Here is a 72,089-nt window from a genome sequence, read left to right as displayed (position 1 = left end):
AGTATATTTGAGTGATTTTCAAACTATATCATTGTGTGTGCTATTTGATCTAGGTTTTGTTTATCAGCTACGGAATGTAGCCACTTTCCGCAGCTAACTCGCAATTTCGCAGCCATTTTCATTGTTCTGTAAGTTACAGGTGTCAGTAGGAGGAATGAGACACATGGGCAGCTCAGAAATGATCCACAAACAGATGAGGTCCTATTTTCTTAGCCAAATTTGTAAGGAAAGGTACCGGTCAAAGGGTGGTCAACAGAGAGTTCTACGTCAACTAGGACTCTGTTTGTACACGTAAAAGAAGCCCGAAGCCATTCCTAAACTCGTGGATCCATTTTTGCGACCTGCATGCCATCTCCATAACACAATCCAGCATCCATCTCACATAGATTTACTGCTCATGGTAACCAGGAGGCTGAATCCTCAGATTTTGACCTATTCACGTGTCTATTGCTGAAGAAATTTCTCTAAGATACAGTTATCCATTTTCTCTATAAATATAAGTGTTTGCAATGCAGATAGCTAGTTCTTGATACTGTTGATATAGCGTTATTTTGCTGTTGTGTAACCAAGAGACACATTCCTCTGTTTCATAATACAAAACATTATTTTTCATATGGTTGTTTAAGCGTGGTTTGAAGTAACAGCGTGTTAGTCCAAAGTTGTGCAAAGGGTCCCTACGTAGCTGTTACCGGGAAAAGTGTCTATTTAGAACGACTCTATCCCACTAAGGTGTGACAGTTACCTTAGAAACAAACAGAGAAAACTACTTTTGTATTTCCTTTATGAATTAAAGATAGAGGGGGATAGAAAGAACTGACCTGTGTCTTGCGCTAATCCTTTGATCTAATCCCTCTCTTCTTTGACAGCTTCCAGCTACCTGCTTCCTTACTTGCCCAGCTTCACCAAGTTCCTGTAAGATCACAGAAGAAGAAAACTACACAAAGACATGGATCTATATTCATAAACAGCTTAGGATCATATTTAAGCTAAACATACAAATGTAACAAGCATCAATGATACACAAGCATGTAGGAAAAACTCAAATAGTTTTATTGATATAACAAGAAGATCGAGGATTTACAACCGATGATTCCTGACCCAGCATCAACCTCCCAGCAAAGAAGCCCCTCTTCACCTCCAACAAAGCATAAATCACCCAATACTCTGATATCTATCTCAAAACCAACAGCAATTCCTTGCAATGTACAAAATTCCAGCCTCTGGATCTCTGGGATGAGGGATCCATATATAGATGTATGCAAGGAGGATTAGTCAGCTTATGATTTGATTAGTGTCTTCTCTCTGTCAGTCCTTGCTTCCACTTGGAGACTGAGGGCCTCTTACTCAACCTTGGTCGAATTCAGTGAGGCAAGTGTCATAGGAGAAGATTCTGGAAGCTTCCATTGTCTTTCCACCTCGCGGAATGGCACTGCCATTTGTCATTTCCCGCTCAACGCACCCTGATAGTGCATTTAGGTGCATTGCAATGCACCCAACTAGTGTATTTAGGTGTTATGCAACGCAGCTAGCTAGTGGAGCAGCTGAAATGATCCTGATTTGATTGATTCTGAGCAGTTTCTGGTGGAGAACTTCTGGGAGAAGCTGTAATTTGTTGACCTTGTTCCTTTAGGGGTTGGAACAACACTTTTAGGGACTTAGGAGCCCTTGGTTTATGGACATTTCATGCTTGGAGCTACAAGGCACAAAAATGTCTATAACAGTTGCCCCCTAAAGTATGATACCGTTAATCGGGTGAAATGCTTTATTATGAGGATCCAAAGTTCTTTCAATGCTGGGAGGAGACCTGTAATAAGATACAATACAATACATTATCTTCATTTTGTTTTTCATGATCTAGCTGAGGCAGGCATTCCCATGCTCAGCTTTATAAATTCATTTTCATGTACATAGGACAGACAATCGTCTGAGTGTAGACTGATGATTCTGATAGAGCCATCATCCTTTTGGAAGGATGATTATCTGTGCTGCAATGCGTGTACATTTAATGTCTTTATTTTCCTGAATATATATCGCAACCCGGATGGATGAAACTAGATCCGAGGTCTTCAATCTCGTCTGATCTTCACTCGAAGTACAAGTCGATCCATGTGAGAAATGTCCTGAAGTCGAACATGGAAAGACATCGCTTGATTACCAGTCAATAATGTAAACTGTTAACAAGCGCAAGAGGAATCACAGATAATGATAATGACCCTCAAGGTACTACAGTACAATTCACGTGGTGTGAATAAAGGACTTGGCGTCGAACAACACGCAAAATCTTTCGGTCGAAGACCATTGATGTAAACCTGTCGCCGGAAGTGAGAAACTTGCCATTGAGGCATGCAAGCTTCAAAGTACTGAACGGGGTGTTCCTAGACCAACTTCTTGGATAATGAGCTGATGTCGACAAGAAGTGATCCGTCAAAGGAGGGCCTTAATGAATCCCACATCAATGACACGGAACGGAGCAAATGATTTTGATAGAGGTGAAAACAATCTGATGATATACGGTTTAGGATGGCGGTCATGAAATAATGGAGTAAATGTATGGTAGTGGGTGGGACACAGGTGACTTCTTTGGATGACTTCTCTTGAACATGTCGGTGACACTTATGTGATGGATTGGTAGCATTAACCCCAAATGTGGATGGTATGGCGAGACCATGGCAATGTGACTGGTGAATGAAACAACCCAACCTGACTCGGACACGGAGTGGAAGTGTCATGTTCAAGAGCGACTTGCTACCAATAAATATTCTTTGAGTTTTCTTCCCAATTTTTCCCCAATCATTGCTGACCAGTACCTCTTTATTTTTTTCAAGCTTGAGGAGGATAACATATGCTTGTTCTATAATTTTCCCTTCGGGCAATCCCATCGCTATGTTTTAACGAGCCTAGCGATAGTGAAACTCGTTCTCGTCTAAAGACAAGTTTGTCGCTATTAATCTTTTTAACGAGTTTAACGACAAAGATAAATCGGTCCTTTTCACTTTTAGAGAGTCTAAAAAGGTACGTAAAGGTAACTCCAAAATTCCTTTTTCGTCATCTAATCCCTTAAGTCCAAAAAAGTATAAAACAATACAGAAGGGATGAATTTTCGATAGTTTTAACGAGCCGAACAAAACAAGCGCTCGATCTTTTTGTGTAATAATCCCTCAGGTCCAAAAAGATTAAAATCTAGAGGAGGGATAACACTTCTTGTCCCTTTAACGAGCTGGAGAGGCCAATGGCTCTGCAATCATTTCATATTTTACGAGTCAGTTGAAAAGAGCTTAAAGAAGACTAGTCTTTTGAGGAACGAGTGATAAAACGGGTAGCAGTTGATTCCAGGTAAGGTTTGGAATTTTCCAATCACGGCAGTATCACAAGGATGGCTAGTGAAATCACTCTTCGCAGCTGTTCCTCAAAATGGGTAAATAATCAAATGGAGGTGAATGATCGGCCAATGGAAAAGTGGAGGTGACGGTGCAAACACGACCAAGGCTTTAATGGCTGAAGTGCTACATTCACGGTGGTTATTTACCGGGGAATAGTTCATTTTTTAACGAGCTTAAACGCGGGTGGAAACATTTGCTCGATGCAGGTTTATTTTTTAACGAGCTTGAACCTTGCGGTAACACTGCTTGATAAGTTTGCATGCCCCCAGCATAATAACTCAAATCGAGGTGCATGCCCCCCAAGCTTCATTGCATTCAACTCGGTGGTTGGAATGAAGGTTTACCTTTGAGACTTGGAAAGGGGATTTGTTTCATTTTTTAATGAGGTTGACACAGTAAAAGAACTATCCTCATAATCCACTGTGTTTACAGTATTTGATAGAAAATCAAAAACTGAAGGATGATTAAGGTTATTGGAATGATCTTTGTTGTAATCCGGAAGATGGGAGCAATGGTGGTAATCTTCCGATGGTACCTCTCGTATCATCATTGTTTGAATGATTCCTTCGTCTATAGAATGTACATGCGACCAAGGATTCGAAGAGGTACCATATTCCTTAGACCTATCTATCCAAACACTCGATGAGCGTTGATTTGGGTTTGCCCCCCAAGCCAAGAAAATTGATTGCTACAATATTTCTAAAATGGCGATGATCCATGCTGACAAAATGTTTAGGAATCTTCCGAACCCATTAGATATAGAAGATTTCATATTGCAGGTTTCCATTGTGGCCACTTCCGTCAGATTATTCAAAGGCGGTAGGGAAAAAGTACCCATTAAGGCAGGGTCTTTTAGGAGACCTACTCCAATATTTTGAAGCGAATGATTGCTTCCATGGATCATTGGAATGCTTCCCGTAACTTGTGCACTGTTGGGGAGAAGTGTTTGTTGGTCGACGATTGTAATTCCTCCTTGGAAGGGAAATGCAATCTTCCTGAAGTAGGTCGACACAACTGCGGCCATGGCATATATCCAGGGCCTTCCCAGTAGGATGTTGTAATCAAGGTTTCCGTTGATTACTTCAACATCAATTTCTACTGTTTTTCCCTCTAGTTCAACTTTCAAGTTACTTAAAATCCTGTATGGAGTGTATGATCGTCCATCAAATGCTTTTAACATTGTTGAAGATCGCGACAAGGGTGGTGAGCCTAAATTTTTCCAGCAACTCATCGACATAATACATGTGGATGCCCCCTCATCAATAATTGTTCGATGAACAGTTTTGTTGAGGGCTTTCACTTGAATAAGGAAAGCTAGTTGAGCTGGTAATTGAGGGTCATATCCTTTATGATCAAAGGCCACAAGATTGGAATCCATTGGGCCAATCCCACCTATTGCTGATAATAAAGCTTGCTTTTGGGAGGGGCAATTTTGCGGTACCTCAAGTGTCGACATAGCGGACGGCGATTGGGCCAGGTCCTCTACTATATTATAATTCTGTGCTACTTTTGCACGAGGATTAAATGTCGATTTGTGTACTACTCCCTTTGGCGACTTTATCATTGGCTCAGGAATGATGGGTGGCACAACTTCGGTCAAAGTTGTTGTCGAACTACTAGGTTGTTCATTAGCCTTGTTATTCGACAACTGTGGATTCCCGTAATCTTTATTCCTTGTCAAAGCATCATTTTGTTGCTCTGAGATAGACAACATAAGCACTTGGGATCGGGAAGCATTTTGATTAGCAACCAGTTTGGTTCCTGGGTTTGGAAACGGATCAATCAATACTGCTGAGGTTTTTGAACTCTTAAAGAGTTTCTTAACTTCAGCTTTATGTGGACAATCTCTCGTCCAATGATCCTCATCGCATATATGACACCCCGCAGGGGGTTTCCTTTGCCCAGAAGGGTTTGTAGAAGGTTTTTCAGGAGATGACTCATCCTGCTTCTTTTTTCTCCCTTTCTTTTTCTTCTTGCCCCCTGGTTGCTTCAGTTTTTTTCCCTTGTCGGTCGACACGGCATTTACTTCCGAGGCAAGAAGTTCCTCATTTGCGTTTGGATTGGAAATCTTACGGGCCTTTTTAGATGTAACCTTTGTCGATTTCGTGTCTGTTGCGCCAATCATGCCATCGCCGGCATGAGAGTCATTGTTTGATTTAGGAGGAGGAGGAACGGAAAATTCTGGTCTAGGAGCATCATGTATTTTATCGTAGAGCGTGCCAGACTGAGTGTAGATCAAGTCTAGATATTGTGCATGAGCAATAACTTGCTCTTCAGTGACGACTCCCCCTTTTGCCACATCTTCCGTGATGGAAGGTAGTAATGACTTGATAAACCATTAAGCTAAAAGCTGATCGGGAACATACGTTTTTACCATTCTACGACGATGTCGCCACTCATGTATATGATCAGATATGTGAGTGGCCGTCGTCTGTTTGAAATTAGTAAGGAGTTCCGTTCCCGTTTCGTACCTTATCGGTAATTGAAAATGGGTTAAAAAGGTTGTGGCTAGGTTACTAAAGTTGTCAAACGAAGCTATGGGTAATTCGATATACCATTTTGCTGCTGGACCAGTTAACATCCTCTGGAAAAGGCGAAGCCTAATCAAATCATCGTTTAGGGTGTTTGATGAACACCACAGATGAAATGTCATCACATGATTCGACGGGTCTTCACCCGAATTTCCATTAAATTTAGGAATATCTGACGGACGTTTATGCGGAATCACTGGCCACCAAGGGGCATAAGAAATTGGATCATTCGTCAGCCGGTTTAGATCTGGTAATTCTAGAGTTGCTACAAAGGGCAACTGTTGATTCAGGTTAGGTAAAGCATACCCAGGATAAGATGGAATCGCCTGAGCAGTGGGTCTTTGCATACCAGCATAATGTATTTGATGGTGGCAACTTTGACAAGGTTGATGGGAATAACCATTATAATATGGTTGTTGATAACCGCTTTGGAAATCCGATTGCCCATTACTTACAAAGACTTGTTGCTCAAGTCCTTGATATGATTGCTGAAATGGGGATTGTTGAGTTTGAACCAGCTCTGGTTGTTGGACCATTTGCTGTTGACCAATACTAGATGATTGACCAAGATGAAGAGTCACAGTACTTGTTTGAGCCTGAGTCGCTCCAGATAAGGAGGCACTAACCTGAGGTTGTGATTGAGTCGTTGAGACAAGAGGCTGTTGTATTACAACCTGAGAAACTTGGGGTTGACATACAACAGGTAGAGCTTGTACTTGCGACGCAGTCACCATAGCAGGTAAAGTGAGAATATTTGACACAGGATGGACTGGTTGCATTGAATATACAACCCTTGGTTGCTGAGGTAGTATTGGTACCCAACCGCTGGATGTAATTCCAGTTTGACCTGAAGTTTGTTGTAAACTCGCATATGGTTGTTCTCTAGGAGGGAACAATGAAAAGGCATACTACCCTCCATATGGTGGAAATCCAGTACTTAAAGGGTAGATTGGCCTTTGAAGACACATTGGATCAATTTGTTGAGTTTCAACATAAGAAATACCAGATGATAATCCGGATGAAGAAATAGGAACTGACCATGTCGTCGAAACAGTCCCTGATTGGACTCCGGCTTGTTGTTGATAACTTGCCGGGACAGTTGGTATACCATCGAACATCGTTGGAGTAGCAACAGGAGGCTCTGCCACTACTGCATTGAATGACACAGTCCTAGATGTTCATGGTTGTTCAGACATATCTAGTCTATCCAAAAGATTTCCTAGCGATTCTACAAGAACTTGTGATGAAGGGAGACTAACTTTGAAGATCAACGAGGGAAAGATGATGATTATTCCGTTTAAAATAAATTTTAGACACTTTGACACAACTTGTTTTTTCAATTTTTAAGAGTCCAGAAAAAACAAAAGATGACTCTAGTCTCCTTCGATTTTTAATGAGCCTGAAGTGACAAGTGCTCAGATGGACCTTTTCCGTTAAGGAGTCTGAAAAGGAACGAAAGGGACTGCTCTGGAGATCTAGGTAGAGGGAGTACCAAACCAATCGCAAAACTACAGAATACTTTTTACGGTACGACAGTCAATCTTCCCGAATGCTGTGTTCAGTGCATTGCGATCGATAGGGCGACAAACACGGCTTCCTATGGATAAAGGATTTAAGCCTATAGGGGTCTCCCAAAATATACTCAACGGTACGTGGGAGCACAAGTCCATACTGGCACTTATCATCTCAAAGTGGAGGAATCACCCAACCATCAGTGAGGACAACAGTTACTAGGCTTTACGACGCCGGAATACGTCTCTAGCCTAGACCTCTAAATGTTGTGCGTTAAGTTCCAAAGCGTTGTTAGATTCATTGAATTTATTTTAAGTTGATCTTTCTTATGAAGTTTTCCTTTTGGGTTCACCACGAGATGTAGATGTAATTCCTAAAATGCAATCTAAAGATGATAAACAAACTTTTTATCTCTTTTCTGCAATGAAAATCCTAGCTACTAGGGGAAAAGAAAGACACAATCTTTTCACAAAGAGCAAAGAGCACACTGTAAATGCACTTTCCTAAATCAAGCCAAACAGACTGTCAATATGAAAATGCACATGTGCATGTATTTTTTTTCGACTTTCTTAGTATTGATGCTAAAAAGAAAGTTGATGTACAAATCTGAATTTGCTTTCAAGCGACAAACACAAACAAGCTTCTTTTCGAAATCAAAAGATAAAGACGATTACGACGCTTTACGATTTTGAAATAAATACTCGTTTTTGACACTAGAAAGTCACAAATTCAGACCAAAGGCAATAGTACAAGTATAATCGACCATCAACAGCAATCAAACTTTCTCCTATGATCGAAATCGACACTTGCGACAGATCTAAATCAAAGGACGACAGTACGACTATTCTACTTTTGCAATGGAAAACTGTAAACGACTCAACAAACACACAAAAACATCTACAGTTCTTTTGTACAAAGGAGGCAGAATTACAGCAAGGAAAAGGGGTTTTTAAACAGACACATATACTGATCACAGGCTACAAAAATCAGAGACAAAACTGGAAAGAATGAATCACAAGAACCTCAGCTGCACAGGGCTAGTCTGATAAGCGCACCTGTAACACAGAGAAACTGGATTGCAGCGCAGGTTTCCCTTTCGGGAAGTGAGTTGAAATGCAGGATCTCTTCACAGTACCTGCGCTGGGGCAGAAACGAGAATTCTATCCGGGTTCCGGGTCACGGTTTTTGGCCGAGTAAAAGCAATCAGTAATGCACAATCAGGGGGTAGATCTAAGGAGGGTCGAAGAGCTATCACAAAGGGCAATCAGATCATTTGTGAATCAGTTGTTCAAATCATAAATAGATCCAGTGAATGGATTGAAGTAGCATATGTCTACTTTGCATTTGTTATGGCAAATGCAGTTCGAATGCTACTTATAAGTTTATGAAACAAACAACAAAAAGATACACAAACAAACTAACTAGACAATCTCCCCAGCTGAGTCGCCATTTTGTTACCGGGAAAAGTGTCTATTTAGAATGACTCTATCCCACTGAGGTGTGACAGTTACCTTAGAAACAAACAGAGAAAACTACTTTTGTATTTCCTTTATGAATTAAAGATAGAGGGGGATAGAAAGAACCGACCTGTGTCTTGCGCTAATCCTTTGATCCAATCCCTCTCTTCTTTGACAGCTTCCAGCTACCTGCTTCCTTACTTGCCCAGCTTCACCAAGTTCCTGTAAGATCACAGAAGAAGAAAACTACACAAAGACATGGATCTATATTCATAAACAGCTTAGGATCAGATTTAAGCTAAGCATACAAATGTAACAAGCATCAATGATATACAAGCATTTAGGAAAAACTCAAATAGTTTTATTGATATAACAAGAAGATCCAGGAGGAGTTACAACCGATGATTCCTGACCCAGCATCAACCTCCCAGCAAAGAAGCCCCTCTTCACCTCCAACAAAGCATAAATCACCCAATACTCTGATATCTATCTCAAAACCAACAGCAATTCCTTGCAATGTACAAAATTCCAGCCTCTGGATCTCTGGGATGAGGGATCCATATATAGATGTATGCAAGGAGGATGAGTCAGCTTATGATTTGATTAGTGTCTTCTCTCTGTCATTCCTTGCTTCCACTTGGAGACTGAGGGCCCCTTACTCAACCTTGGTCGAATTCAGTGAGGCAAGTGTCATAGGAGAAGATTCTGGAAGCTTCCATTGTCTTTCCACCTCGCGGAATGGCACTGCCATTTGTCATTTCCCGCTCAACGCACCCTGATAGTGCATTTAGGTGCATTGCAACGCACCCAGCTAGTGTATTTAGGTGCTATGCAACACAGCTAGCCAGTGGAGCAGTTGAAATGATCCTGATTCGACTGATTCTGAGCAGTTTCTGGTGGAGAACTTCTGGGAGAAGCTGTAATTTGTTGACCTTGTTCCTTTAGGGGTTGGAACAACACTTTTAGGGACTTATGAGCCCTTGGTTTATGGACATTTCATACTTGGAGCTGCAAGGCACAAAAATGTCTATAACAGTAGCTGAGGTCCCTTCTTTTGTTTTTGCATAGTTTTTCATGTATATTTTCTCTTATTTGAATTGTACATTTCTATTTTTTTGCTTATGATCATAATCGTTCTGACTTTGTACATGTCTTTGCAACTTGTCACATTGCTTACTAACAGTGCACTTCAGAATAGCCTTTAAGTCTGGTTATGCTCGAGCTTCTTAGTGTATTTTTTGAATAAAGTGGTGATTTGAGGCTTGCTTCCTCTGTTGAACTTTATTTTTCAATTTCAGTTGTTTATGCTTTTATTTAGTAAGATTTGTTTACTGCTTAAGATAGTTTAGATATCATTTCTTCATGCTATATGATGATATCTCCGGAGCCTTTAGCTTAACCCGTTTTAGAAGTTAATTAGCGAGATATTGTGATTATAGGTGAAGTAACTGATTTTTCTTTCATTAGTATGCAAGTAGATAGTTTAGATGTCAGTTCTTTCATGCTATATGATGATATTTCCGGAGTCTTTAGCTTAACCCCGTTTTAGAAGTTAATTGATGAAATCTTGTGATTATAGATGAAGTAATTGATTTTGCTTTCATTAGTGTGCAATTTAGATGTCATTCTTTTCATGCCATATGATGATATTTCCAGAGTATCTAGCTTAACCCCGTTTAAAATTTAATTGGCGAAATATTGTGATTATGGGTGAAATCATTGACTAGCTTCTAGTCTCTTTACTTTTTGGTTTTGAGTTGCAGCAGTTTACTAGATTTCAATTCTGCAATTAGGAAGGACAGTAGAGATAGTAACCTCATTTTCAGTACTTCATTTTTAGTTTGGTTTATGTAGCTACATGTGTACATTCTTATTCAAGTTCTGATTTTGTAGACAACATGTTTTAAGATCTCTTAAGTTCAAAGTTCGGAAATTATCATAAGAAGCATAATCCTTGTCTTCAACTCTACATCCACACTTGATCTTTAAAAGTACTCTCAAAACTTTTGCTAGCATTTTCATTGCATTAGAACACTTTAGGAGACCAACAAGAATAAAACCCCAAAACAAGATAAAACTGAAAACAGTGAGGTAAGAAAAGGGTTGTCTAGCATATGCAGTGCACTACACTTCATCAATTTACGACTCCCGGATTGATAATTTATGTAGCAATTTAGGACACAGTAAATTGAATAAACATTTTGGCGCCGTTGCCGAGGAAGTGTAACTAGGTAGCCTATTTCTTACATTCAAAAAAAAAAGAAGGAAAAATTAATAATTTCTTGAAGTATGCTCTCCTCTTGCACCTAGTGTGATCTGGAGGATCAGAAAAAAAGAATTATTAGTTCAATAATTTCTTGAGTATGCTCTCTTCTTGCACCTAGTGTGATCTGGAAGATCAGAAAAAGGATTATTAGCCCAATTAAAAATCGTCAAAAAAATAAAAGAAATGACATGCATAGAGAAAGAGATTCTAGGGGAAGGTTTATAGCTAGGGGAAAAAGTTCGATTTTTACAACTCCAACTACTTCAAGGAATAGACAAGATACACCTCCATCCCAAACTCATAATCCCAACCTTAGGATTCCTAGAATTCAAGGGGCAGCAACTGAATTAGAAGATTCTCCCACTCCATCTACTAAATCTGACCTAGAAGAAGAACCCTTCTTCACCTCCATAGGAGAGCCTATTGCAATGGAAGAAGTAGAATTACCTAGAGAAGAAGAGGAGGTGGAAACTCTCTCTCATCAACCATTAGTAGAAGAGCTAGAATATTTTTGGGAAACTATCATGGCAGAAGAAGAAGAAGATGGAGAATTTTCACTATTTGGAGGAAGGGGTAGAGGTAGAGGTAGAGGAAATAATGGAGGTGGTAGAGGTAATAATGAAGGAGGTAGAGATAAAAATGGGAGAAATAGGGAAGGAGATAACTCATTTGGATTCCCTATAGTAGATGAGGAAACCCATACAACAATGAAAAACATTTCACCATCCGTCCTCCCAAACTTTAATGGATTTCAAAGTAAGGATCCTGAAACATTTCTATTTGAGTTTGAAGTCTTATGTCGAACCTATGACTATTTAGAAGACTCTCAAAAACTCAAATTGTTCCCTCCAACATTGAAACAGGCTGCTCTAAAATGGTTTATGGGATTAGTCACTCAATCTATTAGGACTTGGAGTGATATGAGGCAAGCAATTTTGGATAGATATCTGGATTATTGTATGTCTACTAATCATAAGGATGAGGTATTCCAAATGATGCAAAAAGAAGATGAGAACTTGGAAGATTTGCTTAAGAGGCTCTGATACAACTTAAAGAGAGCAAAAATGAAGAATTTAGATGAGGACACCTTGAAAGCCCTTTTATTGAAAGCCATTAGAGATGAATGGATAGATATTTTTAAACATGATGGGGAAGGGAGACATCTCTCAACTTCCACTAAGTGACATAGCAGAACTATGTGTCCATCTCTCAAGGGGAAAATCTAAAACTGGAAAAGGGCCTAGAGATCCTTCTCTTATTAGAGCAAACAAATCTACAACTGAGACAATAAGTAGGGTAGAAATTGGCAATATGCTTGATGAGTTCAAAACTGACATTCTAGGGAGCCTTAGCAAACAGCTAGACACCCTAAAAATTCAAAACAAGAAAAAAATAGAAGCTGATGCCTTAGCCATCTTTTGCCCAAAATGTAGAAAGAAACATGCTCTAAGAGAATGTCCCTTAGATGCAAAAGTTGTAGAAACATGTATGATTTGCTCGGAAAGTCATGAGACCAAGGATTGTCCTTCAATCCCAGGCCTTAAAGCTATCTTTCAAGAGGATCCAAATTCTGTAGAATCTCTTTTCTTTGTTTCAAGAAGACCTTGGCAAGGGAAACAAAATCAAGGATTTAACAATCCAATGAATTTTCAGCCCCCACCAAATTGGAATTCTTGGCAACAACCTTGGCCTCAACCTCAAAATCAGTATCAATCTCAATCATGGGCACAAGGGGTACAAAATTCTTATGGGAGATTTGCTCAATATTATCAATATCCTCCATCTTATCAGGGCTATCCTCCCCCACAAAACCAACAACAAATTCACAACTTCCAAATCAAAGCCCTCAACTTTCATTGCCATTTCCACAACAACAACCTCCTCAACAAAATCAAAATCCTCAACTCTTGCTTCCATTTCAACAAAAGTCAAATCAACTACTAGCCCAACCATTACCAAATCCCAACAACAAAAACCCTCAAAATTCTTACATGGTAGAAGGACAACTATTTCCTACCTACATGATTGTTCCTCTAGATCTTAATGATGTTCAACTTAGATCTGGTTGGATTTTAGAAAACGAAAAACCTTCTATAGATGTTCAAGAGCAAGATGCTTCTCAGGAGGATTCTCTAAAAGTCAATAAAAGTTTTGAAGAAGCATCCTTTCAAAACCCAACCATTCAAAAAGAAAAACAAAAAGATTCAACCCCCACAACTCCTATAGTTGAGCAACCTACATCTACATCCACACCTCCTTTTCCTGAGACATTACAAATTGACAAGGGGGTGGAAAAACAGATCTTGTTGCTTGACTATGATTTCCTAGATGAATTAAAGATGTCTGTATCAAGATTCTGTTGCTACAAGCCATTAGAGAGATTCATATTCTAGCAAAAACAATAAAGGAGTTGAATATCAAAAGACCAAGTAGGAAACCAGGAGACACAAAAATAATCCACCTGCTAGAAAAAATCGCAGATATCATGATGGGGAAGATTACCATGTTGAAATATGTGGATCCAGGTAGTCCAATTGTCAAGACACACACAAATGGAATAGAAATTCCAAATACATTGATTGACTTAGGGGCTGCTATAAACATTATGAGTAGACAGACTATGGAACAACTTAAACTTCATAATCTTCTTTTCACACCTAATTTACTGCAACTTGCAGATAGATCAGTAACTAAACCAGATGGTGTAATAGAAGATATTTTGGTCTCCTTGGATTCTTTGGAATATCCAGTGGATTTTATGATTTTGACTCCCAAGAATAATTTAGGAGGAAACCCACTCACCTTAGGAAGACCTTGGCTAGCCACAGCTAATGCTTTTATTAGTTGTATATATGGTGACATGTACATTTCTGATGGTAGTTCAACAAAGAAATTTACTTTGTATCCTCCAGCAAAAGCAATTACAGAAGTAGGAGATAATGAATGGATCGATGATGAAGATGCTATACAACCTGTCTTTACTCTCTCTGAAGTTAGTGAGGATAGTCAAATCCTGAACACATTAGAAAATTTTGAAACATCTTCAGAATATGATCACACACAATTTCAGTTAGATTCTGATATTGAATACTTGTCATCAAGGCAAATGTCTCTCTACTCTATCGAAGAGCTTGGTAGTTTTGCAGATGAAATTTTTCCAAGTAAAACATTGAATATCAACAAAAACTTGGAAGAGTCACAACAAGAAGAGCTAACCAAAATCTTACAAAAACATTCTGCTGCATTTGCATGGGAGTATACTGATATGAAAGGTATTGACCCTAAGACTTGCATCCATCATATCTATATTGAGGAAAATAGTAGACCAATCAGAAAACCTCAGAGAAGGATGAATCCAAATCCTAGGGAGATTGTGAAAGAAAAGCTCCAAAAATTACTCAATGTGAACTTCATTTACCCAATCTCAAATAGCCGATGGGTTTCTCCCTTGGTGATAGTGCCCAGAAAAATGGTAAATGGAGGGTGTGCATTGATTACAGGGAATTGAATAAAGCATTGATGTGAAGACTGATGAAGACCTTCCAGAGAAAGAAATTGAAGAACATGAAGTTGATCCTCTCATTGAAGAAGAAGAACCTAAAGAAGAAGAAAAAAATCAAGAAATACCCAAGGAAAAAAAACCATCTCAAACTCCTTCAAAGATGAAACTTCTCTGAAAATATCATCCCAAAGAGTAGATTATTGGCAATATAGATGAAGGGATGCAAACCCAAAGAAGGATGACAAATGCACCAAACAAAAATGATATTTCTCTTCTATACATGATAGAACCAGAAGCATTTACTCAAGCAAGTAAGGATCCTCATTGGGTAAAATCCATGGAAGAAGAAATGTCTCAAATTGAGAAGAATGAGACATTGGAGCTAGTACCTCATCCAAAGGACAAAAACATAATAGGAACCAAGTGGGTGTTTAAAAACAAAATGAAATAAGGTGGACAAATCATCAGAAACAAGGAAGGCTTGTTTGTAAAGGCTAGTCACAAATTGAAGGAATTGAATTTGAAGAAACATTTGCACCAGTAGCTCGTGTGGAAGCTATCAGGATATTCTTGGCATTTTCTTGATCAAAAAGGATTCAAAATCTATCAAATGGATGTAAAATCAGCATTTCTGAATGGGGAACTCAAGGAAGAAGTCTACATGGAGCAACCAGAAGGGTTTAATCTAACGGAAGGAAAAGACTTTGTTTGTAAGTTGAAAAAGGCATTATATGGATTGAGACAAGCTCTTAGAGCTTGGTACACAATATTGGATCACTATATACAACAACAAGGCTTCAAGAAGGTGGTGGCAGGAAGTAATCTCTACATAAAGACGGATGATGATAAGTTACTAGTCACACTTGTTTATGTTGATGATCTGATTTTTGCTAGTAATAATGATGAGATGAGCATGAGTTTTCTCAAAATATGTCAAAGGAGTTTGAGATGTCAATGATAGGAGATTTATCTCACTTCCTTGGACTACAAGTATCTCAAACCACGGCAGGCATGCTTATATCTCAAGCCAAATATCTTAAAGACATGCTTAAAAGATATGGAATGGAAAACTATGCACCCATGAGGACACCTATGACCACAAGTTGCAAATTGAGAAAAAATGATGACTCCCCTCCGGTAGACGCAACTCATTATAGGTCAATAATTGGAGCCCTTCTGTACTTAACTACTGTGAGACTCAACATTATGCAAGCAGTAGGAATGGTGGGAAGATTTCAATTAGCTCCTAAACAATCCCATTTGTTGGCTGCAAAAAGAATTCTCAGATACCTGAAAGGAACTACTTATTTCAGTCTTTGGTACCCTAAGATCTCAACTCTTACTTTGACTACATACACTGATGCCGATTGGGCCGAAAGTTTCAATGATCAGAAAAATACTAGTGGAAATGCATTCTTCCTGGGAGACTATTTAGTATCTTGGCTCAATAAAAGAAAGACATCCATATCACTATCTACAGCTGAAGCTGAGTATATAGCTGCCGCAGATTGTTGTACTCAAATACTATGGATGAAGGAAGCTCTAAAAGATGTCAACGTAGGTACAAGTCAACCACTTACCATCTATTGTGATAACACAAGTGCGATTAGCCTCAGTAAAAATCCAGTGATGCACTCAAAGACCAAAAATATACCAATCAAGTATCATTTCCTTCAGGAACGAGTAGCTGAACAAAATATCATCTTGGAATATATCAATACTAAGGAGCAGATAGCTGATATTTTCACAAAAACTCTTCCTCAAGAAGCATTTGAACAACTTCATCAAAATATCGGTGTTATCTCTTTAGCATCCCTTAAGTTGATTCATAAATATGTTGCAGGACAGGGGGAGCAGTTCGACAAGGGGAGTGTTATGAAACCAACTCAAGAAAAGATAGAAAAGATAGATCAACGCCTTAGAATTCAGCCTCTTCGAGGGGGCAACCTCCTTTACATTACATAAATGAACAATTCTTGGATGATTCAAATGACAAAACCTCCTTTCTATATATAGGAGTCTATGGAGTCACAATATAATCCAGCCGACCTAACAATAATAATATAAAGCCACAAAAATAACAATAGAGGGATTCTATGGGCACATTAATAACAATATGGGGGCAATGGGGGCACAACAATATAAATAAGGGGTATAAATACAATAGTAATGGGGTAATCACTAGTATTATAGGGACCCAACATGCCCCTCTCCTTCAAAAAAGTGTTGTCCTCAACGCTTGAGTAGTTCTAGATACTTCTGCATAAAATTCTCATCCTCCCATGTGGAATCTTCAGCGGATAAGTTCTTCCACTTGATAAGGTACTCTGAAATTGATCGATTTCATAGCTGTCGAGTTCTTGTTTCTATAACTGCTTTCGGTTCCAATATAATTTTTCCTTCCTCGTCAAGTTTTGGCAATATTGTTTGAACTGGGAGCTTGTCGCCTATAACCTTCTTTAAGCATGAAACATGGAAAACTGGGTGCAATCGAGAAGCTGCAGGAAGCTCCAATTTGTATGCCATAGTACCAATCTTTTGCAACACCTTGTACGGACCATAATACTTTGGTGATAATTTATTATCCTTCTTAGCTTGCTTGAGGGACATTTGCTTATATGGTTGTAGCCGTAGGAATACCCAATCACCTACATCAAAACTTCTTTCACTGCGATGTTGATCTGCCTGTTGTTTCATTCTATTCTGTGCCAACACGAGGTTATCCTTTAAGAGTTGGAGGACTTGTTGTTGATGTTCGATGTGATGTTCCACTGCCTGAACCTTAGAATTTTCTCTTAAATATGATGTGATGGATGGTGGTTGATACCCATAAAGTGCCATAAATGGGGTCATTTTTTTTGTTGTATGAAAGGAAGTGTTATACCACCATTCAGCCAGAGGCAACCATTTGACCCATTGTGTCTGTTTATCAGATACAAAGCAACGAAGATATCCTTCCAAACATTTGTTTACTATCTCAGTTTGCCCATCAGATTGAGGATGATAAGATGAGCTATGAGCTAACTGAGTACCAAGACAAGAAAATAATTGTGTCCAAAAATTTCCAGTGAAAATGGGATCTCTGTCACTTACAATAATCTTTGGGTTTCCATGTAGCTTTTGAATTGTTTCCATAAATGCAGTAGAAACTGTACTGGCTTTAAATGGATGTGATAATGCACAAAAGTGTGCATACTTGGTAAGTCTGTCAACTACCACCATGATGACACTCTTTCCCTCAGACTTGGGTAAACCTGTGATAAAATCCATTGAAACCTCCTCCCAACGTTGGCTTGGAATGGATAAAGGTTGTAATAGACCTGGTGTCTTAATTGTTTCAACTTTATTTTGTTGGCAAACCAAACATTCTGCCACAAACTTTTGAATATCTGATTTAAGGCCATCCCAAAAAAATTCCTTCTTAACCCTGTGGTAAGTTTTTAAAAATCCTGAGTGCCCTCCTAAGGGAGAAGTGTGCAATTCCATAAGAATCTTTTGTTTTAGCTGGGAATTCTTACAGAGGTATAAGCGATCTTTGTACCATAACGAATCATTTTTCCAGCTAAATGTATCAGATGTACTGGAATCTTGTTGTAGCTTTCGAATAAGTGCCCACACTTCTTCGTCATTCTTCCATTCCTCCCTTGCTTCATTTATCCAATCTGGTTGGAAATAGAAATAGTGCACAACAATGCTTCCACATCCTCATCCTTTCTTGAGAGTGCATCTGCCACCACATTTTGCTTCCCTTTTTTGTAGATGATTTCAAAGTCATAACCCAACATCTTTGTGACCCACTTTTGTTGCTCTTCAGAGGATAATCTTTGTTCTAAAAAGTATTTAAGGCTATCATGATCCGTTTTTACCTTGAAGTGTCTTCCCATTAGGTAGGGTCGCCATTTCTTAAGTGCATGGAGTATTGCCAACATTTCCTTCTCATAAATAGCTTTGCTTAAAAACTTTCCCTTGATTGGACGACTTTCAAAAGCAATGGGTCTTTCATCTTGCATTAGAACAGCACCAATTCCATTTCCTGAAGCATCACATTCCACAATAAAGGTTTTTGTGAAGTCTGGTGTAGCTAAGACCGGTGCTTGGCACATTGCCTCTTTAAGATGTTCAAAGGCCTTTGTTGCTTCCGGAGTCCATGAAAATGCATCTTTCTTCAATAATGTTGTTAGAGGTGCTGCTATTCTCCCATAATTCTTAACAAACTTGCGATAATACCCTGTCAACCCAAGAAATCCTCGCAAATGCTTTATGGATGTGGGGATTTTCCATTCCTTAATGGCTTTAATTTTGCTAGGGTCTACCTTAACTCCTTCATGAGATACAATATGACCCAAATATTCCACCTCCTGGACTCCAAAGAAACATTTGGATCTTTTTGCATATAATTGTTTCTCCTCCAATAGTTGTAGCACCCTGTCAACATGTTCAACATGATCCTTCCAAGACTTGCTGTAGATTAGTATATCATCAAAAAATACTAACACAAATTTTCTAAGGAATGGTTTGAAAATTGAATTCATCAAACCTTGAAATGTTGAAGGTGCATTGGTAAGGCCAAAAGGCATGACCAAAAATTCATAATGACCCTCATGAGTTCTAAATGCCGTTTTCGGAATGTCTTCAATCTTCATTCTGATTTGATGATATCCTGAACGAAGATCCAACTTGGTGAAGTAAATTGATCCATGCAATTCATCCAGTAATTCATCAATGACAGGAATGGGGAACTTATCTTTAATAGTGAGCTTGTTGAGCTCCCTATAATCCGGACACATGCGCCATGATCCATCCTTCTTGTGCACCAATACTACTGGAGTAGAGAAAGAACTTTGACTCGGTTGAATTATACCAGCCTCTAGCATTTCTGCAACCATACGTTCAATTTCACTTTTTTGGACATAGGGATATCTGTACGGCCTGATGTTTGGAGGAACACTTCCTGGAATCAGATGAATAGCATGATCATGATCACGCATAGGTGGGAGACCTTTGGGAGTCTCAAATACCTTGGAATGATTGTCCAGGACTTTTTGGAGATCTGGAGAAATAGATGATTCCAATGTGGAAACATCTAGCGAACATAATTGTGCAATTACACCCTTTGCTCCTTTTTTAGAAGCTTTGTCATACCATTAGAGCTGATTATCTTTCCTGGTTTCCCTGCAATACCCTTTAATTCAACTTCCTTTCCTTCCACAGAAAATTTGATGAAAAGTTCTTGAAAATTAAAAGCTATTGTACCCAAGGATTGTAGCCATTGGACTCCTAGTACAACATCAGCACCTCCCATTGGAATGGAAAGCATTGGGCTAGTCAATACATATTCTCCCATGGATAGCTTGATATTATGGCACTTTCCAGAGAAATTTATTGTTCCTCCATTTGCAATCATCACTTGACACTCTGGTGCTGGATATAGGAAGCAATTCAATTCTTTTGCTACCCTACAATGAATAAAATTGTGGGTGCTTCCTGAATCAATCAACACTATTACCTTTTTCTTCTTGATTTGTCCTTCTATCTTGATGGTTTGAGGAGTGGTAATTCCCGCCAATGCATTACAAGATATGGTCGGATTTATTTGTTCTTCATCTAGGCTTTGTTCCTGGAGTATATCCTCTTCTTTTGACCTTTCTTGCTCCTTTTCTTCTTCCTCTTCACAATCTATGTAGAATAATTTCTTCTCAGCACACTTATGACCTTTAGTGTATTTGCTATCACAACTGTAACAAAGCCCTTTTGCTCTTTTTTCTTCCAATTGTTGTGGTGTCAACCTTATAGGTTGTGGAAGACTAGGGGCAACAACACTTCCGTCTTTATAGTTGTGAGTGGTATGCTTCCTGGTTGCCATAATTTTGCTTTCCATTTTTCTTGCTAACCTGAATGCCTTCTCTAATGAATCAGGTTCCCAAAGGCGAACATCATGTTGGATATTATCCTTTAAAGACCCTATGAACACATCAATCCTATGCTCCTCTGGAATATCTTTTACCCTTATGTTCAATTTTTGGAACTCCTCAATGTGCTCCATTATTGAACCCTTTTGTTTGAGACTTATCAATTGGCTAAAAAAAGTGTTGCTTTTTGTATCCTCATAATGTGCTATCAATTCTTCCGTAAAAATTGCCCAAGTGATAAATTGTTTACGAGAGCAAAGCCATTGATACCATACAAACTGATTTGGTTCCAAATATAAAGTTGCCATACGTACCTTTTGTGTGTTTTGCACATTATTGAGATCGAAGAATTGCTCCATCTGTAATATCCATGTGGCGGGATCCTTGCCATCAAACTTCCTCATATCGATTTTTGGAATATGGTGGGTCTTCGATCCAACATTAGACTCTATGGAATCATGATTAACATTTCTTTTGTTCACATCATGAGTTTCCTTTACAACCTTTTCACCATTAGTAAGTATTTCTTGTAGAAAATTTGTCAAATCTGTCTTCAAATCTGCCATGTCTGTCTTCAAATTTGTCCTCAAATCTGTCTTCAAATCATCCATCTTAGCTTCCATGCCCTTTATCCTAGATTCCACACCATTTATCTTAGCATCTGTTAGCTTTTGTGAGCGTGACATTTGTTGCACTTGTTCTTGTAATTTTGATATATCATGTAGCATTTCTTCCTCTTCTTCATGAGTCATGCTAGAGCTTTCAGGTTCCTTACTAGGTGTTTGCATTTTCTTTCCTCGGGGCATCAGTTACCGATAATAATTCTTTACTATGCCCTTTGAATTCCTTCAAACCAAGCTTATGCAAAAATAAAAAATAAAAACTAGACACCTTTTTTTTACTTTGTAGAAGCCTGATATTGAATCTGATGTATCTCTATAATTTCAAATCATCCAGTTCTAAAATTGTGACCTGTAGTAGCCTTCTATGTCCTCTTTCCAATTCCACTAGTCTGATCCAAATTGGATTCTCCAAGAAAGAGTTATGCACAATCTCCCGCAGTGACCTGATTATAGACTAGTTCAGTAGAGCGAACTTGTATGAAGTGTCACGTGTCACAGTTTCAACCTTTGACTCTGAAAAATATATAAACAAAAACTAAAATCCATCCTCTTTCTGTACCTTCTTACGAAATTTCAATCTGATGCTCAGAAAGAAAGTTATGACGATTTTCCCCAGGTCACCTGTTTTGCGTGTAATTCAGGAGTCTGCAAAAAGACCAACTTCCTGAGATCATATCTCCGAAAACATTGCGTGAAAATCTCTGAAATTCGGACGCAAGGTTCAGTGTGATTTCTTCTCAAATGGGTTTTTTTTGTGACTTCTGAAACGTCACAGAAAAAGAGTTATAGTGAAAATGCCACGATGACCGGTTTGGAGCAGCGAAACCCTAGAATCCAAAGCTCTGATACCAAATGTTATGAAACCAGCTCAAGAAAAGATAGAAAAGATAGATCAACGCCTTAGAATTCAGCCTCTTCGAGGGGGAAACCTCCTTTACATTACATAAATGAACAATTATTGGATGATTCAAATGACAAAACCTCCTTTCTATATATAGGAGTCTATGGAGTCACAATATAATCCAGCCGACCTAACAATAATAATATAAAGCCACAAAAATAACAATAGAGGGATTCTATGGGCACATTAATAACAATATGGGGGCAATGGGGGCACAACAATATAAATAAGGGGTATAACTACAATAGAATGGGGTAATTACTAGTATTATAGGGACCCAACAGGGAGTCCTTGTACACTCCTTTGCCACTGATGTCAATGGGGGAGAGAAGAACAATATTGCCATCAATGACAAAGTGGGAGATTGTTGATCTAGATTGTCATTAATGTCAATATGAAGCCAAGGAGCTATCAAAGCAAAGAAGAGAATCAAGTGTAAGAGCGGAAGATTGAGGAGGAGCCATATTGGGAGTATTGTGTGTAATGTATGCCCAAGAAGAACTGAGAGGAAGAATTCATCAAAAGAAGAAAGGAGGAATCATAATGGGTCTTTGAATCTGGTTGAAGAATCAGAGTGAAGCTCAGAGAGAATCAGCGATGTATGAATTCACAAAAGGTAGGCTCGGAGAGAGTTGAGCAGCAGAAAAGTGAAAGACCGAAACCCTGAAGAAAACCTGAAACCATAGGAAAAACATTGAAGAAATGAATCAAAGTCAAAGTGAGGAGACAGATGAAGATTGAATGCACAGGAATCGTTGGATCTCAGAGATCAATGGACGAGGTCAAAGGAAATGATCGGCTAAGATTAAATCGCACAGACTGGTGTCAAGAAATGAACGACAGAGATTTATTTAAGCAGTAGCAGAAGAGGAATCTGGAGAAGGCATCGCAACCGTCGATGGTAGAAGATCTACGACCATCAGGTACAAACAAGATCGACCGTAGTCAATAAAGGAAGGCGGATTTAAAGCTATAAGTGGGATTTTGGGTGGATGCAAAATGGTAAGTGGTATTTAGAGGAGAGTGCCCGATTCCATTCAATTGTTGACATGTAGCAACTAGAGGAGAGAGAAAAACCGCTTATTTCAGGCGGGTAACTCTCATGCAAGTAGTCCACCCAAAATCGTTGTAGACCATCGGATTTTAGGGGTTGAAATCTACGGTGGGGAATGAACCTGGTAAAGTTAAACCTCAGGAACTATGTCTAAGCGGGTTACATCATCACCATTGTAATAAGCCCAAAACACTATATTGCATTCACCGTATCAGAGGTTATGCATCGCAAGTTATAAATTAATGGCACACTATAAACTATGATTGCAATATATATATATATATATATATATATATATATATATATATATATATATATATATATATATATATATGGACCCGATGGAATTATTAAAAACAAATTATAATCATATCGCATCTAGTAGGGGAAATCGGGAATCGGCCATCAGCAATGTTATAAGCACGATGTATAAAAGACCTCTAGAAACTTGCGATTGCGATTGAGATAGTGACGTGGCTGGTGCGACCACCCATTATATATTTCTAACTATTTTAATGAGGCATCGACTAGGTTGCGATTGCAATTGCGGGATTATTAATGTATATTGTATGAATATTAAAAAAGGGGGCCTCTCTAATATTTTCTTTAATATGCAACATTAGTGTAATTTTGCCTCTCTTCCACTTTAACGTGTCCTGTGAGTATTGATGAATTTTAAGAGATAGAGGAAGCCGAAGAGTGAGCGCAGACGAAGCTAAAAGGATCAAGCGAGTGTTGAGGAAGTTGAAGCTCAAGTGAGCAAGGAGGAAGCCAAAGGTCAGGCGTATCAGGCATATGAAACAAAGAACAAGGAAAGTTTAATGATGCTCACGAACTATAAGAAAAAAAGGTAGCCGAAGTTCTGGCAAAAGTAGTAATTCATAGGCCCAATAGGGTTGGAAGCAGAGAATTACAACCAAACAAATCTAGACAGTTTATAGCAGAGGGTTGGAGCACTTGAGGTTGGTGCCTCAGAACTGAAAGGATTGGTGTCTGGGAGTTGGTGCTCCTAAATTCAAGGTTGGTGCCTTGACAAGATAGAGTTGGTGCTCTGGAGATTGGATCCTCACAAAGAGTCCAAGTTGGTGCTTTACAACTAATTGAAACCATATATATATATATATATATATATATATATATATATATATATATATATATATATAGATATATATATATATAGATATATAGATATATATATATAGATAGATAGATAGATAGATAGATAGATAGATATAGCTATATATATATATAGATAGATAGATATATATAGCTATATATATCTATCTATCTATATATATATATATATATATAGAGCTATATATATATATATATAGAGCTATATATATATATATATAGCTATATATATCTATCTATCTATATATATATATATATATATATATATATCTATATATATATATATATATATATATATATAATGTACTTGATTTATTGCAAAGATCACATTAATAAAAGCATCTATTCCTGTTATCTATTTATGTGTTCCAAATATAAATGTTTTTAATCGATAAAAATAATAATTGAAAAGAAATACTAATTCAATCCCCCCTCTCAGTATTTCCAACAACCTCATTATCATATTCATTAACATATCATACCTAGTAAGCAATTGTCTAAAATGAAAAATGTGTTTTGGAGCATCCTTATATTGTGGCTTTAGGAAAGGTTTGCAGTTCTCAATGTCTAAATCCATCCCTTTAAACCAAATTTCTCCATGAGTTGGAATACCTGTAGTTATGGCAATGGCATTTGCTGAAATGATGAAGTCTACCCCGACAATGCTTGCCTTATCCCTACTGAAGTTGGTGGCAAAGAGGCTTGTCAATTTGACATTGGAACCTACTTCTTGGATCTTCTCACAGAAACCAAGGCAACCAACATCTTGGAAATATTTCTTAATGAAGGGTGAGGTGATGATTTCTTGTACCTGTGATGGCTCATACTTGGACACTTTCCCACCCTTATTATAATTTTTCTTCTCAGTGTCATTGTTTCCCATTTCCATGGTTAAAACCCTAACTAAGTGGGAAAGAAATTTATAGAGTATGATTGCAAAATAGGCAACAAGGGACTGTGATGTTGAAGGAATGGAATGGAGGGGTTAGGGAGTGTGTAAATTTATAAAAAAAAATTTAGGGGATAGGGATATATGTTAGGGAGTGTAGGGAAGTGAGAATTCTTAAAAACAGTGGGGGAATGTGTGAAAATGACAAAAACACAGTCCTAGCCTAGGAAACTGTCAATGGGGCAGCGTATGTTAGGGTTTATATGGAAATGTAGGAGATGAAGGGGAATAGGTGAGGGAAGTGTTTTAGGGAAGTATGAAAGGTGTATATGAGTGTAGGGGAGCAAGAAACTTACATTTTTACCACTAATTTGACCAAAATTTCACATGGAAATGAAAAACACATTAAAACCCTAGGAGAGGGAATTTCCCTCAATTTTTTTGAGAAGATAGATGCAAGAGAAGAGTGCCAACTGATACTTACTTGTCCAAGAGGTATTGAAAACCCCGAATTACTGAGATGAAAACTTTTGGATGGTTTCTTTGCATCCAATTCAAAAATGAAACAATGGATACTAGAAGTGTAGCGTAGGAGGAAAAGTGTAGCATAGGAGGGTAATTTAGGATTTTAAGGAAGAATTTGGTTGCTTTGAAGGTTGGAATGCAATTCGATGGTGGAGAGAGATCTTATGAAAGTGAAATGAATAATTTGCATCCTTTGAATGGTCATTTATAAGCTGGAGGTAGATTTTTTCTTAAGTCATGAAGGTCACATCATTGATCTTTTTTAGAAATGATGAGATGTGACTACAACAACATCTTATTTGAAATGGAATGTTACCTTTACCTTTATTCCTTTTATTCCTATGCTGCTAACTCCCTTTAATGATGACTCAAGTGATGAACATGACTCATTTTGCTTTAAATGAATGGCATTATGATGACAAATGAAGTGGAAACCTAGACCATGACCTAAATGATGACATATTAACCATTTCATGACCTAAGACACCTGAATGAAGACATGACCATGATGAGTGATGAAGACTATGGGTAGGTGGACGGAGTAGCAGTGACCTAGACTTAATAACCAGAGACCAAATTTTTATTTGAACACCTATTGAAACTATAGAAATTTTACCTAGGACCCTAATCAAAAATTTTGATAGAGTACATTTGATCACTCCTCACTGATAGGACTGACAGACACTAACACACGATAGTGCATACAACTTCGTGTGTGTGTGCAATGGATGTTTACATAGCGAATACAACTTGTACACATGAAGGCTGGCCTTGTGCATGGTCAAAACATGACATTGTGACCAACATGAAAAAATATGTTTGATGAACGGTCAAGCGAGGTGGGTGCAAAGACTCAACATGGGCTCACAAGATGAACCCAAGTGCTTGCAGACATCAAGGAAAAACCAAACGGAGTATCTGAAATTGAATGTAGGCTAAAATTTTGGAGGGTGTTTCTGCTGCTACAACAAGGTCATAGATACATTGTTCATTCATTTATGAGTAAAAACATTATGAGAGCCATGCATAACTTTTGTCATAAAACATATATATAACTAGCGTAATAGAAACATAAATACCAATGAAATGAAAACCATATGATCCACATATAAACCAGTATAATACTCATAGAAATGCAAGAAGAAATACCCTCATACTGATGATGCAAAATCAAAACCCGGGATGGGACTTCCATGTTCTAGCCGACCTTAGAATGAATGAGCCAAATCTCTCTTCAACCATTCACCCTCATGCCATACTCCAAGAATGAATGTGGGATCTCATAGAAAACATCAATCCCAAACCATACACCTCAAACCCATCAAATATTGATTCCACCTCCTGGTCAGACATCAAAAAATCATCATCAGATTGGTCTCTATCCAAGCCTTCTAGGGCTTTTAGAGTGTTTGTTCAAACCAAGGCTTCCAGAACTAGTAACTCAACCCAGAGTTGTTGTCGGGCTTCCAGAGCATTTGTGCAACCAAGGCTTCCAGGACTAGTAGCTTAACTAAAGTTGTTATAGGGCTTCCAAGACTAGTAACTCAACCTAAGTTGTTACAGGGCTTTCAGAGCGTTTTCTGAACTAGGGCTTCTAGGAACTAATAACTCAACCCAAGCTAAGGAACATGAGAAATAACCAAAAAAAACAAGGAAATAATTGCAAAACACCATGTCTATCTAGGAAATGGCAAGGCTAAGCAATCCACTATCCATCCAGGCAATCAGTGGTGCCATTGACTAGGAAATGGCAAGGCTAGGAAATCCACTATCAATCCACATGCATATGCCATGCATACCAAAACTAGTGAGGAAAATATACATACAACTTGGTACCTGCAATAAAAATTGTTGTAGATGTTGATCCCAATGCCCTCTTGCACTTGAATACTCTTCCTTTGCCTTCTTGCTCCATAATCAAAGTATGTCACACCCACCAAGAGTGCTCCAAGAAAACTCTAAGTATCCAAAAGTATGAGAGATAGAGAATAATGGGAGAGATCCAAAACTGAACTAACAAAAGGGTACCAACTGATCCTCACAAGCCTTTTTATGAATGAGGCCTCTATTTTCTTCATTTTCCATTGTTTTTCTTCAATTTCATCCTCACATGCAACCTGTGACCTTTCACCTCCCTTTTCTCCTAATTTCCATTATTTTCATAAATAAATGTGCCAAAAATGCCATTTTTCCTTTCCAAATCTTTATCCATTTCCTTTCCCAATTTCCTTAGCCATTAATCAAATACAAGTGATCCCCATCATTAGTATTTTGCGCAACATTCAACTTGGAATAAGTGTCCCATCAACTGTGGTTATTAATTTTCCTTTATTAACTTTTATTACATGTAATTTTCACCAGGGTTGATACATAAACCTCCCCTTTGGGGGAACACCATCCTCGGTGTTCAACAACACTTATAACCCTAAAACTTCTATAAACCAAATATATTGTAAATGGAGCTTTATAACATAGCTCGATGTGGTATTTACAATGATCAACTTGCTCAGAAGCAAACCAACATGGAAACATAACAACATAACATCAAAATGACATGACACCCATACTTCTTATTGGAGCTTTATAACATATCTCATGGAGGTATTTACATCCATATACATATGTACATATAGAAACATCACCAAAATCTATACCAAAACATATACCAAGACATATAAAAAACACCACACAAAAATTGCTTTGCCTCAACAGACAAACAAGGAAGGATACATAGCCCACTTATGATACGACACCTCCCATGTAGCTTCATTGGACCCAAAGTGCTTCCTCTACACTTTAACTTCCTCGATTGCTCAGTTCCTGAGCTTGAGCATTTTTTTCTCCATTATACACTAAGGCTCCTACTGGAATTCTCATTCTAGTTCCACCTATAATGCAAACCAGACAATCACATGATCAACATCTTTAACATATTTCTTAAGCAATGACACATGGAAAACATCATGGGATTTTACTATCGGAGGCAGTGAAAGTCGATAGGCTATTGGCCCAATCCTCTCAACAATACTCAAGGGTCCAAAAAACCGTGGAGCCAACTTGGCACATGATCCAATCCGTAAGGAGATCTTCTTCAGTTTGATGCACAAGTATACCTATTCCCCAACCTGGAACTCCTTGAAAACCTATTTAGATCTGCATAGCTCTCCTACCTATCTTATGCTTCCTTTATATTCTTCTTGATCACCTGCATTTCCTGTTCCATGTCTAGTAACATGCCTAGTCCAATCAACACCCTATTAACTAGATCACTCCAACTGATAGAAGTATTATAACTTTGTCCATACAATGCCTCAAATAGATTCATTTTCAAATATTATTGATACCCATTGTTGTAAGTGAACTCTACCAGTGGAAGGTACTCTTCCCACTTTTGTTGTTGACACATCACATACATCCTCAACATGTCCTCCAATATCATGTTGACCCTCTCTGTCTATCCATTTGTCTGTGGATGATAAGTTTTACAGAAGGCCAAATATGTGCCCAAACCTGCAAATAACACCTTCCAAACCTTGCAAGTGAACTTCGCATCCCTGTCTGACACAATCTTCTTTGGAGCGCCATGCAATCTAGCCACACCTTTGATGAATAGCTGTGTGACATTACTTGCTGAGAATGTAGACTTCATTGGAATGAAATGTGCAACCTTTGTCAGCTTGTCCACAACAACCATGAGGGAATCATGATGTCTCATTATCCTCAGAAAACCTGTGATGAAGTCCATGGAAATGACCTACCATTTCCATTTTGGAATCACAATCGGTTGTAGTAGTCCACCTAGGTTCTTACACTCTGCCTTCACACAATAAAAACCAAAACACCTAGCCACAAACTCTGCTACATGCCTCTTTAGGTTCAGCCAATAATAAAATCTCTCTACTACTATTAGTGTCTTATGATAACCTCGATTACCCGAATATGGTTTTGCACGAAACGCCCTCATGATCACCTTCTTCAGCTCATTGTTACCTAGCACATATATCCTAACTCTGAATCTAACCAATCCATATGTTGTAAGAAAGTATTCCACATCCTGTCCACCTGCACCTATACCTATACCACTACTTGTACCCGTACTACCACCCATACTTGTACTATCACCTATACCTACACATATACCTGTACCAATACTCTGTTGCAACCTATAAATAATATCCATATATCTGACATCTTGATGACCTGCCTACGAGATCCTATCCTATAAGTCTATCCCATAGGAGCTCATAGTTGCTAAGTGATTTACCTGTATCTGCGTGCTAAGAGCATTTTCCACTCTATTCTCTTTTCCTTCGATGTACATGATCTCAAAATTGAACTCACTGATCGTGGCCAACCACCGAGCTTGCCTACCATACAGGTTTAATCAGTCAAATAGACCACAAACCACTGTGATCACTCATCAATGTAAACCTCCTGCATAGAAGATAATGTCTCCACATCTTCAATGCATGTATAAGTGGTTCCAAATCAATATCATGTGTGGGGTGGTTCTGGTCCTACTCATTCAGTTTGCGCGACTCATAACATATCACCTGTCCATCTTGCATAAGGACTCCACCAAGTACTTTCTTGCAAGAATTTGTGTCTACCAAAAACTCTTTGTCCAGATATACAATCTTTAACACTGGTGCGTGTGCCAACAACTGCTTAAGCTACTCAAAATTGGTCTCAAACTCCTCTATCCATTCAAACTTCTTACCTTTCCTTTGCAATGATGTAATAGGATAAGAGATATATGAGAAGTTCTTGATGAAACCCCTATAATATCCTGCTAATCCCATGAAAGATCACACCTCATATGCATTATTAGGAGCTACCCACTCCATGATGAAATTATCTTTTTTGGATCTACTGCAATGCCCTTCTTGGAGACAACATGCCCCAAGTAATGTACCTCCGTCTGAAAGAAACTACACTTACTAATCTTAGCATACAGTTGATTCTCTCTCAATATGCTCTTCCTCATTTTTATAATATACCAATATGTCATCAATGAATACAATAACAACCTTATCCAAATATGGATACAACACATTATTTATCAAGCACATAAATGTAGCTAGAGCATTAGTTAAACCAAATGGAACTACAAAAAACTCATAATGCCCATACCTAGTCTGGAAAGTTGTCTTGTAAATTTCCTCCTCTTTTATGCATACTAGATGATATTAGGATCTCAGATCAATCTTTGAGAACATTGCTTCTCCCTTCAATTTATCAAACAGGTCATAAATCCTCAGCAATGGATACCTATTTTTAATGGTCACCTTGTTCAACTGCATGTAGTTAATGCATAATCTAAGAGTACCATCTTTCTTCTACAGAAACAATACTGATGCGCCCCATGGTGATACACTTGGCCTAATGTATCCCTTTTCCAGCATTTCCTTCAATTGTAGCTTAAATTATACCAACTTAAGCTTTCTCATCCTGTAAGGTGCTTTTGACGATAAAGCTACCCCTGGAACCAACCCAATAGAAAATTATACCTCCCTGTGAGGTGGCAACTCTGTAATGTCCCCAAGAAATACATCCTTGAACTGTTGTAAAACTAGGTACCTACTCAACACATCTGCATCGTCAACTTCCTTACCTCTTTCACTAGAAATGTGCACTTCAAATAACATACACCCTTTCCTACAACTACGTTTTGCTTGCATAGTTGTCACCATCCTAACTGATGTGGATTTCTTCTTTCCTTGTAAGACTATTGGTTCTCCATTGTCATCAACACACTCATTTTCTTTGTCATAACAATCAATCTTGGTTCTATGAGGATACTACCAATCCATGCCCAACAACACATTGTATGATCCCAATGATAATACATTCAAATGTGTTGTGGTAGGCATACCATTCAAAACAAATGCACAAGCTCTTACCCAATGATGAACTCGCTTCTTTGTGCCTTTAGCCAACTGCACTAACCAAGATTTTACATGAAATTCCTTACTCAAACCACACTTATCCGCCAAGTCAGGACCTAACATAGTTATAATTATATCCATGGTCAATAAACATAGAAATAAATTGATCACAAAGCTTACCGTCCATCTCAATGATAGATGCATGATGGTATGCCTGTTTGTTATCCAATGAAGCATAAATATGAGGAACACTCTGACCAACATCCCCAACAATTTTTGTGTCCTCTACACTATATATCAAAGGCCTACCACCCTGATTCTGTAGACAATATATCCTACGATGATCTTCGCCATAATTCCAACACTCTATAGGCTTCTATCCTACACCCTTATTCTATGCCTCAGATCGATGTCCCTATCCTCTATCTGAGGCATTGAAATTATGAGATGGTGAAAATTTCTCTTTATTATCTATACCCTGAGGTCTATTTCACTTTTTGTCCCATTTTCCTTTTTTCTTTGCATTACTTTTCCATTCTGGCTTAGTCTCAGTTCTATGCTTTAATTGTTCATAGCAATGCCTTAACTTTTGAATGACCTCCTCCAATGATCTAGGCTCATCGAACTTCATCCCGTCTTTAAATGCAACTAGTAATCCACTAATGAATCTCTAAATCTTGGCCTTCTCCTTTGTGAGATAAGGCACATACCTCAGTAACTCCAAGATCATCATTTGTCATGGATCCCATCTTTAGGCTATAGAATTATTTTTCCCTGTCATCAAAGTATCTCTCAAAATATACTTCTTCTTAAATCTCTACTCAAACTCCTTGCAAGTCAATTCATCCTCATGAATGCATCTGACATTCTTTACGTCTTCCCACCAAATGTTTGCCTTACCTTTGAGATTGAATGTAGCTACTCTAAATTTCATGTTCTTTGAATAGTCATGCAACCTCAGTAACTTCCTCATGCCAAGCAACCATGCCTCTGCATCATGTGGTTTCTTCATCTCTCCATCAAAAATATGCCTTTTCTTTCTTAAACTCATTTGGCAATGATCCTCTATCACTCCTCTTGTAAGGATTATAGTGATGACAATCATACTCCCTATCTGAATTAGAACTAGAATAGTACCTATGTCTATCCCTTCTCCTATCTGGAGTGTCCAACATTCTGCCATCTATGACCACGTCATCTCTATCTGATATGTGGCCACCATGCGACCTAATACCATATGCCCCATTAGTTTTTTCCTACTTCTCATAGTTGATCCAACATGGTCCCTGTCGCTACAAATCTGACAAACTTTGAAGTATCATTGCATTTACCTCTGCATGTTTCTCCTATGTCTACATGATTATGTCATTATCTTCCTTACGAATCCTTATTTCTTCCTTTAATATTATTAGTGTATCTGCCAAATCGGAAGAGTTCCGACCACCATAATGCTCATTTGATTCATAGGGAGAGTCTTTGTAGTCTACCATCTTACCAGCCATTTGATATTTCTTCCTGCAAGGTATCTCATGTCAGCTAAACCAAATCACAATAAACCAACATAACTTAGTATATATTGTGGAGGATACCTTGTTTTCAAGATCAACAAATCAACATGATACATGTATAACATAATCATGACAACATATAGAAACATAACACATAAGCATATAACCATGCAACCATCATTCTAGCTAGGGTCCAGTCATCAATCCATGACCTTATCAACAACTCATGCTACGACCTCATGCATGACAACGACCACTACATTACTTTACACTTGACCACATGAAAACATTAACAAACATAAGAAATGGGTAACCAACCATACACATGCATAAACACATGTAATCAAGCATAAATGAACAATACTTGTAACCAGGCCTACAAGAATGATACATGCAACCAAGCATGCAAGAATGTAAGAAAACATACAAGAATGTTACCAAGCATACAGAATGATACATGTAAGTGACATATAACAACCTATAACCAGTCATACACTCACAACGATGCATTGCACAATAACAACATCAAATTCCACATGGCGACATAACTACAACCATGATAAAGATTATGAAAATGGAACACGCACATGGAATGCAAGTGTAAGAGACACACATGCAACTAACATGCATGCATGACCCACACACAACCCATCTAGTCTGACGGGTGAACCATGATTTTATACCACTCTGTAACACCCTCCTCCTACATTTATCCAAGTAACTGACGAGTAGGGGTAAACATGTGATGAGAGGTCACTATGATATTATTCAACCTCCTAAGTTAAGGAAGTGGAACCAATGGAAACACACTATACAGGCATCCAACATTAGCATTAGGGCCCTCAGGAACCAATCCAACCTTTGGACCAATTGACCTCTAGATGCTCTCATGCTACGGGCATGCCAGTGTCTAGGGACCTCTCGACACTATCACAAGCCTATAAGACAATGTCTAGGGGTTGTTTTGCACAGTGTTGTGCCGACGTCCTTGGGATTTGAGCCACTTTTTCAGGGCCAGAGCCCAAGTCATTGCCTAAAATAGAATGACATCTTCAAAATAGTAAGATAATAGGGAAATGACAGTGAAAAATTAATTAGTTGAATAAGACCTTGAATGGATCCCTACTAGCCTTCACACGCATATCGTTAAACATATTACGAATATGTAATATGTAGGTGTAAATAGCATATCTGAGCATATTATGGGTCTCATACTTAGCTGAGAATCACTAAGAAGTATTGATGCCTCAACACATCAACTGGCATTTCATCCATTAGGTCATAGGTACATTTTTAATTCATTTACCAGTAAAAACATGATGAGAGTCATACATAGCCTCTATCATAAAACATATATATAACCGACATAATAGCAATAGAAATACCAAGAAATCATAGCCATATGATCCACATATAAACCCATATAATACTCATAGAAATACAAGAATAAAAAACCTCATATTGATGACGAAAAATCCAAACCTAGGATAGTACTTCCACATTCCACCCAACCATAGAATGGTTGAGCCAAATCTCTCTTCAATAATATACCCCTATGCCATATTTTAAAAATGAATGTGGAATCTCATAGAACACATGTATCCAAAACCATCCAGGGCTTCCATAGGCCATCCACCTTATCCCATCAAATAGTGATTCCACCTCATAGTCAGGCATCACACCACCATCATCAGAGTGATCTCTATCCAAGCCTTCCAGGGTTTCTAAAGAATTTGCTCCAAACAAGGCTTTTAGGACTAATAACTAAACCCACAACTGTCATCGTGCTTCCAAAGCATTTTTCCAGCCAAGGCTTCCAGGACTAGTAACTCAACCCACCAAGGGCTTCCATAGTGTTTTTCCAACCAAGGCTTCCAAGACCAGTAACTCATCCCAATCTGTTATAGGGCTTCCAAAGCGTTTGTCCAAGCAGGGCTTCCAAGGACTAATAAATCAACCCAAGCTTAGGAAACATGAGAAACAACTAAAAAAAATAAGGAAATAAACCCACAACACCATGGCTATAAAGGAAATGGCAAGGTTAGGCAATCCACTATCAATCCAAGAAATCCTCCATGCTAGTAATAGATCATGACCAAAAATCCACATGCATATGTCATGCATGCCAAGGCTAGTGAGAAAATATACATGCAAATCGGTACCTGCAACCAAAATTGTTGTAGCTACTAATATTGATACCCTCTTGTGCTTTCCTGCTCTTCCTTTGCCTTCTTGCTAAAAAAATCCAAGTATGCCACACCCTCCAAGAGTGCTCCAAGAAAAATCTAAGTATCCAAGATTATGAGAGAGAGAATAATGAGAGAGCTCCAAAACTAAATTTGAAAAAGGTTACCAACTAATCCTTAGAAGTCTTTTTATGAATGAGGCCTCCATTTTCTTCATTTTCCATTATCTTCCTTCAATTTCCTCCTCACATGAAACCTATGACCTTTCACCTCCGTTTTCTCCTAATTTCCATTATTTTTATAACTAAATGTGCCAAAAATGCCATTTTTCCTTTCCAAATCCTTAGCAATTTCCTTTGTCAAATTCCTTAGCCCTTAATCAATCACAAGTGATCCCCATCACTAAGTATGAGACCCATAAGTATGGGTCTCATACTTAGCTGATCCACATCTTGTTGTTAGGGTCACTTGTCACCAATCACTTAAGTGTGCCATTTATGGTACACATATTAAGAAGTTTCATACTCATAATTTATGTTATGCTTATCATCATATTATTTATGTGTTCAAAAGACTAATCAACCAAAATAAGAAGATTTTAATTTCATAGAAGAAGAATAAATATAGGATTATCTAAATCAACAAGTGGACCAAGGACATAACAACCATATTGAAATCTGGTTCTAGACAATCACTAAGTTGTAGCAACACTATCTTCTTCAACAATTCTTCGCATCAACAAAAAGGTTGGTGTCTCACATTCAGGTACATGTCAAAGCATATATTTAGAGCCTACACATGAGCTATATTTCATCTTGATATTCACATGGCTCCATTCGAAGTATTCCTATACTTGAAATATTTTTTTTTTCAAGTAGAGTAGGATAGAGAAAAAATAAATAAAAAAGGGAAAAAGAATAAAATAAGAGGAAAAGAATAAAATATTAGGTGAAAACCACTTTTGAGGTTCATGAGATTGGCTAACTGATTGAAATCCTCCTAGTGGGTTGGAAAGAGAAAAGAAAAAGAAAAGAAAATATCCTAGGTGAAAACCTCCTTTGAGGCGCCTAGTCAAACATACTAGTTGAAAACCTCATTGAGGCAACTAGTAGGCCTAAGAAAAGAGAAAAAAATGAAAAGAAAAAAGTTATTTTCTCCATGTATCTCTCTTTGATGAATGCAGGTTCTCTCTAATCTTTGCAAGAAACAAGAAAAATTTTGCACCAAAAGAAGAGAAGTTGATCAAAAACCTAGTCAAAGGAAGTCAAAATTGGGCTTTCTCCCCCTTTGCTCAATTGCTCCAATGGGACCAAGGCCATGTCAATACATCACCCACATCCATTTCCATGACATTTCCTCTCATTCCCAAGCCTTTCCCACTCATTTTCCTCGTTGTCCTAAAGTGCTACAAGAAAGTTTTGTTCTGCTACACAACTGCCATAATACATAGGGAAATTTTGTTTTTACCATATCTCAAAAATAATGCATCCATTGGAAGAGAAATTTCATGGGGAGAGGCATAAGGATTATGGTAGCATGATTAATAAATTTCAACAAAATCTAGTGCACAATGTTTGATAAATTGACCACCATCACCTACAACCTTTTTTTTTTGCGAGATTCATGCATCCATTGGCCAAGATGTTTTATGGGGATATGAATAAGAATGATAGAAAAATTCTAAAAAAAAATCAGTTCAATCAAATCTACCATTTGATAGATATGGATAAAACAAGTCTGCTACAAGGTTGTCCTAAAATGCTACAAGACTGACCATAATTGCTACAGGATTGTGATTCACATAGAGATAGAGGTAAGATCCTATGTTTTCATTGGGGGAATGAAGAGATAAGTCTACCACACCTCCGTTATACATCCTCCACACCATTTAGTACCTATTGCATCCAAAAATTCATCTTTTTTCATGAAAAAAACACATTTTCACCCCTTCTTCCATAGTTTTCACCACCACTGAAACTTCTAGTCCCAACCTATGAGCTCACCATGAAATATTAGAAATTTTCAATTCATTGCATGAATATTATTTTGACCTTTGAGCAGTCTATGTGATTTCTATTACAAGGAATCGAGTCCTATAGTAGCTTGGAAAAACCCTACAAAACCACAGTTGGAGACACTTACAACACCAAAGTGAAGACTTAACCATCCTAAATAATTTAAGGACCATCTTTGTGATCTTGGGAAGCCACACAACTCTTGAGAAGATGCTATATTTTCACTATCCATCTTTAATAGAAACATATTGATCCACCATTTGAAGAAATTACATCAAAAAATTTCGCTTATTTAGACACTTATAAAAAAATTACATTTTTTTTTAATTTTCAAAACAAGGCCATAGCATGAAGCAGTTAGCATGGAAAATGGCACCTCCAAAAAATCACAAGGTCAACCACTATTTCTGAAGCAACATGCAAACATCAAGGCAGCAAGAGACCATCACGTAGGCATAAGTATGAAATATTCTTCACCTCTTCTCTTGAGCGTATTGTTGGCATTATGGCACAGGATTGGAGCAATGGCACAGGTGTTATCCTAGATGGCAACTCTCTTTGGTGACAGATCTCAGTTCAGGCTTTCAAAATGGAGGAAAAGACATATACGTAGGTTCACCTAGCCTAAGGTGCATATCCACGCATGTTAGACGTTAAAAAGGCGCGTATGCGTATACACGCACTTTCATGCAAGGAAAAGCGTGTATATGTTGGAGAACTTACTTTTGGTCCGCGGTAGTTAGTCCTTGGTATTTGGACCTATGTTTTGGACCATGGTATCTTGTCAGAAGTGTTGATACCAAGAATTGTGTCCTTGGTATTGTTTTATTATGGTTTTGGACCGTGGTATTGAGAAAGGCCTAAGACTATAAAAGAGGAAGGAGATCATTTGGCAAAGGATCATCTGAATTAATTGAATATATAATAAGTGCTAGATCTGAAATATTGGTAATTGGGGTTATGGTGCAGATCTGGATCTGAATGAAGGAGGAACCTTAGCGCAAAGAAGGATAAGTTCTATTGATGGGTCATAATCTTTTGGCTTGAATGATAGTATCTTTGTATGATTTTGATCTGTTATATGTGGCACATGCTTGATCTATAAATCTGATAATCTAGGTTAATTAGTGTCTGAACATTTGAAAGAGTGAATTATCTTTTATAGATCTATACGCAGGTTCAGTGAAGAAAAGGCACGTATACATGCTAGTTCAGTGAATGAAAACAGCCTATACGTAGGTTTCTCTAGACACAGAGGCGTATGCTCACAGGTTTGAGGTTATTGAAGTAGCGTATATCCTTTGAATTGTGATCTAGCTGCTTCTATTTATTGCTGCAGTATTCTAGGTTCAGAATTTGCTGTGCGGTTACTGTTATTGTGTTCTGCGTTCAACTGTCAGAGAAGTGTTTATTTTGATTCAGTTTTGATTAGTGAAAAGGTGATTGGTTGATGCAGAAATTCTTGATGTTTGATTGATGTGGATCCAGTGTGAAAATTTATGAAACGTGGTCCCTAGAAGAAAGAGAAGGTTGTAGCCTTCTATAGGCCAGCACCTACGTACTAGTATCTTGGCTAGTGCAAGAGCTAAGGGGGTTCTAGCTCCCTTCCAGGAGAAGCTGGAGAATGAGAGAGGGTTGTAGCTCTCTGCAGGTTGCAGCCCGCGTGGTGGTAAAGGACTGCACCAGTACATTGTAAAAACAAGTTTTTAATTAAAAGAAGATAGAGACGAATTGCAGCAGGTGGTTTTCACCCACATTGGGTTTCCACCTTATATCTTGTGTTCTTGTGTGTGTGATTGTCTTTAGATCTGTTTTACTGTTTCTGGTTACTGTTTATTTGATCCTAATACAAATATTAATGATCCACATCAGTAAGATAAACTAAATTATAATTTTGCATTACATACACGGGTTTCCTTCTCTGTAGTTGTGTATATACCCGGTTTTATCTAGCTGAAGTAGCGTATATGATCTGGGTTTGAAAAATAAAATAAGTCACTTGATAATACTGATTCACCCCCCCCCCCCCCCCCCCTCTTAGTATTATTTCCAACAATTGGTATCAGAGTAGGTCCTTCTAAAGAAGCTTGATCTCTTGAAGGAATATCCATCATCATGAGCAACTACGAGAGAGAAGCATCTATCAAGCCACCAATTTTTGACAGGACAAACTTCGTATATTGGAAGGTAAGAGTTACTGCCTATCTTCAATCTATTGGTACAGAAGTCTGGGATATCATAGATACAGGGTACACTTTTCCTTCAGCAACTCCTACAGATCCGACTAAGAAGAAGAAATATGAAACAAATACAAAGGCTGTCAATACTCTATTGGGATGTCAATCTCAATCAAAATTCATGAAGGTTATACAGCATAAATCCGCAAAAGAAATATGGGACAAGATTGTTCTGAGCTATGAAGGAGATGAACAGGTAAAACGAGCAAAACTTCAAACCCTCAGAATTCAGTATGAAAATTTCAAAATGCACAATGATGAAAGTGTGGCTAACTATTTCCTTCGTGTAGATGAGATTGTTAATTGTATGAAAAATTTGGGAGAAGAAATAAAAGAGGCTGTTGTGGTTGAAAAGGTTCTAAGATCTTTGTCCCCTAGGTTTGAATCTAAAGTTTCTACAATAGAAGAAAAAGAGAATCTATGAAACCTTACCATGTCACAGCTGCACGGAATTCTAACTGCTTATGAAATGAGGAAAGGAGGACCATCAGATAGGAGAGAAGCTACCTTCAAGGCTTCAGGTAAAGGAGATTACTATGAGTCAAGACACGTGTCAGAAGAAGAAGAAGAATCAATTTTTTTCAAAAACCTTCAACGAGGTGCTGGACGATTCCGAGGTAAATTACCTTTCAAATGCTTTGCTTGCGGAAGAGTCGGTCACTATGCTGCCAAATGTCCTCATAAGGATAAGAATGTCATAGGAACAAAATGGATCTTTAAAAACAAGTTGAATGAAAATGGGGAAGTGATTAGAAACAAGGCCAGACTTGTTTGTAAAGGGTATGCTCAACAAGAAGGAATAGACTTTGAAGAAACTTTTTCTCCCGTTGCTAGACTTGAGGCCATCCGAATGTTCCTTGCTCTCTCAAGCTTTCAGAAGTTCAAAGTATTTCAAATGGACGTGAAATCAGCCTTTCCGAATGGACACTTAGAAGAAGAAGTGTACATTGAGCAACCAGATGGTTTCATTCTTCGGAATGATCCAAATCTTGTATGCAGACTAAAAAAGGCTCTCTATGGTCTTAAACAGGCTCCAAGGGCTTGGTACTATCGTTTGGACAAATATCTCCATCAACAAGGTTTTTCGAAAGGATCAGCAGATAGCAATCTTTATATAAAAATTGAAAATGACAAATTTCTAATACTTGTTGTGTATGCAGATGATATTATCTTTGGCAGCAATGAAGAAGCTATGAGTCAAAGCTTTGCCTTGGTGATGTAGAAAGAATTCGAAATTTCTTTTCTTGGAGAACTGACATATTTTCTTGGATTGCAAATCCAAAAAAATAAAGGTGGTATCTTTTTGTCTCAAACCAAGTATCTCAAGCAGATCTTGAAGAAATATGGCATGGAAGATGCAAAACCAGTATGTACCCCCATGGTTACAGGATGTAGCCTCAGCGCAAATGATGAATCAGTAGCAGTGCATCAGCCAACCTATAGATCTATGATTGGAAGTCTAGTTTATTTGACAGTTACCCGACCAAACATCATGCATGCAGCGGGAATAGTTGGAAGATTTCAAGCAAATCCTAAGGAAACTCATCTTCAGGCAGTTAAGAGAATCTTCAAGTACCTTCAAGGAACTCAAAACTATGGCTTATGGTATCCTAGAGATACAGATATCACACTTCATGCTTACACAGATGCAGATTGGGCCGGAAGCGTGGATGATAGGAAGAGCACAAGTGGTGGTGCATTCTTTATGGGTTCCAGATTAGTATCTTGGTTCAGCAAGAAACAAAATTTGATTGCTTTATCTACAGCTGAAGCAGAATATGTGGCTACTGCATCTTGCTGCACTCAACTCCTTTGGATGATGCAGACCTTGTAGGATTTTCAAATCACTTGTACACCACCTATCTCCATCTTTATGTGATAATACAATTGCAATCAGCATTTAAAATAACCCAGTCATGCATCAAAGACCAAGCACATACCGATCAAGTATCACTTTCTCTGGGAACAAGTGTTGGAACAAAAGGTCAAATTGGAGTATGTTCCTTCTAAGGAACAAGTTGCTGATATTCTCACTAAACCACTGCCCAGGGAAACTTTTGAATACCTCAGACAAAAGCTAGGAGTAGTTGATGCATCATCTTGTTGTTAAGTCTTGTTTGTTTCAGAGAAAAATGGGTGTACGCGAGTTGCCTGAGGAGGATCCGCGTACATACGCCATTTTGTGCAGATATAGTCGCATATATGGAGGTTTGATGGATATCAGTAGGGACAGGCTCTGGTTGAAGATATTCTGATATGGGTCTGACAGAGATCATCTGGCACAGATTTAGGGGGAGCGGATAAACTTCTAATGATGCATTGTTGGCATTATCTTAGAAGCTTTTGGTTGTAGTTAAAATCTATTGTTGATTTCAGGTGGAACAAATGCATAGGGAGAACAGAAGGAAATCTTGGTTTTTGATCTGAATGGTGATTGACAAATGCTACTGATATCAGTTATTGGTGACTTTCATAAGTCTTGCTCTAGATATTTTGTCTCTATGTCATGTATCTCTTTTATGGTGTCAAGGTCATGTAACGACCTATTTTGGTTTCCCCACTATGCCTGGGATGAAAATGTAATGTACTTGGTTGGGTGGATGATCCCCACTTGTTTGGGTGATGGATGTATGTATTGAGTATTTTGGTGATAGGAAGGTCTTTTATGATGTATAAGTCATGGTTCTTCTTGAAGAACATCTTTTTGCAGATCTTGCCTACAGTCAGGGGGAGCATGGTCAGCACAGCAGGGCAGAGATTTCAGCATGTACTCAGGGGGAGCACAACCCTTTGCCCCTGATGACAAAGGGGGAGAATGACTTTGAGAATCTTGGGATTGCCATCAAGTCCAAAGGGGGAGATTGTTGGCATTATGGCACAGGATTGGAGCAATGGCACAGGTGTTTTCCTTGATGGCAACTCTCTCTGGTGACAGATCTCAATTCAGGCTATTAGAATGGAGGAAAAGACATATATGCAGGTTCACCTAGCCTAAGGTGTGTATACACGCGAGTTAGACGTTAAAAAGGCGTGTATGCTTATACACGCACTTTCACCCAAGGAAAAGCGCGTATATGTTGGAGAACTTACTTTTGGTCCGTGGTAGTTAGTCCTTGGTATTTGGAACTATGGTTTTGGACCATGGTATCTCATCAGAAGTGTTGATCCCAGGAATTGGGTCCTTGGTATTGTTTTATTATGGTTTTGGACTGTGGTATTGAGAAAGGCCTAAGACTATAAAAGAGGAAGGAGATCATTTGGCAAAGGATCATCTAAACTAATTGAATATCTAATAAGTGCTAGATCTAGATCTGAATGAAGGAGGAACCTTAGCGCAAAGAAGGATAAGTTCTATTGATGGGTCATAATCTTTTGGCTTGAATGATAGTATCTTTGTATGATTTTGATCTGTTATATGTGGCGCATGCTTGATCTATAAATCTGATAATCTGGGTTAATCGGTGTCTGAACATTTGAAAGAGTGAATTATCTTTTATAGATCTATACGCAGGTTCAGTGAAGCGAAGGTGCGTATACACGCTGGTTCAGTGAATGAAAACAGCATATAGGCAGGTTTCTCCAGACACAGAGGCGTATGCTCGTAGGTTTCAGGTTATTTAAATAGTGTATATCCTTTGAATTGTGATCTAGTTGCTTCTGTTTATTGCTGCAATATTCTGGGTTCAGAATTTGGTGTGTGGTTACTGTTACTGTGTTCTAGGTTCAGCTATCAGAGAAGTGTTTATTTTGATTCAGTTTTGATTGGTGAAAAGGTGATTGGTTGACGCAGAAATTATTGATGTTTGATTGATGTGGATCCAGTTTGAAAATTTATGAAACGTGGTCCCTGGAAGAAAGAGAAGGTTGTAGCCTTCTGTAGGCCAGCACCTATGTACTAGTATCTTGGCTAGTGCAAGAGCTAAGGGGGTTGTAGCTCCCTTCCAGGAGAAGCTGGAGAACGAGAGAGGGTTGTAGCTCTCTGCAAGTTGTAGCCGGCGTGCTGGTAAAGGACTGCACCAGTACATTGTAAAAACAAGTTTCTAATTAAAATAAGATAGAGACGAATTGCAGCAGGTGGTTTTCACCCACATTGGGTTTCCACCTTATATCTTGTGTTCTTGTGTGTGTGATTGTCTTTAGATCTGTTTTACTGTTTCTGGTTACTGTTTATTTGATCCTAATAAAAATATTAATGATCCACATCAGTAAGATAAACTAAATTATAATTTTGCATTGCATACACGGGTTTCCTTCTCTCTAGTTGCGTATATACCCGGTTTTATCTAGCTGAAGTAACGTATATGATCTGGGTTTGAAAAATAAAATAAGTGACTTGATAATATTGATTCACCCCCCCCCCCCTCTCTTAGTATTATTTCCAACAATTGGTATCAGAGCAGGTCCTTCTGAAGAAGCTTGATCTCTTGAAGGAATATCCATCATCATGAGAAACTACGAGAGAGAAGCATCTATCAGGCCACCAATTTTTGACGGGACAAACTTCGTATATTGGAAGGTAAGAGTTACTGCCTATCTTCAATCTCTTGGTACAGAAGTCTGGGATATCATAGATACAGGGCACACTTTTTCTTCAGCAACTCCTACAGATCCAACTGAGAAGAACAAATATGAAACAAATGAAAAAGCTGTCAATACTCTATTAGGATGTCTATCTCAATCAGACTTCGTGAAGGATATGCAGTATAAATCCGCAAAAGAAATATGGGACAAGATTGTTCTGAGCTATGAAGGAGATGAACAGGTAAAACAAGCAAAACTTCAAACCCTCAGAATTCAGTATGAAAATCTTAGAATGCACAATGATGAAAGTGTGGCTAACTATTTCCTTCATGTAGATGAGATTGTTAATTGTATGAAAAATTTGGGTGAAGAAATAAAAGAGGTTGTTGTGGTTGAAAAGGTTCTAAGATCTTTGTCCCCTAGGTTTGAATCTAAAGTTTCTGCAATAGAAGAAAAAGAGAATCTACGAAACCTTACCATGTCATAGCTGCATGGAATTCTAACTGCTTATGAAATGAGGAAAGGAGGACCATCAGACAGGAGAGAAGTTGCCTTCAAGGCTTCAGGCAAAGGAGATTACTATGAGTCAAGACACGTGTCAAAAGAAGAAGAAGAATCAAATTTTGTCAAAAACCTTCAACGATGTGTTGGACGATTCTGAGGTAAGTTACCTTTCAAATGCTTTGCTTGCGGAAGATTCGGTCACTATGCTGCCAAATGTCCTCATAAGGATAAGAATGTCATAGGAACAAAATGGATCTTTAAAAACAAGTTGAATGAAAATGGGGAAGTGATTAGAAACAAGGCCAGAATTATTTGTAAAGGGTATGCTCAACAAGAAGGAATAGACTTTGAAGAAACTTTTGCTCTCGTTGCTAGACTTGAGGCCATCCGAATGTTCCTTGCTCTCTCAAGCTTTCAGAAGTTCAAAGTATTTCAAATGGACGTGAAATCAGCCTTTCTGAATGGAGATTTAGAAGAAGAAGTGTACATTGAGCAACCAGATGGTTTCATTCTTGGGAATGATCCAATTCTTTTATGCAGACTAAAAAAGGCTCTCTATGGTCTTAAATAGGCTCCAAGGGCTTGGTACTACCGTTTGGACAAATATCTCCATCAACAAGGTTTTTAAAAAAGGATCAGCAGATAGCAATCTTTATATAAAAATTGAAAATGACAAATTGCTAATACTTGTTGTGTATGTAGATGATATTATCTTTGGCAGCAATGAAGAAGCAATGAGTCAAAGCTTTGCCTTGGTGATGCAGAAAGAATTCGAAATGTCTTTGCTTGGAGAACTAACATATTTTCTTCGATTGCAAATCCAACAAAATAAAGGTGGTATCTTTTTGTCTCAAACCAAGTATCTCAAGCAGATCTTGAAGAAATATGGCATGGAAGATGCAAAACCAGTACGTACCCCCATGGTTACAGGATGCAGCCTCAGTGCAAATGATGAATCAGCAGCAGTGCATCAACCAACCTATAGATCTATGATTGGAAGTCTACTTTATTTGACAGGTACCTGACCAGACATCATGCATGCAGTGGGAATAATTGGAAGATTTCAAGCAAATCCTAAGGTAACTCATCTTCAGGCAGTTAAGAGAATCTTCAAGTACCTTCAAGGAACTCAAAACTATGGCTTATGGTATCCTAGAGTTACAGATCTCACACTTCATGCTTATACAGATGCAGATTGGGTCGAAAGCGTGGATGACAGGAAGAGCACAAGTGGTGGTGCATTCTTTATGGGTTCTAGATTAATATCTTGGTTCAGCAAGAAACAGAATTCGATTGCTTTATCTACAGCTGAAGCAGAATATGTGGCTGCTACATCTTGCTGCACTCAACTCCTTTGGATGATGCAGACCTTGCAGGATTTTCAAATCACTTGTACACCACCTATCTCCATCTTATGTGATAATACAAGTGCAATCAGCATTTCTAAGAACCCAGTCATGCATTCAAAGACCAAGCACATACCGATCAAGTATCACTTTCTCTGGGAACAAGTGTTGGAACAAAAGGTCAAATTGGAGTATGTTCCTTCTAAGGAACAAGTTGCTAATATTCTCACTAAACCACTGCCCAGGGAAACTTTTGAATACCTAAGACAGAAGCTGGGAGTAGTTGATGGATCATCTTGCTGTTAAGTCTTGTCTATTTCAGAGAAAAATGGGTGTACGCGAGTTGCCTGAGGAGGATCCACGTACATACCCCGTTTCGTGCAGATATAGTCGCGTATATAGAGGTTTGATGGATATCAGTAGGGACAGGCTCTGGTTGAAGATATTCTGATATGGGTCTGACAGAGATCATCTGGCACAGATTCAGGGGGAGCAGATAAACTTCGAATGATGCATTGTTGGCATTATCTTAGAAGCTTTTGGTTCTAGTTCATAGCTGTTGTTGGTTTCAAGTGGAACAAATGCATAGGGAGAACAGAAGGAAATATTGGTTGCTGATCTGAATAGTGATTGACAAATGTTGTTGATATCAGTTATTGGTGACTTTCATAAGTCATGCTCTAGATATTTTGTCTCTATGTCATGTATCTCTTTTATGGTGTCAAGGTCATGTAACAACCTATTTTGGTTTCCCCACTATACATGGGATGAAAATGTAAGGTACTTGGTTGGGTGGATGATCCCCACTTGTTTGGGTGATGGATGTATGTATTGAGTCTTTTGGTGATAGGAAGGTCTTTTATGATATATAAGTCATGGTTCTTCTTGAAGAACATCTTTTTGCAGTTCTTGCCTACAGTCAAGGGGAACATGGTCAGCACAGCAGGGCAGAGATTTCAGCATGTACTCAGGGGGAGCACAACCCTTTTCCCTTGATGACAAAGGGGGAGAATGACTTTGACAATCTTGGGGTTGCCATCAAGTCCAAAGGGGGAGATTGTTGGCATTATTGCACAGGATTGGAGAAATGGCACAGGTGTTGTCCTTGATGGCAACTCTCTCTGGTGACAGATCTCAGTTCAGGTTTTCAGAATGGAGGAAAAGACATATACGGATCACCTAGCCTATGTTGCGTATACACGCAAGTTAGACGTTAAAAAGGCGCGTATGCGTATACATGCACTTTCACGCAAGGAAAAGCGCGTATATGTTGGAGAACTTACTTTTGGTCCGTGGTAGTTAGTCCTTGGTATTTGGACCTATGGTTTTGGACCATGGTATCTCGTCAGAAGTGTTGGTCCCAAGAATTGGGTCCTTGGTATTGTTTTATTATGGTTTTGGACCGTGGTATTGAGAAAGGCCTAAGACTATAAAAGAGGAAGGAGATCATTTGGCAAAGGATCATCTGAATTAATTGAATATCTAATAAGTGCTAGATCTGAAATATTGGTAATTGGGGTTATGGTGCAAATCTGGATCTGAATGAAGGAGGAACCTTAGCGCAAAGAAGGATAAGTTCGATTGATGGTAATAATCTTTTGGCTTCAATGATAGTATCTTTGTATGATTTTGATCTGTTATATGTGGCGCATGCTTGATTTATAAATATGATAATCTGGGTTAATTAGTGTCTGAACATTTGAAAGAGTGAATTATCTTTTATAGATCTATACGCAGGTTCAGTGAAGCGAATGCACGTATACACGCTGGTTCAGTGAATGAAAACAACATATACACAGGTTTCTCCAGACATAGAGGCATATGCTCGTAGGTTTCAGGTTATTGAAGTAGCGTATATCCTTTGAATTGTGATCTAGCTACTTCTGTTTATTGCTGCAGTATTATGGGTTCAGAATTTGGTGTGTGGTTACTGTTACTGTGTTCTGGGTTCAGCTGTCAGAGAAGTGTTTATTTTGATTCAGTTTTGATTGGTGAAAAGGTGATTGGTTGATGCAGAAATTCTTGATGTTTGATTGATGTGGATCCAATCTGAAAATTTATAAAACGTGGTCCTTGGAAGAAAGAGAAGGTTGTAGCCTTCTGTAGGCCAGCACCTACGTACTAGTATCTTGGCTAGTGCAAGAGCTAAGGGGGTTGTAGCTCCCTTCCAGGAGAAGCTGGAGAACGCGAGAGGGTTGTAGCTCTCTGCAAGTTGCAGCCTGCGTGCTGGTAAAGGACTACACCAGGACATTGTAAAAAGATGTTTCTAATTAAAAGAAGATAGAGACGAATTGCAGCAGGTGGTTTTCACCCACATTGGGTTTCCACCTTATATCTTGTGTTCTTGTGTGTGTGATTGTCTTTAGATCTATTTTACTGTTTCGGGTTATTGTTTATTTGATCCTAATACAGATATTAATGATCCACATCAGTAAGATAAACTAAATTTTAAGTTTGCATTGCATATGCGGGTTTCCTTCTCTGTAGTTGTGTATATACGCAGTTTTATCTAGCTGAAGTAGCGTATATGATCTGGGTTTGAAAAATAAAATAAGTGACTTGATAATACTGATTAACCCCCCCTCTCAGTATTATTTCCAAGACATATTAGGGGTTAGAAATTTGTTTTCAATCCATAAGAGAGAAGGCTTTGTAGGTTGAAGGTGGCCATCAGTCTCAACCACCCTCAAACAGTTAAGTGCAGCTAACTCCCTCACCCATGTAACATGGAAAATGTTGAAAAAATGGAGGGTGAAAATTACGAGGAGTGGGCCAACAGGTTTATAAGGGGAATACATATGTGGTAGGTGGGGGCCAACTCACCTGACACACTAAGCCCACTGCCATAAGAAGAATAAGAGGACAAGCCCAATCTTCATTTGTACCAAGATTTCATTCCCAAAATGGTAAGAGAGGCCCACTACATCATTGAATGTTGAGGTGGCCACCATCAGGGATTCCCTAGGCTGCTATATAAATGTTGCAAGGTTTAAAATCAAGTGCTACAATATAGAAACAAACTGCTACAAGAAACAAAGGAGGTGTCACATGAAATAGAGTAGGTTCTATAGGAGATAGTTTTCTTGATACATGATTGTCCTAACAGGCAAAAAAAGGCCCTATATTGAGCATTATTGGCCGGAGAACCTTAGGATTTTGAAGGAGCCTCTAAGGGAAGGGTAAGTAACCAGATGTCCTCACCCTCTATGCACAAAAAAAATGTGGAATTGTTTAGATTTTTTCCACAAAAGCATCCTGTAGAAAACTCCTTACAGTGAAAAGAAATTTAAGGTTGTATTTTCTGTAGGATAAGAAAAATAGTAGGAGAATTAGCTTGTTCTGAGTTGGGCATGCAACTTTTCTTCCCCTAATCAGTAAAAGATAACTATTCCTATTATATGTACTATAAAACTCTAAGTTTCTCTAAAAAACGGAGCCCACAGCCAAGAAGGAGAAGAAGAAGTTAATGAAGAAAAAGTAGAGGGTTGAGAATATGGAGATAAGACAAAATAAGAAAAGGGTTGAGGAAGAACGAGAAGCAGGGGCGCAAACTATGCTAAACACTAATACAAAAGTTCCTAAGAAAAGGCTAATCAAACTTGTTGTGACAAAAAGAGGAGAATGAAGAAGAAGAAGGCAACAAATTGAAAGAAGGAATTCACCATCAAAATAGAAGTCAAACCATAGTGATGAAAAGATGCTTTCCAAGAGGTATATGATCTCTTATAGCTTGTGTCCAAGGCCTAGAAGATGTTATAAAAAGGTAAGAGGAATAAAATTAGGCATGAGGTGTAATTCTAGTCAAGATCTGATAGATTACATGAGTTGCTACATGAGAAACAGAGCTTCTATAGGAGAAACAGAGCATAGCATAAACAAAGTTGCTACAAGAAGGGACAAATTTTCCACAGAAGAAGACATAATACTACGGAAAGTGGAGGGAGATGCAAAAATCCTAATTTTGAGCAACTTTTTCACAAAAACCCTATATTTGAAGAGGGACATCTAACAGAAGGGTAAGTGCACATTTTTATCCACTATATGTGGAAACGAAACCTGCAAAACCTCTAATTCCTTCAACAATGCATCATGTAACAAAATTCAAATAATAGTTTAAGAATAAAAAATTGAATGTGAATGTTTATTTTGAGTTAAGAAAGATAATAAAATGGAATTATTTTTAGTTGACTCTAAAGTTTTCCTTCCTCTAACTAGTATGGATAAAACAACTCTTTTACCCCGGTAGCAAATTTGAAGTATTAGTTTTCTAAACTTTGGAAAATCACAGTGGAAATCATGGGGGGGTGGTTTCAATTGAAGAGAGTCCAAAGACTCATGAAGGATGTCAATTATCATATATGTTATAGAGATTGTTCAAAAACTTGTATCATGGGAAAAAAATGTGGACATAAACGAGGAGACTTTTCTTAAGACACAAGCATTAGCCTAATTAAAACTTGGAGAAAATTTTAGATCTACCAAAGAATAAGATGGTGTAAGAGAAGACGTCCATAAATTCCTTTTAAGCTAGCTTGGAATGTTAAGGATGCCACTAGGGTCATGAATGAGGCACAATTAGGTGAATTAGTTGCTAAGAGGATGAGAGACACTTTCAGTGGTGGGTATGATATGCCTCCAAATTAGACATAAATTCAGGTCGATATGACCATCCTTCAGCACATTAAACATCTCTTTTTGCATTATATGACATACTTTTAGCTTTAATGTCTTCAATAGGAAGGTTTAAGGATAATTGCGTATTTTTGTCAAATAGTATTTATTTTTGTAGAATATTGTGAGAATATTGGGCAGATTATGAAGATTTGGAGGCTAAGATAATCTAGGGACTTCCTCCTTGCTACAGGATGGGCCATGATTAGATAATAAATATTTTGAATATCATTAAATTATTTAAAAATTGTGGAGCTTCATTGATTGAGAAAATATAGGAATGTTTTTTCTATCATTTAATGAAGATTCCTAGTGTTGGGAACCAAATCCAACTTTTGAGGGATTTTAGAGGGGAAATTTTCCTCCTTTCAAGGAGAATTCTTTCTCATGTATTTGTACAAGTACCAATTCGAATTTTCCTCTAGGGGCATGTATTTTTTAGTCTTCTTGTAGAGAAAACTTGTTATTTAGCAGCTCCACTTTCATTTCTAGCAGGGATGTATTTCGATTGATTCAAATAATGAAGTTTGGTGCCATTTTTAGCTTATAAAGCTTAGTTTCCTTCATATTAATATGAGTATCCTTTGTCTTGGCCATCACAGGATCCTCAAAGCCCTATTGTACAATCTCTTTATTTTATTTGAATGTACTTTTGGCTTGCATCTCTTAATTATGCATTTACTATTCATGCTTCTTTTGTTGTAGGTATGTTGTAGCGGCTAGAACCACCCTCCAAAATTTTTCCTTAGCTTCCTTTTGGAGCCTCCCTACTAACCATCCTTAGCAGCATGTCTTGCATTGTCCAAGTACATATGATTAAGTTAAGTTTTAGTGGCTTACAAGCCTATGCCTACCAGCTTTTTTTCCTCCCACCCACTGGCTGACATTCTAGAGCTTGGTCCTTTTCTGGTTATTATTCTCACCTGGAAAATTGGGCAAATATAGAGGGGAAAAAACCTTCCTCTCCAAAATTGTGGAATACATCTAGGCTTCCTGTTGCTCTCTGTAAATGCACAAAACAGTCAGGCAACCATCCCTCTGGAAATTGCACAGAGAAACCCATCACTGGGCTTGCTCTCAAAAATTGCACAATTTTGGTTGATAGCCAGGGATTCAGTCCATAAATTGCATAGAACTTGAGGGATAGTCAGACTTGCTCAGGCCAGAAACTATGCAAAAGTCACTCAAGGGATTGATTTTTGTTTCATGTGCTCCCAAGTTGATCAATTCCCTCCAAGACCAAGGAATCTTGATTTACATGCATGGGCTACTTTTTCCAAAAAAGAAAAAAAGAAAAAGACCAAAAAGCATCCCTATATTTTAGGTATCCAGTTTTAGCAGCTCGAGGTTACATGCAAAATTCGTTTTAAAAACCTCCTGTCCATTGTCTCTTTTTCCCAGGTTTGTGGCATGCGCATCATAAACCTTGATCTTATGATGGAGTCATTGATTGACATAGTAGATTAGTATGCCTCACCCCTTGGCACATTCATCCAGATGTACAGTGCGGAGAAGGATCTCTATGTTTTACCAATGTTGGCCATGGATAAGCTTGTCATGTAATAAGTGTCGTATCACATCTCAACAGGGTTGTCAACGAGACTACATAGGAAGAAGAAGGCACTTTGGCCCCCTCTTCCTTTGTAGATCGAGTTGTATGAAATCCAGAATCTCAATCACACTGAGGCCAAGATGGAAGAATTCAAGAGATTCACCTTCGGCACCAGAAGTTTCAATTCGTATGAACCACATTGCTTAGTGAACAACCATTGTGCAAGAGTGCAACATCCTTGGATCCACAGGGCATATCATTGGCCTGAGGAAGACCCATGGAGATACTGCTATCACTTCTCAAGGCTCAATGAACTAGTTTGTATAGTTATATAGTGGTTAGTAAAGAAAAAGGCAGCAACATCTCAGAGAGAAGCATCATCAGCATCAACAGAGGGTAGCAGATGTGTGCCTCAAAAAGGAAAGAGGAAGGTTGTTGGCAGCGCATAGGCAGAGAAAAGATGCAAGTTCAAAGAAGATCCACTTGTGTTGAGAGAAACTTTGGAGATTGAGGCTAAGAGGCAACAGTGTGGCAGAAGGATCGTACAAAGGAAAAGAGAGAAGTAGAAGCTAGGGGAAGTAGAAAAGGAGTTGCAAGAGTTCAATAAGCAACTCATGGAAGAACAAGAGTTGCCCAGAAGAGAGAAGGAAGCACAGTATGGATAGGAACAACAGGAGATGCAACATGCACAAATTGATGAAATTGCACCCATATAGGTTATTGATTCATCTGAACATCTGGCACATAGATGACAGGGTGAGAAGTCGCAAGAGCAGGACTTCGCTGAAGAGATTGAATAGATGCTAGAGCAGATGGACACGGATATGGTTAAGCCAGAGTCAGATCAGGATATTGACATCATGCCTCAAAACCAATAGGTCACTCCAACAGATTCACCAAATCCAAAAGCAAAGCAAGTCCCAAGCGATCAAGGAGACAAATAAATCCTTGAAGACAATCCAGAAGTGGAGATGTACAACATATCTTTTAATGAGTCATGACGCAAAGTTGTGCAGTCGCGTAGAGTGCATACTCTAGATGTCCATGTATCTCCTACACAGTTTGAAGAACGAGTGATCATGTCTAATGTGCCTAGACATCTAGTTGCATTGGCTGATGCTACCAAAGCATATGTCAAAGCCACCAACTCGAGTGTTAGATTCTTGATAGCTGAGAATGAGCGCATGGCCAAGGATTTACAATCAGCAAAGCAAGAAGGAGAAGAGGTTATAACATCTTCCAGTGCAGAGTTGAGGAGAGAAATACTAGATGAAGTATCATCTCTCGAGACAGTCATGCGAAGGTTGTACTTCAAGTTCATCACGGTGCATAAGTCAATTTTCCATCTCAATGATTGGTACCAACACTGTTCTAGGAGAACACACATCTTATCAGATTTGCACACTATTGTCGATCATATGCAGATATCGGCAATAATGTACAAGGGAGCCCCATTGCATTAGCCAAAAATTATTTAGCCAAAGGTGGTAGGGTTGAAGGCATGCATCCAGAGTCAGATCCGGAACTATGAGGAACTCCTGCAGCTCATCGCCAACTTACAGGATTTACATGCACGGGTGTTTAGTAGTGTTATCACTCCAAAATTTCTCTAGAGTTGTTGTGAAAGAAATGATAGAGGTAACCACAAACCTACTTTGGAGATTAGGATCTAGACTTCCTAATGCTCAGAGAGGGCTCTCTCTTTATGATTTAACTTTGTTTAGTCACTCGCTTTTAGGCTAGTTATAATTGTACTTGGGTTTTGGTTTTGATTTGGTGGTGGGGTCACTGACTTAGATGGATAGAGGGATGTCTTTTACCATTGGGCTATGGGTTCAAATGTCAAGCAAACAGGATTGGATCAAGTTCTAAAGATAGCATTTACAGGGCAATGTAGCTGAGTAAATTCAAATCTTAAGGCTGGATGGTGAAGTGGGTTTTAATCAGATCCAAGAAGCAATAAAGGGTTCCTTAAACCAGATAATGAAGGAAATGGTAGGGGTCAATCTAGGGAGAAATGAAGTATTGCCTAATCTGGATATGAGAAGAAAACATTAAAATGATTAACTGTTCAAGACAAAGTGTAATTAAACAAATTCTGTAATATAATTCTAGTTAATTCATTCAATTTACATAACATGCAAGTTTGTGAAACACTTCAGAAAATAATAATTTGACAAAAGAAAATACTTCACTGAAGTAGCTCAACACATGAATCCTGTAATGCAATCTCTTTATTACTCAATCCAGTCTGCTGACTTGAAAAATTGGTACAATGAACCCTCAGGTTATAGATCAATACAACTATAGAAATGTCTAGCAATCCACCCTCTATGCTTCGAATTATGAAGTATTTATACAAAAATAGCTTACAAAATATCCCAATCTGCCTTGGGAATTAATCTAGGAAAAAGAAATATCTTCATGCAAGAAGATAGAGACAGATATTCAACTACTGCAATCTATCCGTGTTTATTAGGCTCTGCTATCTTATTCTTTGATATTTTGTTGTTTATTCTCCTTTGTTGTTTGTCTTCCACACTAAATGTTCTTTTTTACTTTGGCTTTTAACTAATACACTTTCACCTAATACTCTTTCATCTGGCTGATCTGTCACTTTTCTTTCACTGTGATTTTTTCACTTTTATTGTGCATTTTTACAGTAAGTCATTTAACTTTTCCCATGTTTCTACATCTAGTAATTTAATATTTACCATCTTTCTGTAAATTTCATCTACTTTTGTGTACATAGCAAAGGTTGGCATGTTCACAAAAAGTTGTTTTACCTCATGCTGGAGGTAAAATAGGTTGTCAAATGTTTGGTACAAAACCTTTCCTGTAGGCATCCCCTTCATAAAGGAATTATTGGCTTGATCTCTTGCCACCTCTCTCATTTTCCTGTTGTAGTCTTCCTGTGGCATCAATCTATCATTTATCACCAAGGGATTTGGCAGACCTTTATGCCTTCAAGCATCAAACTTAACCATGAACCTATCTATAGCTAGCTGCATTTGTCCTCAAGGTTCATCATTAAATTCCTCTTGGTGAACACTTTTTTCACTTCTAATTTGGTGCCAGTCCTATCAGCTATGTCCACCACCTGCAATTGATATTTATTTTTAGAGTTAAGGAAGTGGATTATTCTGGTGCCTTCTTCTGGCATGCCTCCAAGTTCAGCCTTAATTCTCTAAATTGCTTTTGTAGCCTATTTGACTAAATCATTTTTTTTAAAGATGACTTGTATGGATGGCCAAATATCATTGATAAAGTCAATGATATTGGCCCATACCTTTTCTTTAGCTTGGCCAAGTGGCTCCTTCAATGTTAGCTCTTTCTCCAAATTATTCATTCTTTCAATCAACCTAGTTGACTTCTGTACTTCATTCTTGTGCATTATTTGGGCAAGTTTCTTCTCATCCTCCAGACTTGTTATTTGTTCCTCAAGTTTATTTATCTCTGTGGTCTTAATGGACATGTCCACGGTTGCTTTGACCAATTTTCTTGCCTCATCACTTGGCTAAGGTGCTTCTGTTGTTGAACCTGTTGTTGATGTAGAAGTTGTTGCAGCTAGAAGTGTTGTATCCAGTGGAGTTGTGGAGACAAATGAAGCTGCCAAGGTTGATGGTACTACTATAGTGATTGTTGGAATGGAAATGGCAGTGGTGTTCTCAAGGCTAGCTTGTTTCAACTGTATTAATATGTCCAACTACTTCTCCATTTCTTTAAATTGATCATTCAATTGAAGAATGAGGTCCATCATCTCCTCCTGTTGAGTTTGACTTTCAAGGACCTCCTTGGTCTATGGATGCTCTGAATGAGGCAGCTTCAGTTGCTTCTTCAAAGCAGCAATATCCTCAATCACCAAGTCTTTGAGTGACTTCATTCTGTTGTCCTTGGCTTGTCTGGATTCCTTTTCCAGTTTATACTGTGATGTGATATTATCTAGTGAACTTTGAAGTTTGTGCACCTTCATTGCTTTATTTGTCATACTGGAATAAATCATCTCTCCTGCCTTCTTATGGAATTCGATCTAGTTAATAGGGTGAACATCCCTAGCCAAAACTTTAAATTCAGTTTTCCTGTAGTCAGATGATGATTTGGGCTACTAGACTGTAGGCTGCATGAATTTCATTTGCATCTTCCTAGTCTTAGTGTCAAATGCTGACATTAACATATTTTGATTGGTAGGTGTTTGCTTGAAGTACTAAGCATAAGTCTCATCCTTCAATGCCTCATTCTTCACCTTAATTTCTTTGTATTTCTCTTTAATATCTTTCTCTTTATCCACAAGGCTTGTTGGATTAAGAGACCTCAATGCTAAGTTGTTTCTCAATAAGTTGGGTGTTTGAGGTAGAAGACTGGTGTGTTTCTTCTGAAGCTACTGGGCCTTTACTCCTTCCAACCATTGTTTCAGTGTCAGTGAATTCCACTATGTCAATGGTGTCTTCTTGTTCAATTACAGGATTCAGCTTGGGCCTCTTCCTGTAACTGATCTCAAATTGGTCATCTGTAGTGTCCATAGCTGAGGTAGAACCTTATTCCCTATTTCTTTTTGCATTCTTGTCTTCATTGGCTGGAGTCTGCAAAATAGGAGGAATATTCATATGTTCTTCTAGGGCTGGAACCTACAAAAAGGAACTAGTATCAATCTGCTTTTCCACATCTATCAAAGTATTTTCCACATCTACTACAGTATTCTCCACATCTATTAAAGTTTTTCCCAACCATTCTGACTAATTGGCAAATCTCTCAATGTCTAGCCTAGGATCATGTATGAAAAAGACTCAATTTGACATTGAGCCTTAGTTTATTTATGACTCCATGAGGGTCATATTGCCACATAAAATTGCTCTTGAAATTCATCTGCTATAAAATTTTATCTTCCTCTGGTCCAGCTTCCCTATTATTACAAATAAAGGGGCCCAACTGATTTTTCATTTTAAACTGGGTCTTCTTCCTAACTGACAAGAAATTAACTTCATGAGAGTTTATAATCTGCCTAAAGTACTCTAATGCAAATATCCTCATGGGGAGGTATTTGGGTAGCTTGTAGGGATTTAGTTGCCATCCATATATTTTGATTTCTATGTGGTCCTAGTATAGATACCAGTCTCCCACTCTACCGTTCTTTTCCAACTGTAAAACACTTTTAATCTCCTGATTGATCCTCGGCTGATAGCTATAGGTTAGCATGTTTATAACTGGATGAACAATGAGTCAATGAACTCTTTATAGGAAAAAATAGTGGAGTATTTTTGGATGAATGGTGTCTAATAGATGACAGATCTTGGATTGCCTTTGGTGTCTAAATTTTTGATTCTGACAAGAAATTTGTCTGGCTGGAAGTACAAGAACATATGAAATAACACTCATGAATATTTGAAGACTCTCTCAGTTGGTAATCCAATAAACTGTTCATGGATTCTATCTGCTATGAACTGAGCATAGTTGTAAATTGTAGCATGAGGTTTGCCTAGGCAAAATATAGAGAGGAAATCAAGAACAACCTCATCCACATGTTCATCAGTGGTGTACCCTAGAATGCAAGAGAGCATGGTTATAATTTGTTTCCCTCTCTCAGAAAAAATGGAGGCAACATATGGAGGACTATCTATTGGAGTATGAGACTCCTCTATGATGAAATTTTGAAAAATGTGAGGCTTCTTGGAAAGGTCTAGGTTTATGTAAAGTTCAAGAAAATTTTCAATGGAAAGTGGGGTCTGATTGGGGCCTGGCTGGACCTGCAGCATTTGATTTATTGATTCTGCTGTAATAGTGAATAAAACATGTTGATCAGGGGTGACTATGGCTCTTTGACTCGGAGCATAACAAGCTTGGCAGAAGTGGATGATTTCTAGGAATGGGTGTACTTTTGGGAACAAGTACTTGGCAAAATTGGACTCCCATAGGTGAATATCATCATTCTGGTTCAAAAAATTGTCTTTACTCGAGCAGTGGAGTTTCAGTAGGTAGGCAGGGGAAGCAGTGTCCTTGATTTGAAATTCTTTGTTGGCTAATGGAAGGTGGTCAATTTCCAGGTGAGGGGTTTGCAGAGGTATTACATCCAGGGTGGTTTGGGAAGCCATAATTTGGTATATTCAACTGAATTAGTCTTTCTATGGCTTCAGGAGTGAGGTCAGAAGGTCTGGAGCAATGGGAGGGTAATTTCAATTTGTAAAAAAGGGGTTTGGATGCATTGGAGGTCTATCTTTAATTTTAGCAAGGTTTTTAATTAATTTACTTAACTAATCTTTTGAAATTATGGTGCATAGATTAAATTGCAGGGCCATTCTAGTTATATCAAAGAATACCTGGAAATTAGATGGTTTGGTGCGCAGACAAGGTTCTGTGGTAGCTACAGAGGTTATTGAGGCTTCAACTATCAATTTGCTGCTTCAATTTTGGTGTCTGCAACGTCCTCAAGTGGAAAAGTTGGTCAAATTGGTCGCACAAAGGTTCAGCGTATCAGAATTGTTTTAGCATAGGTTTAGAGCTAAAATGATCGAACAGAGCAAATTGGGGCTTTTTCGGCCTTTTAACCCATAAAGGTTAGATTTTGGCGTGAGTATTATTGAATGAATAGTGGCAGCTTTGGTTTTAGGTGGGGAGGTGGTTTTGTGCGATATCACACCGCTTTTGGATGGTAGGTGGTATTTTTCACGAGCACGCGATATAACCTGGTGCCACCACGTAGCAGAATAGTGCCTGGCCAAAACCGTGAATCTCGCGTACTCTCAGGCTGTTGACTATTGGACAATGAATCCACGCGATATGATTGTGCGCCATTGGATCTGGGGATGGGATATCACACAGTGAAGTTGCACAGACAGAGTTGGGAAAGTGGTTTGCGGGGCCCGGGGTTTAATTACAAAGAATTGTAATTAATTAATGAATAATGTCAGGATTTTTAATATAAGCAAATGGTTAATAAAGGTGGGACCATGGGTTATATGGTGGGGGTTTTAACTATACACCAAGGTTTGGTGAGTTAAAAGGGTGTTGGGGAATATTAACTTGGGGGAGTTGAATTATATAATGCAAGGGTATAGTAAATAACTTAGGATAAAATGGGTTTTGTGGGTTTTTTAAAGGGAAAAGGGGAAATTAATAAGGAGGGAATGTAGTATTTGTAATGGGAATGGGTTTCATACTTAGGGAAAGGGGTTTTGGGAAGGGGGGATGATTATTGAAGGGTAATGTTTAGGGAAATGTGTGAAACCAAGGGAATAAAAGGTAAAAATGAAGGGAAAGGGTTTGTACAAGTAATGAAGGGATAATGAGGGGAAATTAGCAAATAAGTATGTGGGGGTCTACTGAAAAGAGGGGAAATTAGTAAACCAACTTTGGTGAATATCATTTCTCTTTCACAATTCCTCCTACACATGAAACATAGGATTAAGCATAATGATTGTGTTTTTTGACTTAGCAATCTTGTGCATTTACAAAACTTCTCCTACCCACCCTTTATTTACCCTAGAATTTTCTCTTCATTCATTGGGTGCATTTGAACTTGATGACCCTTAATTCCTTTTTCTTTTTGATAATAAAACTATCTAATTCCAACCTTATAACTTCCAATGGCTCAAATTAAACTGATGAGCTCATTTTTATTCTCTACCTAACTATTGATCTGCCAAGATTAAACAGTTTGGCTAGATCTTTATTCTCTATCTATCAACATGAAATTTAAAGCATGAATGAGTCAAGATTAAACTATTTGACCGTCATGGATTGTGGAATTTTTGACAAGTTGCACACAATGTTATTTTGAAAACTAAAGTAAAAGGAGTGGCATTTGAATTTGCACACTTTCATGATCTATTTTTTTATCTCTTTTGGGGTTCATATTTTTCACTTTTTTGACATTTTTTCTTTCTTTTTGTCCTTTCATTATTCTTTTAGGACATACCCTCTTTAAATTTTTTAATTTCAATATGGGAAAACATTTTGCAGAAAGAAAAAGTATGTACAATATTACAAGACTAACCATAGCCAATTCAAAATTATGAATCCTATTATTATAGCACCCTAATAGTGGCTTCACATGGGGATGGCATTTCCTGGAGAAATGTTAAGAACTTTAAGATCAATAGCCTTTGAAACTTTGACTGTGGTCATCGTGTAATTTCTCCTCTGTAATCTGCTTTATTCATACATATGATGGTACAGCTTTTCAAAGCTCAGGGCCTTCTCTCCAGGCTTCAACTTCAAAAGATTACCATCCAATCCAATCTATACTTTGCCATGTTATATACAATGAGAAAAGTAAACAAATGAACTACTTGTTAATATGTGGATAAGTAGTGCCTCAGCATTCTACCATTGACTAGTCCTCCTAGTAGATCTGTTCCATCTAACTGTCTCAAGAAAAATGCATTGTTACCTCTGTAGCCATAAATGATATAAGGGCCTTGCCATAGGAAATCAAATTTACCATGTTTACCCTTCTCTTCTCTTCTAGAATCCCATTTGAGTACTTTATCACCTATGTAAAAATCATCAGCTTTGTTTTTCTTGTCAAAAATCTTTTTGATTTTATCCTGGATCACTTATGATTTGACATAGACTTCTTCACTAGTTTTCTGCAAGTGTATTGTTTGATTTATCCTCCTTTGGATATCATTTGGTTCTACTTGCAACTCTTGAATCATTTTCATCACTAGTACTCCTAAGGAGGATGGAAAAACAACATCCATTCCATATACTAGCTGATAAGGAGATGTACCAATGGACTTTTTGGTAGTTAGTCTATCTGCCCATAAGGCATTGACCAACTTTTTGTTCCAAGTCTTCTTGTTGTCTTCTAGCAGTTTCTTGATGATATTGACAAGGCTTTTGTTTGAGGATTATGCAAGTCCATTACGTTGAGGGTAATAAGCAGTGGAATGGCCAAGCATAATGTGATATCTGTTACAAAAGTCTACCATTTTCTTGGATTTGAAAGCCGCTGCATTATCAATAATGAGCTTTTGCAGGCATCCAAACCTAGAAAGGATGTTGTTCTCAAGGAATGAAATTACGAAAAGGTCTATGGCTTGTCTAGAAGGGATGGCTTCTATCAATTTAGTAAAGTAATCAGTGGTTGTCAAAATACATTTATGTTGGGGTGAGGAGGATGGGTGAATTTCCCCAATGAAGTCTAAACCCCATTGTTGAAAGGGAATTTCTATGGAGACGGGTTTGAGAGGTAATCGTAAGAGTTTCCTTTTGCCCTTAAATATTTGACACTTGTAATGGGAGGTCACATATTTCTTGACATCTGCAAAAAGGGTTGGCCAGTAAAAACCTGCCCTCAAAACCTTATCAACAGTATTTTTCCAGTATAGGTGTCCTCCACAATCTCCTGCATGAAATTATTGCATAACTTTGTCAGCTTCATATTTTAATAAATAATTTAATAGAATGTCGTCACTATCTTTCCAAAACAAAGCATTGTTTATGACACAATATTTCATTGATTTCATTTTCAAAAATATACTTTTGGTTCTAGATAAACCAGGATGAGCTTGTAAGTTTAGTAAAACAAATATGATATTTGCATACTAAGGTGAATCTATGGAAGCTTCACTGGTCTGTGCAGTCACCATCTCTTCCTGATCATCTAGAGCACCAATGAAATTTATATCTAAGGCCTGACAGTTTGATTCAGCCATGAGTTTAGCTAAACCTTGGCCTTTGATAAGTTTTGCAGGATTTATTTCTATGTCATATTCCAAAATGGTGGCAATCCATTTGCCTCTCTTTCCTTCAGGCCCATTCTGTGTCAGAATGTCCATTACTACTGAATTTGGAACATAAGCAATGATGTGCGAATATAAGATGTACACTCTGAAATCTTTAATAACTTTCACTAAAGCAAATGCTTGTTTTTCCATTATGTTGTACTTCAGTGTAGCATCTCTCAAAGATTTACTGAAAAATGCAATAGGTTGTTCATAACCTTGATCATTATTTTGCAACAAGACTGTTGCAATAGTATGTTCTGAAGCAAAAGAAAAAATTATAAAATCTTTTTTGAAATCAGGACTTATGAGGACTGGTGTTTTAGTAAGGGCTTCTTTGATTGCCTCAAAAGACTATTTAGCCTCTACTGTCCACTTAAGTGCTGAGTCTTTCTTTAACATGTTATTTAGTTCTCTCATTATTTTTGCTAAGTTAGAAATGGATCTCTTAAGAAAATTTATTTTGCCTAAAAATGACTGTAATTCCTTGATGTTTCTAGGATGAGTGATGTTCAGGATTACCTCTATTCTAGCTAAATCTATTCTAATTCCATCTTTTGATATTATGTGTCCCAAGAGTTTACCTTCTTCTAGACCAAAGAGTGTCCTTTTGGGATGTAAGGAAATACCAAATTTTCTACATTTAATGAAAACTCTTCTTAGGTGATCTAGATGTTCATTATCTGATTTGGAAAACACTGTGATGTCATCTTGGTAAAATACTAGAAAGTCATGGATTTATTTTTCAAAGGATATGTCCATTGCTCTTTGGAATGTAGCTCCAGCATTCATTAATCCAAAGGGCATTTTCAAATACATGAAAGTACCCCAAGGAGTGGTAAATGCAGTGTTTGCTTGATCCTCTGGTTGAACTAAGATTTGGTTGTATCCAAAGAATCCATCAAGCAATGAAATTATAGATAAGCCTACTACCCTCTAGAGAATGTGGTTCATTTTAGGGAGAGGGTACTTATCCTTTAATGACACTTTATTCAAGTTCTTGAAATCAACAAAGAGTCTAATTTCTCCTATTTTCTTTCTAGTAGTGACCAAATTAGATACCCAATCTGAATATCTAATTGGTGCTATGATTTGGGCATCATACATCCTTTTTAATTATTTTTCAATTAATGGCATAAGAACTGGATTAATTCTCCTAAGATTTTGTTTAAAGGGTTTCTGATCTTCTTTGAGGGGTATCTTATGTTGAATAATGATGGTATCATAAGACTTAATGTCTTCATAATTCCAAGCAAAGACATCTTGAAACTCTTTAAACAGATTTTTGTATTTCATCTTTTCATCTGGAGGTAATTCTTTGGATATTTTGATAAGCTTGGGTTTTTCTTCTGTTCCTATGTTACATTCTTCTATGTCTTCTCTTAAAGGCTCCATTTTTGGTTTCCTAGCTACATCATTTGAATCAAACAAATCTTCTAATGGAACTAATCCCCCTTAGGCAAAAAGTTATTCTTAAGTTTTAAATCTCAAAACCATCATTGATTATTTCTTCTATTTCTACTTTTTCTAAATTGTTTATTTCTACTTTGGTAAATTTAGTGGGTTTACCTACATCTACAGCATTTATATCTATCTCACTATCTATGATGTTATCTACTGTACAGTCAGTATCTATGTTACAGTTTTGAAACTCTTCTTCAGCATTCATGAAATCATAGATTTGAGAATCTTGTGAAAAAATCTAACAATATTTCAGATTGTCAAGTATGATAGGTCTGTGTCTTACTTCTGCCGTGTGCTCGGGATTGGGTTGAAATGGTAGTTTGCAAGTGCTAGAAAAAGTAGCCAAAATCTGAGCTTGCATGTTTTGTTTCTTGGGAATAGCAGCAAAATCAGTTTCAAGAAGGTCCTTAATTAGATCTAGGACAGTCTCTCTGTATTGGCTAAGTCTAGGATTATTCACAGAGTATTCTCCTTTAATTTTTTTTATAATCAATTATGAATCTCCCATGATAGAAACTCTCTTGGCTCCAAGTTTTCTTACAATTTGTAGTCCTAAGATTAAAGCTTCATATTCTGCCATGTTGTTTGTGCATTTAAAGTTTAATCTAAAGGCATGACCTTCAAAATGATTATTTTCCATGTTGTGAATCCAAACTCTTGCACCTGCTCCTAATCTATTCACAGAGCCATCAAAATCTAAGTGCCATAGAGACTCATGAAATATGTTTTCACTATCAGGTGCTTTGTATTTTTCTTCTACAATTGTGATCTCATTTTTGCCATTGTCTGAATTATACAAGATAAATGAGTCCATATCAGAATGCATGGAGTATATAAGGTAATTCTGTGGTTTTTTTGAACTACTTACCATGTATTTCATCAAGATTTATCTGTAAAGTTTTCTTTGTTGACCAAACATAGATATGGTGGCATATGACATGTCTAACTGTAGAGATCCCTACAATTTGTCTCCCCATGAGCGAGATAATATAATTCCATACTTGGGTGGGATATCAACAACTACTATGTCCATAACAATAATCTTTGTTGGGCTCTGGACTAGAGTCACACACAAATCTTTAATCAGGCCAAGGCATTTGACTTGGCTAGAATCAAAGGAAAACTGGTCCTTGTATGGTCTGATGACATATAAGTTTAATCTATGTATGATTGCTTTAGGCATTAAGTTATGGGATGCCCCTGAGTCTAGCATAGCATTATGTAATATTTTATCATGAACATGTAAGCTAATGTAGAATGGAGGGATACCCCCTCGTTGATGTTTTCCATTTACTTCTAGACCAAATAATAACTTAGGTTGATCATCATTAAGGTTTACAACATCTTCTCCTTTACCTATGTTTAGTGTTTCAGTGATTTGTTTTCTGTATGATTCATTTTTTACCAGCTCTTTTAAAGGAATTGATATTTTCAACTTGGCTATCTTAGTCTTTATGTTAAATGGAAATTGAGTTTTGCTTGATTGTATGAGATATTCCTTAGGAATTTTGGTCTGTGTAGTTTTATCTTCTTTTATAGTACTTGGCAATTCAGTTTGTGTACCAACAGTTTTGTTTTGAATTCTCTTAATTGGAATGGCTTGAGTAACAATTTCAGTTTGAGTTTCAGTTGAAGTTATATCTACATTTTTTGGGTTGGAAGTCTCCTTAGTTCCTCTAGGAAGAATTTGTAGAACTTTGGTCATAGGAGCTTCTGTTATTTTTTTAGTTTGGGTTTGGACTGATTTCTTAGTGGGAATTTCAGTATTCTTTTTGCTTCTATAGCTATATTGTTTGTGGACTTCATAGATAGTAGACTCATAACCTTGTTTGTAGTCAAAGGACTCCCCGGACTCTAATTTCAATTGTTGTAGCATGTACATTTCCTGTTCTTCCTGAGTAAGAAAAACAACATCTTCATTTTTAATTCCTAATAGATTTATCGAGTATCCTCCTCTTCTTGATGGTTTTGTGAACCCTCAACATATTTTTCCTAGAAGGGTGGTCTAATCTGTTGATCTGGTATAACATCTCTTGTTTTCCAAGTATTAGGATTCTTCCAAAAGTTGGGGTTTCTAATTGGGGGTGCTTCTTGATTCTCCCAGTGAGTTTTTCTTTCCATGTTTTCTAATATATACATTATCCTTTATACACTTTTGGTTAGACTATCTATTTTACCATCTGAAGTTGAGGTTTCCACTTTAATGACAACTCTTTTCTCATTTCTCATCCTAGCTTTCTTAGCTAATAAATTTGCTTCTACACTAACAGCATTGCTTTGCATCTGTTCTAATGTTTCAAGGTTTCTTTCCCTCAATTGGTAAGACATATCAATGTCAAACCCATTAGGAAATTTGATTAGTGCTAAGTCTGGTGGAGGTTTAATATTTACAGGGATTTCATTATAGATGTTGTTGAACCTAGTACAATAATCCTGAATAGATTCGTTAGGAGCTCTTATAATGTTATCATATTCAGACAATATTTGTAATGGGTTTTTCTTTCTTTCCCATCTATCAATAAACAATCTATGGAAAGAAGCTAAATCAACAATATGATTAGCAGGTAAACCTTTGAACCATTTTTTAACATCCCCTGTCAGTGTTTGGGAAAATAGCCTCATTTGCACATCAGACTCATCAATCTCATGTAATTCAAAGTAATCAGTCATTTTATTCAAATTTTGAGGGCAATATACTGACCAATAGCATCAAACAAAAATATTTTGCTTTGACAGTCTTGGGGCATGGCATGTTGTTGGGCTAGTAAAACCAAAGGTGCATACTTTTCTGCCATGCCTAAGATTTTGGTTTGACTGTGGAGGAAAGTAGTGGTGCTTGAAGAAGGACTTGAGATGGTTGTAGATGAACTAGATGAAGTTGAGATGTTTGGTTGGAGAGGAAGTTGAGGTATGAATGGTTTAGGGGAATGAACTGCAGTGAATATTACATGTTAGGTGGTAGTAAATGAAATTGTATTTACAATTTTTGAAGACTCTGTAGAAAGTTCAGAGGCAGCAGCAGTGAGGGAAGCTAATTCAACTGATTGTTGAAGATAGGCATCGTCTATATGGGTTATCAAGGTTGAGGTTAAGGCTTCTAGTTTATCAAAAGTATCCGAAACAAGTTGATCTAAATCAAGATGTATAGGCACCTTTTTTTACTCAATAAAATGAACAAAATTGGGGTCTATTATAGTATCATGAATTGAATTTTCAGATTTGGTTCTAAACAAAGAAAGCTCAAATGATAAATCAAACTGAATATTAAACTTGATAATTCTTTAGGGAGGCAATTTGCTTTAATTAACTGACTACTACTTCCTTGAGTCTCTACCTTTTTGTATTTTCTTAAAATTATCTGAGGGTCATCAACTATTGTAGCAGGGTTTGGATCTGGATTTGCCCTGGTATAGTGTGTTCTTTTGGGAGCTAGAATTTTAATTTTTTAATTGTTTTATGAAACCTTTTAACAACTCTAAAATAACCTTAAGGTGCAAAAGATGAGATTTAAGATTTCCTCAAAGTTTTATTACACTAAGGATCGGGTCCCCAATATGGTCACCAATATGTTATCACTCCAAAATTTCTCTAGAGTTGTTGTGAAAGAAATGATAGAGGTAACCACAAACCTACTTTGGAGATTAGGATCTAGCCTTCCTAATGCTCAGAGAGGGCTCTCTCTTTATGATTTAACTTTGTTTAGTCAATTGATTTTAGGCTAGTTATGATTGTACTTGGGTTTTGGTTTTGATTTGGTGGTGGGATCACTGACTTAGATGGATAGAGGGATGTCTTTTACCATTGGGCTATGGGGTCAAATTTCAAGAAAACAGGATTGGATCAAGTTCTAAAGATAACATTTACAGGGCAATGTAGCTGAGTAAATTCAAATCTTAAGGCTGGATGGTGAAGTGGTTTTCAATCGGATTGAAGGAGTAATTAAGGGTTCCCTAAACCAGATAATGAAGGAAATGGTACGGGTCAATCGAAACTAAGGAGCAATGAACAATTCCTTAATATGGATATGAGAAGAATCAAGACAAAGTGTACTTACAAATTCTGTAATATAATTCCAGTTAATTCATTCAATTAGATAACATGCAAGTTTGTGAAATTCTTAAGAAAATAAAAATTTGAAAAAGTAAAATACTTCACTAGAGTAGCTCAACACATGAATCATGTAATGCAATCTCTTTATTACTCAGTCCAATCTGTTGATTTGAAAAATTGGTACAATGAACACTCAGGTTACAGATCAATACAAGTCTAGAAATGTCTAGCAATCCACCCTCTATACTTCGAATTATGAAGTATTTATACAAAAATAGTTTACAAAATATCCCAAACTGACTTGGGAATTAATCTAGGAAAAAGAAATATCTTCATGCAAGAAGAAAGAGACAAATATTCAATTGCTACAATCTATCCTTGTTTATTAGGCTCTGTTGTCTTATTCTTTGATCTTTTGTTGTTTATTCTCCATTGATGTTTGTCTTCCACGCTAACTATTCCTTTTACTTTGTCTTTTAACTAATACATTTTCACCTAATACTCTTTCATCTGGTTGATCTGTCACTTTTCTTTCACTATGTTTTTTTCACTTTTACTATGCATTTTTAAAATAAGTCATTTAACTTTTCCTATGTGTCTAAATCTGGTAATTTGATATTTACCATCTTTTTGTAAATTTCATCTGCTTTTGTGTACTTAGCAAAGGTTGGCATGTTCACAAAAAGGTGTTTTACCTCATGCTGGAGGTAAAATAGGTTCTCAAATGTTTGGTACAGAACCTTTCCTATAGGCATCCCCTTCATAGAGGAATTATTGGCTCGATCTCTTGCCACCTCTCTGATTTTCCTATTGTAGTCTTCCAGTGGCATCAATCTATCATTTATCACCAAGGGATGTGGTAGGCCTTTATGCCTTAAAGCATCAAACTTAACCATGAACCTATCTATAACCAGCTCCATGGTTTGGGAGTTGTCCTGAAGGTTCATCATTAAATTCCTCTTGGTGAGCACTTTTGTCACTTCTAGTATGGTGCCAGTCCTGTCAGCTATGTCTAGCTCCTACAATTCATATTTATTTTTAGAGTTAAGGAAGTGGATTATTCTGGTGGCTTCTTCTAGCTGTCTCCAAGTTCAGCCTTAACTCTCTGAATTGCTTCTGTAGCCTCTTTGAATAAATCATTTTGTTCAAAGATGAGTTTTATAGATGGTCAAATCTCATTGACAGAGTCAATGATATTGGCCCATAGTTGTTCTTTAGCTTGGCCAAGTGGCTCCTTCATTGTTAGCTCTTTCTCCAAATTCTTCATTCTTTCAGTCAACGTGGTTGACTTTTGTACTTCATTCTTTTGCATTATTTGGGCAAGTTTCTTCTCATCCTCCAGACTTTTTATTTGTTCTTTAAGTTTATTTATCTCTGTGGTCTGAATGGACATTTCTTCCATTGCTTTGACCAATTTTCTTGCCTCATCACTTGGTTGAGTTGTTGTTGTTGTTGAACCTATTGCTGATGTAGATGTTGTTGCAACTGGAAGTGTTGTATCCAGTGGAGTTGTGGGGGCCAAGGAAGCTGTCAAGGTTCATGGTACTATTGTAGTGACTGTTGGAATGGCAATGGCAGTGGTGGTCTCAAGGCTCGCATGTTTAATCTGTATTAAGTTGTCCAACTCCTTCTCCATTTCTTTCAATTAATCATTCAATTGAATAATGAGGTCCATCATCTCCTCCTGTTGAGTTTGAATTTCAAGGACCTCCTTAGCCTATGGATATTCTGAATGAGGTAGCTTCAGTTGCTTCTTCAAAGCAGCAATATACTCATTCTTCTTCTTTGTCAATTTCTCTGCAGCTTTGACATCATGGATATTATACCCAAGCTTAATCACCAAGTCTTCCGATGAATTGATTATGTTTTCCTTAGCCTGTGAGGATGCCTTTTCCAGTTTATACTGTGCTATGATATTATCCAGTGAAATTTCAAGTTTGTGCACTGTCATTGCCTTATTTGTCATGGTGGAATAAATCATCTCTCCTGCCTGCTTATGGAATTCGATCTAGTCAATAGGGTGAACATCCCCAGCCAAAACTTCAAATTCAGGTTTCCTGTAGTCAGCTGATGAATTGGGCTGCTAGATTGTAGGCTGCATGAATGTCATTTTCATCTTCCCAGTCTAAATGTCAAAGGCTGACATTAACCTATTTTGATTGGCAGGTGCTTACTTGAAGTACTGGGCATAAGTCTCAGCCTTCAATGCCTCATTCCTAAACTTAATTTCTTTGTATTTCTTTGTATTTCTCTTTAATATCTTTATCTTTATCCACAGGATTGCTGGATGAAGAGACCTCAATGTTACAATGAGTTGGGTGTTTGAGGTAGAAGGCTGGTGTGTTTATTCTGACGCTGTTGGGCCTTTACTCCTTCCAACTATTGTTTCAGTGTCAGTGATTTCCACTGTGTCAATGGTGTCTTCTTGTTCAATTACAGGATTAAGCTCGGGCCTCTTCCTGTAACTGATCTCAAATTGGTCATCTGTAGTGTCCATTGCTGAGCTAGAACCTTCTTCCCTAGTTCTTTTAGCATTTCTATCTTTATTGGCTAGATTTTGAAAAATAGGAGGAATATTTATTTGTTCTTCTAGGGCTGGAACATACAAAAAGGAACCAGTATCAATCTGCTTTTCCACATCTATCAAAGTATTTTCCACATCTACTATAGTATTCTCCACATCTATCAAAGTGTCTTCCAACCATTCTGACTGGTTGGAAAATCTATCAATGTCTGGCCTAGGATCATGTATGAAAGGACTCAATTTGACTTTGAGCATTAGTTTATTTATGACTCCATGAGGGTCATATTGCCACATAAAACTGCTCTTGAAATTCATCTGCTATAAAATTTTATCTGCCTTTGGTCCAGCTACCCTATTATTACAAATAAAGGGGCCCAATTGATTTTCATTTTAAACTGGGTCTTCTTCCTGGCTGACAAGAAATTAACTTCATCAGAGTTTACAATTTGCCTAAAGTACTCTAACGTAAATATCCTCATGAGCAGGTATTTGGGAAGTTTGTAGGGAGCGATTTGGCATCCATATATTCTAATTTCTGTGTGGTCTTCGTATAGATACCAGTCTCCCATTCTACTATTCTTTTACAACTGTAAAAATCTTTTAATCTCCTTACTGATCCTCGATAGATAGCTACTGGTTAGCATGTTTACAACTGGATGAACAAATGAGTCAATGAACTATTTATAGGAAACAATAGTGGAGTATTTTTGGATTAATGGTGTCCAATAGATGATAGATCTTGGATTGCCTTTGGTGTCTAACTTTTGGATGCTGATAGGAAATTTGTCTGACTGGAAGTACAAGAACATATGAAATAACACTGATGAATATTTGAAGACTCTCTCAGTTGGTAATTTGATAAACTGTTCATGCTTTTTGTCTGCTATGAACTGAGCATAGTTGTAAATTGTAGCAGGAGGCTTGCTTGGGAAAAAGATAGAAAGGAAAGCAATAAAAACCTCATCCACATGTTCATTAGTGGTGTACCCTAGAATGCAAGAGAGCATGGTTGTAATTTATCTGCCTCTCTCAGAAAAAATGGTGGCAGCATATGGAGGACTATCTGTTGGAGTATGATACTCCTCTATGATGAAATTTTGAAAATCTAAGCCTTCTTTGGAAGGTCTAGGTTTCTGTAAAATTCAAGTAAACCTTCAATGGAAAGCGGGGTCTGATTGGGGCCTGGCTGGATCTGTAGCATTTGATTTATTGATTCTATTGTAATAGTGAATAAAACCTGTTGGTCAGGGGTGACTATGGCTCTTTGACTAGTAACATAACAAGATTGGCAAAAGTGGATGATTTCTAGGAATGGGTGTGCTTCTGGGAACAAGTATTTGGCCAAATTGGACTCCCATATGTGAATATCATCATTCTGCTTCAAAAACGTGTCTTTACTCCAGCAGTGGAATTTCAATAGGTAGGCAGGGGAAGCAGTGCCTTTAATTTAAAATTCTCTTTCAGCTAATAGATGGTGGTCAATGTCCAAGTGAGGGGTCTGCAGAGTTCTTACATCCAGGGAGGTTTGGGAAGCCATAATTTAGTATAATCAACTAGATTAGTCTTTCTATGGCTTCACGAGTGAGGTCAAAAGGTCTCGAACAATGTGAGGGTAATTCCAATCTGTAAAAAAGGGGTTTGGATGCACAGGAGGTTTCTCTTTAATTTTGCAAGTTTTTTTTAATTAATTTACTTAATTAATATTTTAAAATTTAGTATGCATAGATTAAATTGCAGGGTCGTTCTGGTTATATTAAGAATACTTGGAAATTTCATGGTTTGGTCTACAGGCAGGGTTTTTTGGTAGCTACAGAGGTTACTGAGGCTTCATCTCTCAATTTTCTGCTTCAATTTTGGTGTCTACAACATCTTCAGGTGGAAAAGTTGGTCAAATTGGTCGCACAAGTTTCAGGGTATCAAAATTGGTTTAATAGAAGTTTACAGTGAAAATGAGCGAAAAGAGCAATTTGGGGCTTTTTCGGCCTTTTAACCCATAATGGATAGGTTTTGGTGCGAGTATTATTAAATGAACAGTGAGCAGTTTTGGTTTTACGCGGGTAGGTGGTTTTGTGCGATATCACACCGCTTTTGGATGGCGGGCAGTATTTTCGTGAGCACGCGATATAACCTGGTGCCACCTCGTAGCAAAATAGTGCCTAGCTAAAACCGTGAATCTCGCATGCTCTCAGGCCGTTAATTATCGGACGATGAATCTGCA

Source organism: Pinus tabuliformis, chromosome 5_1 (genome assembly GCF_031772625.1).
Source record: "Pinus tabuliformis cultivar Carrire ecotype Pingquan chromosome 5_1, CPIR1, whole genome shotgun sequence".
Lineage (NCBI taxonomy): Eukaryota > Viridiplantae > Streptophyta > Pinopsida > Pinales > Pinaceae > Pinus > Pinus tabuliformis.
This window is presented reverse-complemented; position numbering follows the sequence as displayed.